Source organism: Arachis stenosperma, chromosome 8 (genome assembly GCF_014773155.1).
Source record: "Arachis stenosperma cultivar V10309 chromosome 8, arast.V10309.gnm1.PFL2, whole genome shotgun sequence".
Taxonomy (NCBI): domain Eukaryota; kingdom Viridiplantae; phylum Streptophyta; class Magnoliopsida; order Fabales; family Fabaceae; genus Arachis; species Arachis stenosperma.
Window position 1 is genome coordinate 9,496,713 of NC_080384.1, and position 64,546 is coordinate 9,561,258.

General features: G+C 34.2%; 6 protein-coding genes across 7 annotated transcripts; all 6 read right to left on the bottom strand.

Annotated features, from left to right (window-relative positions):
• Window positions 1-14,952: 14,952 nt before the first annotated feature.
• On the bottom strand, window positions 14,953-16,352 carry LOC130946487 (uncharacterized protein At4g00950-like). Of its 2 annotated transcripts, none has more exons than XM_057875250.1 (2): window positions 15,917-16,352; window positions 14,953-15,245 (listed from the first exon to the last, which is right to left on the bottom strand). In XM_057875250.1, the coding sequence occupies exons 1-2, from the start codon at window positions 16,349-16,351 to the stop codon at window positions 15,168-15,170; spliced, it is 513 nt and encodes a 170-aa protein (XP_057731233.1). In that variant the 5' UTR covers window position 16,352; the 3' UTR covers window positions 14,953-15,167. The 2 variants fall into 2 exon arrangements, with proteins under 2 accessions (XP_057731233.1, XP_057731232.1); XM_057875249.1 differs by having other exon boundaries at window positions 14,958-15,245; window positions 15,851-16,352.
• A 5,426-nt stretch (window positions 16,353-21,778) lies between these two features.
• LOC130943383 (uncharacterized) lies at window positions 21,779-25,616 on the bottom strand. Its single transcript, XM_057871230.1, has 4 exons — window positions 25,141-25,616; window positions 23,690-24,894; window positions 22,656-23,584; window positions 21,779-22,508 (listed from the first exon to the last, which is right to left on the bottom strand). The coding sequence occupies exons 2-4, from the start codon at window positions 24,852-24,854 to the stop codon at window positions 22,176-22,178; spliced, it is 2,427 nt and encodes an 808-aa protein (XP_057727213.1). The 5' UTR covers window positions 24,855-24,894; window positions 25,141-25,616; the 3' UTR covers window positions 21,779-22,175.
• A 2,574-nt stretch (window positions 25,617-28,190) lies between these two features.
• LOC130946677 (PP2A regulatory subunit TAP46) lies at window positions 28,191-31,540 on the bottom strand. The gene is made up of 8 exons (XM_057875514.1): window positions 31,231-31,540; window positions 30,834-30,920; window positions 30,514-30,618; window positions 30,230-30,391; window positions 29,871-29,906; window positions 29,721-29,792; window positions 29,131-29,411; window positions 28,191-28,803 (listed from the first exon to the last, which is right to left on the bottom strand). The coding sequence occupies exons 1-8, from the start codon at window positions 31,450-31,452 to the stop codon at window positions 28,542-28,544; spliced, it is 1,227 nt and encodes a 408-aa protein (XP_057731497.1). The 5' UTR covers window positions 31,453-31,540; the 3' UTR covers window positions 28,191-28,541.
• Window positions 31,541-47,726: 16,186 nt separating this feature from the next.
• Window positions 47,727-49,343, bottom strand: LOC130943686 (phytolongin Phyl2.2). Its single transcript, XM_057871678.1, has one exon. The coding sequence runs from the start codon at window positions 48,900-48,902 to the stop codon at window positions 48,087-48,089; it is 816 nt and encodes a 271-aa protein (XP_057727661.1). The 5' UTR covers window positions 48,903-49,343; the 3' UTR covers window positions 47,727-48,086.
• A 772-nt stretch (window positions 49,344-50,115) lies between these two features.
• LOC130944808 (soluble starch synthase 1, chloroplastic/amyloplastic) lies at window positions 50,116-55,951 on the bottom strand. The gene is made up of 14 exons (XM_057873342.1): window positions 55,402-55,951; window positions 54,845-55,215; window positions 54,617-54,694; window positions 54,399-54,523; window positions 54,159-54,240; window positions 53,277-53,450; window positions 52,980-53,061; window positions 52,311-52,465; window positions 52,148-52,237; window positions 51,764-51,888; window positions 51,548-51,656; window positions 51,403-51,458; window positions 51,225-51,264; window positions 50,116-50,457 (listed from the first exon to the last, which is right to left on the bottom strand). The coding sequence occupies exons 1-14, from the start codon at window positions 55,697-55,699 to the stop codon at window positions 50,302-50,304; spliced, it is 1,941 nt and encodes a 646-aa protein (XP_057729325.1). The 5' UTR covers window positions 55,700-55,951; the 3' UTR covers window positions 50,116-50,301.
• A 123-nt stretch (window positions 55,952-56,074) lies between these two features.
• On the bottom strand, window positions 56,075-58,259 carry LOC130944809 (protein IQ-DOMAIN 21). Its single transcript, XM_057873343.1, has 3 exons — window positions 58,032-58,259; window positions 57,241-57,531; window positions 56,075-57,070 (listed from the first exon to the last, which is right to left on the bottom strand). The coding sequence occupies exons 1-3, from the start codon at window positions 58,122-58,124 to the stop codon at window positions 56,330-56,332; spliced, it is 1,125 nt and encodes a 374-aa protein (XP_057729326.1). The 5' UTR covers window positions 58,125-58,259; the 3' UTR covers window positions 56,075-56,329.
• Between the last annotated feature and the right edge of the window lie 6,287 nt (window positions 58,260-64,546).

Here is a 64,546-nt window from a genome sequence, read left to right on the forward strand (position 1 = left end):
TTTCGCAGTTCTCTATTCAATAAACAACACTCCTTCTACCTTTGAGTTCAAATATAAAAAATTAGGTATTTTTTATTTATGTAATTTAATATTATTTTATATTTTACTATTTATTTAATTTAATTTTTTTATATGATAAAAAATATTAGAATATTCAATAAGTATTGATATTATTGTATTTGTATAAATTGATAAAAAATTTAATAAATATTATAAATTTTAATATTTGTCCTTCTAATTTTTTTTATATATTTTATTGGATATATATTCAAATTTTTATATAAAATAATTATAAAAAATCAAAGAGTTGATGATGCATTTTTTAAGAGGAAGGCTAATATTCAAGAAGGAAAATATATAACTTTTACAATATCAACATCTGTTGTAGATAGTTATTCTACTTCGATGAATCACGAAGAAAGTAAGATACAACCTTCAAAAGTTTAAAGAGTTACATCTGATGAGTTTGACCTTAATTCTTTGGAACGATACTCTGAAAAACGGCTTCAAATTTGGGAATATCACCCAAATTAGAGAGATAAGGTGAGATGAGCTTATCTTAAATGGGGTCTATATTAAAAGTATCTTGACAATTATCTTCTATCTGCCCCCCCCCCCCAAAATTTCGTTTCAAGTTCCGCCACTGGAGAGGAGTAGAATTTTCTCTTATTATTATTATTATTATTATTATTATTATTATTATTATTATTAATTTAGATTTCCTTATCAATAAATATTTGGGTTTTTATTTTTCAAATTAATTCAAAAAATATTTATAATGCTAAATTTTAATACGATCGAAAAAATTGTTCCATCTTATTTGTTATTAAAACAAAAATTATAATTTCATTTATCAAGATAATATTAAATTTACCGTTAACATGAAAAAAATAATATGATACATGAAAATCATCATACATTGTTTTATTATTAGCTACACCCAAAAACATAATATTAAATGTGAAAAAACTAATATTTAATCTATTTTTAACATAAAAAATTATTATACAAATAAAAATTATAAAATACTTTTAAATGGTACTCTTTAGATTTTGAATGATTTAAAATTTTTAATAATTAAATCAAAACTAGACATTGCAGCAACTTCTTTTTTAATATGATAGAAAATCGTTTTTTATCTTATTTTTTAATCTTGTGTTAATTGATCAAGGAACCAATAAAATAAATAAAAAAATTAACCGATTTCTTAAAGATGATAAAAAAATATAATTACTTAAAAATTAGTTTGAAATAGTAAAATTTCAAAAAATTACAACTTAAAATTTTTGTTATCAATCTACAAGAATACAATTACACTAATCTTTGTTTAATATTTTTTCCAATATAAAAATATTAAATTAGAAACTAACAAAACATAAAATAATAATAAATTACATAGATTTAAGAAATACCTAATTTCCATGAGTCCAATATGCATGTTTACTTCGAAATAGAAAAATAATGTTTTGAATGCATGGTGAAAATTGGAATAACACATGGTATTGTACCTGGTAGTGAGGGACTTAAACCGGTGGATTTATTTTAACATTTAACCATGATCAACTTCCGAACTTCATACACTGATTTATTCTGAGATAAGTCTCAATGTAGTCTCTGAAGTTGTACTCGAGCCTCACAGTAGTCGCTGAACTTAAAAGTTCCTCAGAGTCATCCCCGAACTTGCACTCCGGGACTCAAAGTGGTCCTTCCGACAATTTCAGCACACGTGGCGCAACCGGAAAGCTTAGCTGGCAGCGTTGGTGACACGTGGGACTCACAACGGCTAGCTGATGTGGCAGAGTAAACTCTTTCGACTCAATTTGGTCCCTCAGGTGAAGTTAAAACCCTAATCCCCTTTTTTGAAGGCCACATTGTTCACTCTGCTGTCTCCTCGTCAGTGATGTGTTCTTCTGTACTTCCTCTCTGAAGCCCGAAGGTTATGGCTAGCACGAGCAAGGCAGCTGGGAGCTCGAACAACCCACAATCGTTTGGAAGCATCATGAGGAGAATGAACAGAAACAGAGAAGCTCGTTTGCCAGAATGGTGTGCCTGTGGGTCGAGACAAGTGCTGCGGTGGTCAGGGACGGATTCTAATCCAGAGAGACCGTTCCTGGGTTGCTCGAACTACAATGTAAATATTATTATTGTTGATTGCTGTATTTATGGATATAAATTTTGCTGATTGAATTTTCTTTGATGTGCAGACTGTGGGTAAGAAATGGTGTGGATTGTTTATGTGGGTTGATAAAGTTTTGGAAGATGCCATGCCATGTGATGATAGAACAAAACATTCAGATGATGATGAAGAATGGAAGATGAAGATGGCTTGGAAATTTGATAAATTAGAAGCTGAAATTAGGGTTCTAAAAATGGGAGAAATTTTGATGTTTGTGTTCATGCTGCTGATTGTAATTGGTGTTCTTGTATTAAAGCTAGATAGACAGCAAGATCAACTGTATCTAGCAAAAAATAGATGACATGCATGTTATATGCATTCCTTGTTCATGTACTTGTTCCTATCCTTTTGTTTGAAAGAGATGGAAATTAAAGTGTTTGATTATATGCATACTTTTATTCCTGGACTTCTTTTCAATGAAATAGAAATGGACAGGATTTGAACTACTCTTAAGTTTGTAACAGAGGATAAGATATAAACAAAAGGCTGAGAAAACTCAATTCAATAAAGTCATAATTCATAATTCATATTGGTAATGTTTGATTCAAAAAAGACATTATAGAGCCAAAACACCAAGTATATCAAAGTTGTTGACATATTGACCTGATAAAATTCAAATACTAAAATCCCCAAAACTGGGACAATGTTTTAGGCATTGTAAACAACATCAGCAAAATAGATACAAAAAACAGCCTGGTTTTTCTAAACATAATCATCCTAATCTTTATTTTTTTTGTGTCTGGGTGCCTTGAATCCAGGGTTGGGCACAAACTTTATGAAATTTGCAAGCCTTGTAGCAGTTCTCTGTGTTGCACCTTGCATAGGGCCACTTGTTCAAATACTCCCAGGCTTTCTTATTAACCCTTTCAATCTTTTTGATGATATCAAGGAAGCCATCTTGGCTAGTACACCTTGCACAATCTCAAAGTAGCCCTCTAAACTGGAGATCCTTCCATTGCTTATTGAAGTTCTTCCACAGATGCCAAACACAGAATCTGTGATGGACATCTGGAAAAACCTCCTTAACTGCATTTATAAGGCCCTGTTTCAGATACCAATGAAGGGGTCTGATAGTTGTTTTCGGGCAGCAAAACTGTCCCTACAGTTATATAAGTGACATCAAAATAGTCCCTAGACTTATGTAAGTGACATCAAACTAGTCCCTACACAGTACTGTTACAGAACATTATGCAGAACAGGATAAATGAGTAACAATAGATTGACAGAACATTATGCAGCATATAATCAGTCCAAGATTAATTCTGCATATATAGACAGTAGCCCAGTGTATTAACATCATATAATCAGTACAAGATTAATTCAGCATATATAATCAGTAATATGTGCCTTAAATCAAACTGGCAAATAAATCACAAGGACAGGCACCAAACTTTACTCTCTGTGTAGTTTCCCACAAAACCCAAGACCAATACCCTTTTTTTTTCTTTTGCAACTAGGGGAAATATATATATATATATACAACTACAACTTACTACCAACAAAAAAAGGCACACAGAAATAAAAAAATATGCCAAATTTGGAGCTAAAGTAATCACTAACTAGAGAGGTTAAAAAACAATAAAATAATATACAACACTGAAGGTGGAGATGAAACAAGAAAAACCATCTAGAAATAGTAATGGTAAATAGTAGTTGATGAAAGCTCATTAAATGACATATGTTATCTTCTTCATATCATAGCATTGATTCAGTCCTAATCTTCTTCTATCATTTTCATCATCACTCTCACTCTCTCCTTTTCATTACTTGACAGTTGGAAACAAAAGCACCACTCCCTTGCTTTTCTACTTTTCCTTCTCCCTCTAATATTTCACTGTGCTATATTATCACTATATTCAAATTAACAATATAAGTTAAGTCTTCTATTATTTTGTGGTTTTCTTTTTCAAAATTTTTATTAGAAAAGGTTATTGTGGACCGGGTTATTGAATAGAGTGCCTAACTTTGTTAGTTGTTAACTGTTAAATTATATGATATTTCACCTTTATTTTGATCATGTTGCTAATGATTTGTGTCATGTGAACATAAGAAAGTGTGAAATCAAGAACATTATTTTGGTGTAACTAAGAATAGCAGTTCTCTAGACACTAACTTCAATCTTGGTGGATCAAACCATTCAAAATTACATACTCTTTCCCATAACTAATCCACTAGTCCAGACCAAATTCATCAAACAATTTGACTATTCCAATAGCTAAGTTAACTTCATTAGCAATTGCAAAACTTACTTTATATTACTCTAACTTATGTATGTAAGAATCCTTTATGATCACACACTCAGTTTAACTAAACAGCATTACATATTACATTCAGTTTAACTAAACCAACCCAATACAAAGAAAGGCAATTAGGTAAATCAATCAAATTCAGAATCCATTATCAGAGTTACAAAAAATTTTAACTCCCAAAAGATCTTTACTTCTACTGTGATCATGCAAATTCTGTTTAACAAATTCATTTATCAAAGTCATTGTCCTGAAACACATTAACAGTTTGGAAACTTCTCCACTAAGAGCAGTAAATCCTAACACATAAAGAACACATTTTCATATCATCAAAACACAAGAAACATTCCTACTCTACAATTTTCTTGGCCAAACCACTACGAAAGCCAGAAGTGATCAAACCCTAGCACAGAGAACAGAACAGAGGCGTTCATACCCACCAATTACAATCGAAAAAAATAGCCTGAACTTTTGTGAATATTAGATTAACAACAATATCAAAAAACAGAGGAACCACATTTTTTTTTCATTTTTGGCTTACCTCTTTCAGAGAAACTAGGCTTTCCATGATTTTTTTTTCATTTTTGGCAAACGAGCTTCTCTGTTTCTGTTCATTCTCCTCATGATGCTTCCAAACGATTGTGGGTTGTTCGAGCTCCCAGCTCCATTGCTCGTGCTAGCCATAACCTTCGGGCTTCAGAGAGGGAGAACAGAAGAACACAGCACCGACGAGGAGACAGCATAGTGAACAATGTGGCCTTCAAAAAAGGGATTATGATTTTAACTTCACCTGAGGGACCAAATTGAGTCGGAAGAGTTTACTCTGCCACATAAGCTAGCCGTTGTGAGTCCCACGTGTCACCAACACTGCCAGCTAAGCTTTCCGGTTGCGCCACGTGTGTTGAAATTGCCGGAAGGACAACTTTGAGTCCCGGAGTGCAAGTTCGGGGATAACTCTAAGGAACTTTTAAGTTCAGGGACTACTGTGAGGCTCGAGTGCAACTTCAGGAACTACATTGAGACTTATCTCGATTTATTCTCTCTCAAACCGAATACTTTCTGTTTTCAAAAATAAAATTTGTTCCTCCACGTTAGGCCCAAGCCCACCCTTACAACCAAAAATAGCCATGACCTACAAAAACATAACCCAACTCACCTAAATCACTGCAGGCGAACAGCTTTTGTCTGTGCGTGTACCCCCATGATGCTGAAATACAAGGCCTTCAGCAACGGCCATGATAAAAAAGAAAAGAAAAGTAAAGTATAGTGGATGGAAGGAAAGAGCAAAGCTTGAAGTAGCAGCGTACCGTACCGTAGTCCGTACCGGCGTACGGTACATAGTGGGCTAGTGGCATTGTATGCATCTCCTGTGTCCCTCCAAATGCAGAAAATTGGCTATCTCAATTCTCAACTCACAGCAGACAACCTCAGACGACAAAGCCTGCTACTGTGCTACATACACAACACAACCATTAAACGACAATGTTATTCTTATTACGTTAAATTAAACCTGCAGATAGCTGCAATAATAACGATCCTCATTCTTCAACTTCCAAGGTGTGTGCCGCCTGGCCTTGGGAATGAACGTAACTCCCTAATCAAGTGGATTTCATTTATTTTCCACTAATAATGTACGGCTAATTATTAATGCATTTACACACGAATTTCATTGTTGCTTCGGCACGGACAAAAAAGGAATAAACTTGGATAAGGTGGGATATTGTAATTGGGATTAGGAATTTACTGGGGGTAAATTTGTCACCACACAAAATTTGACTAGGTTCAATTCTATTCTATACCCAAACTACTCATTCAACTATATATATATTTTTCACGTATTTTCCAACACTCACTCACTCCGTCACTCTTCTCATCTTCTAATTGCTTATGGAGTTCTGTAATAACGAACTCGATTCTTTCTCTAACGACATCGACAAGTAAGTCATCATCGATAACATGTTTTCTGTTACAAACATGCTTCATGCTTTCAAGAAACCGTTTTTCTAACCTCCTCCTTTCTACTAACCATGTTGTTGTGCTTTTAATTTGCAGAATAATGGAGATATCACCTATGGATGATTTCGAAGATTGGGAGCCATTGTTAACCTACAAAAGCACGCAGAAGCTTTTCTTGAACGACTTGCCAGAAGTGGATAACGACTTCGACGACCTTCCACCTCTGGACGATTTCAAGAAAGAGCGCGAGGAAGAGGATCAAGAACACAAGCAATTACTACAACTTGTTCCGAGTAGTAGTACGATTAAGAACAAGAAGAGTGAGTTGGAATACGATGAGATTAAGAAGCACTTCCATTTGCCAATCACAGAAGCTGCTAGTAAGATGAACATCGGTTTGACATTGTTGAAGAGAAGGTGCAGAGAACTCAGCATCAAGCGTTGGCCTCATAGGAAAATCAAGAGCTTGCATTTACTCCTACAAACTCTCAAGGTATATATTATAATTAAGTTTTGGCGCTTCATATCATTTACCAAATCTCAATGATTATTTTACTCTGAATGTAGGAGATAGGTTTGGACAATGAAGTTGAAATGTTGGAGCAAGAAATAAAGATGTTAAAGCAAGTTCCGGGGTTGGAAATCACACAAGAAACCAAGAAACTAAGACAGGCTTATTTTAAAGCCAATTTCAAAAGGAGGAAACTTTTGGCCTCTAAATCTTGTTCTTCATCATCATCACTTAGCTAAGCTACTAATCTTTCTATGTTCATATTCCATCTGATCAAAGCAACAGTTATTAGATATTAACATAGTTTAGGGAAATGGATAGTTAGTGCTTGTTGCAAATGAAAGACAAGTTTAAGGTCGTCTCTTTGTCTAAGAATAGGTCTCCGTGTCTCTCTCCTTCATTATCACGTTATTACCATATTTATGCACAACCTATTAAAGATTAAAATTGCTAATTCAAGAAAGTAGAAACAATCAACTTACTTCCAATTCTTTTCTCCATTTTCTTGGTCAATGGCGTCAATACATTTATCCGTTTTTGTTTCAACTTTAATGCACCACAATGTATTGTAATATATTAAAAAGAAACTAAAAGTTTTCTTTATTTAGTATAGCAGAGAAACAGTTTCCGGTCTCTTATAAATATATTGTTTTCACATCGTCAAAAATCGATACTTTAGATGGAATTAAAAAAATAAATTAAATACGTAATATAATTTAAATCATAAAAAGTAAAAACTAATGGGAATTTTAGAATTTATTCACTTCTACGATATTATGATACCAAAATTATGTGAGGTTATATAATTCAACCAGAGATAAAGACTGCGTGCAACAATGTGTGAATTGGACCTTAGTGTGAACAAACTTATATATACTAGTGTATCTGGATTCTTTTGAATTTAAGCTTTTAATATTACAGAAAAAATAAATTTTATATATTATACAATTTAGCTATTTTATACCCACACTTTGAGATTAATAATAAAAAATTTATTTTTTTATATATTTAATTCATTAAAAATATTAAAAAAATAATTTTTCATTAACTTTAATAAAATATTTTTTATGGTATTCTTAAAATATACTCTTAAAAAATATGTTAACAAAAACTTATATTACATTATAACAAAAAGTATTTTAGGAAAAAAATTAAATATCAGTCTCTTTTATATTCTTATTATATACAGTATAGATATCAGTAATGTTTGTCAAAAAATAGAGCATGTCCATGAAAACGCAAAATTTACATTATTGACACTAATGAAATACTAAATATTTTACTAAAATATAATATAACAAAATTATAAAATTTGGATAACCACTTTATTCTGACCAAATTTTTAATAAGATACAAAATAGTAATTAGTGATGCTACTCTATTTTAACTCAAATCTCTCCTAAAGAAATCTTAAATGGATAATCACTCTACTGAAACTAAATTTTTTGACATAGAAATATAAGTTAATAATTTGTGCTACTCTACCCAAAATTAAATTCTATTATATACCCAAAATACAAAGACTAAATGGTGTAATCACTCAACCCAAAATACAAAGAGAGGATATCAAAAAATACAAACGAATATTCTCTAAAAAAATTGACTAGTAACTTAGTACACAAAATAAATATGGAGATAGAACACAATTTTTTTTATAATTTTCTCTCTAACACTCGCTAACTACAACTCATAACTCCGCGCTACAAAAAAGTCATCGAATTTACCGATGAATTTAGTGTTGGAATAAATTCGACAATATAAATTTTGCTAGTAATTATTTTTTGGCAAATTTTTTCGTCCGTCGCTGATTCCCAACGAATTTAATTTAGCAGCAAATATAAATTTTTATTTGCAAAATTCTGGAACTTATTACCGTCGAATTTTTTTTTTCGGTAAATCCAACGGTAAACTTACATTTTATTTTTTTAAATTTCTTTGAAAATTCAATATATAATTTTAAATATTTAAATTTAATAATTTTTAAATTAACAAAATTTAAAAAGTTTTACAATTTTTTATAATAATTTATCTATAAATTTTAGTTGAAAGTTCACAAATAAATTTAAATACCAATATTTATTAATAAAAAAATCAATTAAGCAGAAAAATCATATTTAAAATGCATCAATTAACAAACAACTAATAATTAACTAATTTATCGTCCACAATATCAACCATACATTGTCATAAATTAAGGCAATATAATAGCCAAATCAAATACTAATTCATAGCCAATAAAAAAAGTCAATTATCATTAATATTAATCATCTCAGATAATTCTAAAATTAAAAAATAAATAAATTTTTTTAGTTATCCAAAGTTCAGTCTTGTAGTTCTTTAATTAAGTTTGATAGAATTTAACCTATTAAATTGTTATTTTATAGAAATTTGTAATAGTCAAAGAAAGTTCAATAAAAAAATAACAAAAAATAAAAAAGATAAAAGAGTTACAGAAACAATAAATTAATAATTAATAATAAGCAAGAGAATCGAAGAAATATAAAGTATGAAAGATAAACTAAAAAGAAGAATATGAAAAAAAGATAAGATGGAGTTTTTTTTTTTTCTAAATATCTAACCTAAAAAGTACAATAATAGTTAAAAAAAATACTAAGACCAAAATTGAAACAAGAAACAGAATAAACTTGCCATATGTGAATAATCACAAGTGAGAACCTAACAGTTTCTAATAGCTAGGATTTTGAAATTAAATACAACTACAAAACGAGATACAGACTCTAAACATCTTAAATCCCAATTCTGAATCTTAAAACCTAGGAGCCAATTTAAACCATCAGCGTGACTTATCTTTTTGTTAAATTTAACTTTCACTCGTTGATCTAACTTTTTTTCCTTTTTTTTAATTCGATTTTTTTTCTTTCTTGTCACAATCTAGATTAAAACCTAAGGGTATCACTAAGATTCAACATGTCTTCTGTTACCTCCCCACACTCGATAAACACAAGCAATTCAAACAATAACAAGCACAACAATTTATAATTAAGTCATGTAGAACAAGTAGCATATATTTAATCAAATAAACAATTCCAAAAAAATTCTAACCACAACACAGTAAATCACAAACACAGTGCAAACTAACCACAACATAAAATTAATATTAAGGCCATTGAAACTCAAAAATTCTAATAAATAATTTGCATCAAATATCAAGTAACAGTAACAGTACTAATACTATTACTTGTATAAATTTTAAAACAATTATTATCTAAATATCCAATCGCCGAAATAGATAACTTTTCCAATCCAAAAGTCTTTAATATTCTACAGTGAATAGTATCCAAATTACAAAATAGTTATAGGATGATAAAAATTGTGGAAGGAGCAATAAAAAATTTACCTGAATAGAGCAATGAAGCACCCGCGAATAGAAAAACCAGAGGCGCAAAGATGAACTTGAATGGTGATTCAAAAAAAAGATTAGGACAAACAAAGGGTTAGAGTTTTTTATTAAAAAAATGAAAACAAAATGAAATAAAGAGAGGAATGAGGGCAACCTATTTGGACGAGGAAGGAGAGACATAGCTCCAGCGACAGAGGGCCGGCAGCTGCAACTCTTCCAACAGTGAAGAAGACAGATGGAACAACTCTATTTGAGACAACAAAACATGATTCAAGCAACTTGACACAAACTTTAGAAGAGAATGAAGGTAGGCAGCGCCGATAGAGGGTGGCTGGAGGAGCTGCCGAAGGATGTTGCAGTAGGGGAGAGAGAAGAGAGAGGAGAATAGAGGAGAGAGAATGGTGTCCTCGAAAGTAAGGGGAGCCGCGCATTTTGAATTTAGATCAGGTTTATCGTTGGATTTACCCGCTGGTAAATCTGATTACCCGCTGGTAAATCCGATGGTAATACATTATTGCACATGACCAAAACGCAGTGTTCCATTAATTGAGATTTACAGGCGGATAATTCCGACAGTAAACCCCACGATAATCTTGATACCAATTTTTCTTATTTTTCCTCCAATTATTACTGGTGAATTTACCGTCTGAATATCAAATTTGACGATAATTTTTTTATTCGACGAATTTATTGCCAAATCTGCCAGTAAATTCGTCGGTAAACTCGTTGCTAATGTCCGATGCTAAATCCAACGATAAATTCAACGGTATTCAATATTTTTCTTGTAGTGTTAACAATATAATATTTATAAATTTAAGGTCAAACTACCTATTTATACTATTTTTAGACCCAAAAATAATACATCCAACCAAACAACTTGCAAATAAGTTGCATAAATGATCATAATATAAAAATTAGTTAACATTTTCAATTATATTATAATATGATACTTGTAGTTAGACACTTATAATTTGGTTCATGATGATTCTATTATTGAAGATTACAGAAGGCTTAGAGAATAGATGTTGAATCTATAGCCTTCTTTGACTTTAATAGATTAAGTATTTAAACCCAACTTCAAACTTGATTTCTGTTTGAACTGTGCAGCAAAAAATTTAAGAGATAATTTCGTTTTGTCTTATAAATATAAGAAAACAGAACAGCGAGAGAAAAGAAGAAGTTGACACAGTTATGTATCCTGGTTTCGTTGCCTTGTACTATGCAACCTACATCCAGTCTCCACCACAACAGTGGTAGAATTTTCACGATAGTCAAAGTATTACATACACTAATTTCCTGGATTCACACAATCCTATCTGGACACATAAGTGTCTTCCTAAACTTGACTTGGTTATGCTAATATCTAACTCTTTACACTAAGTGCTTACCTAACTTAGAAGGGGCACCTCATTGGTACAAGACACAAGACAGAAAATTACAACCAAAAGAAATCAGAATCCACTCTTGGCTTTTTTCTCAAGTGTTTCACTCAACCTTTTTAACTCTTAGGCATTTTTTCAATATTTTTCATTCAGCCTTTTACCTCTCAAAGATATTATAAAAAGATATACATTGAAACTGAAATACAAAACTGTAAAACATGAAGGAGATTGATGCAGAATAGCCTTTGTTGCTATAAGTTGAACCAGATTTAGCTAACTCTGATTAAACTCTTCATCTTGGCAGAATACTTCTTTAACTTAGAAACACTGTCCAAAACATTGAATTATTCACAGGAAACTCTCAAACGAATATCAAATTTCAGTTCTCTCTCCTTGCCCTTCGAAAAACTTTTTTTTTCTTTTTGTACCTTTTTCAAAGTCACTCTTTGAATTTTTTCTAAGTCAACTCTTTGAACTTTGTGCTTCTTTGGCTTGTCATCTCACTTTTTTCATTTAACTCCCAAAATAGGGATTTTAAAACTGGTCCAATTTTTTTGACCGACGAAGACCTCAGATCAGCCAAGAGAAATTTTTTTAATAGTAAACCCAAATCCGAACCCTTTAGATTGTGCTTTGTTCCCAATAAACAATTTGAGCCTTTGATTTACAGCAGTGATTATTAGAAAGCACTTTTTTCATTTATCCCAAATTGGCGATGCAGATATTTGAAGAATGAGTGAAAAAAATAAATTGCATGTAAATGGAAATAAATCACCTTTATCGTCTGACTTAACTTAGCTTGCTTTGATTTAGGTGATTAGACATTTGCTTTTGTGATTTATCTTTTTCTTTCTTTTTTCTCTGGTGAATGAATGAAGAGGAAGCTTTCTCTCTTTCTTCATGAGTCTAACCGAAGAAAACCTCGTGAACATTTGCTCTGGTTGGCTTCAACTTGGATGGATCAACATGGACTTGAATTGGCTTGACTTTCCATTTAACCCAATTGATTCCTTTGCTTCATTTTTTTGGGCTTTGAAAGTTAGAGAGTCCACCAAAAATCTTTGTTTCTTTGTTCTATATCTTTGGACTGCTGCTACTTTAATTTTGGCCTGCAACACTAATAAAGACAATCAAAACTGATTGAATATTTAACTCGATACATCAATGTTTGTCATCATCATTTAAGTTAGTCATATTCTTAATTCTATAATTATGTTCTTCAATTTGATATTTGTGCAATTTATCCACATTTATTCTAACTCATAGGCAGATCAAAATTGATTTTAACTTTTTTATAATGTTAGGTTAGGTAATTAATTTTTTTTGTTAATATCAATCAATCTTTTAAAATTATTTTATTTATTTTAAATTTTAAATATATATTATAATTTATAAATTTTAAATTCTAAATTATAAATCTAAATATAAAATTGACTAATATTGACCTACTAAAAATTAATTTCCTATATTTTTAATTGGGTGATCTTTGAATTCTGCAGATAGTATATACTACTAGTAATAAAACTCTAAGTCTCTAACATCACTTCTTGATATGAACAAAAAAGGGAAAGAAATTGAAATTCAGTTTACATGAGTGGTGTTTCAAGGTTTTTTTAAGTTTTGACATGCCACTTTGCATATATTAATAAAGGAATGTTAATGGGAATTTATTATTGAGTATATTAGCACAGAGGCACTGTAGTGTCTGTATTTGCGGCGGTGCAATCACTGGATTTTAATGCCAACAAGTTTCTTAACTACAATACGCTACTACATAATGCTATATAGCCACCACTTTATACATATCATTCTTCTTAACATGCATTCATGTAACTACTGTATCAATAATCAATTGGTCCATAAAATATCGTACCCTATAAATATGTACCCCATTATTATATTATGTGTGTAGGTTGTTACATGTTAGACATGTCGTTGAAAATAGTTTCTAGATCAGTACATGTCATTGTTAAGGGTTATATTAATAATTAGTTATGACTCTGTACAGTTGAATTAGTATTTGAAGCGTGCAAATTAAACTAATCCAGGCAGTGCAAGAATTTCTAAGAGAAATTAACGCTGTATTAGCGTCTTAATCTTCTACTTCACTCTGATTAAAAGTAGGTGAAAATTCAGGTACAGTCAACTTTATGTGAAGTTGATAATTGAGAGTCGTTAGATAATTTGATTAATTTGACTAATTTTTTATCTAAAAATTCTCAATTATTAACTTCAGGTGAAATCGATTGGACGTGAATTTTTACTTAAAAAGTATTGGTTCCATTTCTAACTTGTACTATATGTAGCTTGCTAGTTAGCTTTGACTATGCTATTTAATTATTTATTTATTTGATTTGTTTGCATTCGTGTGTTTTTTCTACACATATTAATTAAAATGAGCAAACGTCAAACATGTACCATCTCAACATGGAGTCTCCTATAATATACATAATTATCTTTCATTATAAACGAGTTTTGTGTTTAGTTTTAGTCGTGTGTTTGTTTCAAAGAATTTTACTTTTTTAGGAATTGTTTATTTTATAAAATTATATTATTGTCATGTTTGTTTAAAATATTTTAGTCTAGTTTGTAGAAATAATTTCTTATTCAAAATATAAAATTTTATTCTTATTCAAACAGATGGGTATTCGATATTTCCATATCAAAGGAATGAAAATTAAAATATAAAAAGTACTATTATATTTTACCTCCCTAAATTATATATTTCTTATAAAAAAAAATCTCCTCGTTTTATTGATATTGAGACTGTTTTAGAAATTTAAAATTTATTTTTGGGAATATGCGTAATGAAACAAATGTATCCTAATTTAATTTTGTAATATTAAAAATAATATCCAATGATTTGTAACACTAAATAAACAAACATTTTATAATATCGAATATAAAATTATTTCAGAGAACAATGAAATATATATTATTAGTCTTGAAATAAAACATTCCAAGGTTATTAGCATAGGAAAAAATAATTATTTTAAAATGTTTATTTTCGACATTTAATAATTGTGTTAATAAATCATTTAAAAACATCTTTGACATCATTAATTATAAAAAAAGATCTAAAGCCACTTTTTACGAATTCCTAATTATTGAAAAAAAATATATCGACAATATTAATATTGATTTTCGGCTATTTTTGTTAGTGAAAATTAGTGTTAACAATAAGCATGACCACATCAAAAGAAATTGATATACATATATATGGAATAATTGACTTGCGTAACGGTAAAGAACAAGTATTTTTTAAAACAATTAAAGGATATACAGATTTCTACTGTACAAATTAAAATCACATGTTGATGCAGTAAGAAAACAACTACTGCACCTTATGTCTCTTTATAATTAGACAGTCAAATACATATATTTGCATTGATTTTTACATCTATAATAATATATATTTTGCTAAGCAAAATATTTGGACTATGCATAATAAAGATAAATGTAGTAATAATAACAATAGTAATAATTAAGAGAACCACCGTGACATGTAAAAGGTCAATTAAAGATAAACTCAATATTAATAAGCTCGTTTTCTTTGTTTTTCTTGCTTGCGTTTCCATGGGACCATTTGCTTAAAGCTTTCATAAATGCTTGCCTGCAGTTATAAATAAAATTAAATACTAAATGTTACTAGCTAATTCATAATATATATAGTATCTGTGATTAAGATATATCAAAACCTAACCTAATCAATTTTAATCAATAAAGTAATTTATTACACTACTATCCAGTCGGTGCAATTTCCTCTGTAGCAATGAATTGAAAGTCCGGCTTTTGGGCACCAGAAAATATAGATGCTTTATCAGCCTCATGTATTTTCTTTATGAACAAATTAAAATTAAGAAAAAATGTCTCATCATAAGTGTAAAGTGTATGACTATAATAATTAACCTTTTTTTTATAATATTAAACTATGCTGGTTAGTTGTACCAAATGCAAAGACATATATTTTTGGTCAAAAGTTAACTTTATGATTTCGGCCCCTGGAAATGACCAGTAACAAACAAAAAATAGCCATTTAATAAATATTAAATAAAATAAATTTTGATTTTTTTTTCTATAATATTATCGTTCTACTACCCATGCCCCCCATATGTGTTTTTATAATGCATACCTAACCTCAGTTATTTATGCGACGAAATAATTTTATAATATATCTAAGTGAAAATTGAAGAGTAAGAAAATGAAATGATTAATTACCCAAAAATGTGAGTTTGTGTTGGAGTGGTTGTTAGAGAGGCTCAAGTAGCGGCGTGGGAACTTAACCTTCTTATTATGATGAGGAGGGAAAAAGTCGAAAGTGCCCTCGGGATGATGGTGGGGGATGTTGGTGGAAGTGGGAAACCTTGCAGACCCAAAAGTGGAAAAAGAATTGTGAGTGTCGCGGGGAGTTCTGTAGGAAGTGGTGAAGGACATGGCCCGGCCCACGTAAGGCCCAGCCAAGACGGTGGTGGGAGAAGGCACGTCCATGTTGGAGTTGGAGTACTCTAAAAACAACAACCTCGGAGGAAGCTCCAACGATCTGCTGCTATCCTTTTCGATAGTGTCCACGTGGCAAGGCTGCCTAGGCTTACCGGGTGCTTCCTCCCACTTGAAAGGCACGGACACTGGCGCCGTGTGCGGCGGAGGAGGGGGAGAGTCCGGCGGTGTGGTTGGGCGGGAGGAGATGAGCATGGACAACCTTGAGTGTGGTGACTCCATCTTTCACTTTATGGCAACCAAGTCAAGTGGGTTTGTGTGCTTTTATAGAGATGCAAAATTAATGATAGGGACACAAGTATATTATTCTTATCTTCCTTTCTTCAGTTATGCTACGTCTGTATTAAAATCAGTTACTAAACTCAACTAATATAAAATATATACTAAAATATAAATATATATTAAAAATAAATTAAACTACATATATATTTATATGTAAATATATTAGTAGTTAATTTTAATATATAAATAATATTTTTATTTTTTCTTTAAGGTCACATTAGGAAAATAAATAGATTAATTTAATATTCATTAAAAATATTGAAGTAGTTTGAATTCTCTATGATTATATTTTTTATTATAAAAAAATGATAATTTATTCTTAGCAAAGCTACTATATTTATATTTTGTGTACTTGTTTTTTTTTATATATTATCAGTCAATTATGTTATATGATGGTAAATTTTTAGTACTTGGGTAATTATTTAAATCATCCTTGCATTTAATTAATTAACAATGATATATCTAAAGAAAAATGGACAATTATCTAAAAAGAACGTATAGAAAAGGACTAGATGGTTATAGTTATACAAATAGTAATAAGATTGTTTTTATTTTTAATTTTTTATAGAGGTGAAGACTTTGAAAAGTCTGTAAAGGTGGTGAGATAAATTTGAGTTTGGTATGGTTTTATTATTATGACTTTGGTGGTTGCAATTGCGAAAAGGAAAGAAAGTGTTCACTCTCTCTGCCCCTATTTCAAGGTAATAGTGACTCCCTCACTTATTATTGATTTCGTTTGGTAAATTTAATTAAATAATAATAATTTCTTATTTCCTACGGTTCTATATTGATTATTAAGATTATGATCTTGTGTAAATTTAAAATGATTGATGATAACTTGGATGTGGAAGCAAATTAAGAGTAATAATAATAAAAATTGATTGATCTTAATCCTCAACGGTTTTATTCACACATTTTCGATCGCTCTAAATAAGTTATTAATGTTCGTAAACGAAAAAGCACCTTCCTAGCACCCACTGTATTTGTATGTTTTTATTTTATTTATGGTACGCTATTGACATGTCGAATTGATGAATATTATTATTGCAACAACATGCATACGCACATGTATTCCAAATTTCCAATTACTTCTTAATAATTAGCAGCTGCGCATAATCTAAAAGATAATAACATGTACATAACGTGGGAAATTCAATTTAGTACTTTCAAAGTTATAATTGATTTGTATTTGTGTTCATATAGTAATATGGAAATACTATAATCAAAGCAAGAAGTTAATATAGTATATATTAGTACAAAAATTCGACATTGTAAATAACTCGATCATAGTGGAACGGAATATCATTTGATCCTTACAAATAATTGAATCGAAATATCATAACAATGGGTTATTTTATGAGAATATTAGCAGTTTAGCACAACAGTTTAACTTATTAGTCATATTTTTTTATGACTAAGGTAGAATCATAGTTTAAAAGATAAGAAAAAGTTAGATCGTGAGAAGAGTAAGACATCTTGCAAAATTTATCCTTGTAATTTATAAATAACAAAAATTATAGAAATAAAAAACATTATACTACCATATAAAATTCTGCAAAATTTAGTTACACTAACACCAAAAAAATTAATAAAATACAAATACATATGAATATCTGGAGTCAATCTTTTTTTATTTATTTTATTTGTTTTCTTTATTTTTCCTTTTATTTCTAATTCATTTTGTTACTTTGAATTTTTTTTCAAGTACTTTAATTTCTTTTTTTATTTTTAAACTTCGATTCACTTATTGTTTCATTTACGGTTTTTATTCATTTTATTTATTTTTCTTGTTATTTTTATCTTTGCGTTATTTTATTTTCTTCAAGCATTTTACTTTTAAGTTTTTATTTTGTTAATTATCTATTTTAAGCTTTGTTTATTCTCTTGCATTGTAATTTGTCACAAATATTTTACATAAGTCATTTGATGTCAACTCTAAGTAACTTTTGAGTCAAACCCACTTTTTTTTTTTAAATATCATATCTGTTTTTTAAACTGAAATCTTGATGTAATATTGATTTGATACCCATATTGAGGTTACCAAAAATTAAGATATAGAGTGTTCATTTATTTTATTATTCCCTTGCATTGCCTCGACAATTATTTGTTAAAGAGTTGAGTTGACAATGATGATAGTAGTTAAATAAGATGTATTAGATATTCATATGTTTTTTTCTGTGTTTTAGAATATTTTTTTAAACTCATTATTATTAAGAAGTGAATTTAAAAGTATATAAAAAAAATTAATTTTGATGATTATTTCGATTCTAAAAAAATTCTAAAAAATATGGTATAAAAATTATATATAGCAAATTTTCATCAATTGACATAATAGTATAATATCTAATATATAATTTATTTTAAGAGTTTAATGACTATATTATAATCATTATTTTCTCTTAAAAGAGAAGGTTATAATATTTATTATATTTTTATTTTAAAAAATGTGTCTCAACATATAATACTACAACAAATCATCAAACAACTTATGAGAAGAGAATTTATTTATTTTTTAAATTAATTAATCTAAAAGATAATTTATAGTCTCGTAATAACATAAGAAAATGAGATCATAATATCGTAATTTCGTAAAATATGCACTATTTTAAATATGTGCATTTAAGAATGATTTTTAATTTAGTGTCTTTCACGATTCATATTAATTTAAACGTTAGAGTTATTACAGGTACAACTTCCTATCATAAAATTATTGAATTCGAGACATTGAAAACTCAAAAATTTATTTAGATAACTTCTCCATTTGGCAAAAGTAAACACACTTTAGAATAATCTAATAATTTTAAATTTTTAAATTAGTAATTTTATGACACGTAACCAGATCTTATAAGATAAAAACAAAAAAATATAAAATAAATAAAACATTTGCATATTCAAGTAATTTCTTGACAAAATTTAAGAGAGCTAGTGACTTCATGAATGTGCATAATCAAACACTCGATTTGTTCTTTGTATTTTATGGTGGTGATTTGAGATTCTGGAAAAGAATGGAAAATTTTGTGGCGGTGGGGTGGTGGTGAATCAGAGTTACCAATGATGGTAGAGGGTATATTTTAGATAAAAACACTTAAAACTTTTTATAAGAAAAATACTTAACATTGAAGTTAACCTTGACATTTAAAAAAAAAAAAAAATCAAAGAGAGAATATTTTAATATTGTAAACGAAGAAAGTGCCTATATGTTATAAATAGAAGAAAAGAAAGTATGTATTTTATAAATAATAAAAAAAAGAATGTTATTTTTCTGTATATAATATAAATTTTTTTATAAATTAATATTTTTAATTAGTTAATAATATATATATAAAGATTTTCCTTTTTAAACGTGGCTGACGCAAAAAGAAGCTACAATTAGTCGATAGAATGCTAGTGTCAACCAAAAAAGCATATGGCTTTATGATTAATTAAATAAAAAAAGATGAGATAAATAGTGAATGAACAAAGATATATATATAAATGATTGAAAGAAAGAGTTGAAATGATTAAACACTGAATATTTGTAAAGGAATTCAGAAATCGTTATGGTTGTCCTTTGATATTATTTTTGAGGTCATTTTTTCAATAATTCAAATACAGAGAGAGAAAATACTTATTAATAAATGAACATTATTAAGACTAAGAGACTTGTCTTTATCGAATAATATAAAGGAGAATTAGAGTCCTAGACAAAACTCCAGTCAAAAAACTAAAAAGAAAACTAAAGGTGAAGGATAATATAATGGAAATTTGGTGCACTAATACTAGGCACTTTATTTTTTTTTTCCTTTTATTGTTTATTAGTAGTATTATTTTTCGGCTTTTAGAACATGGTGGAAGATATTGTATAATCCTAAATAAACACGACAATGTAAGAAATTAGAAAGTAGAGAGATTCGTTAATTTTTATTGCTAGTTGCTCTCATCATGATATGCTTTTCATGAGATTAACATTTATAATTTGTTAATTTTTTCCTTTTGTGTCCACTAGTATTAGCTTTTCCTAATAATCAAGTTACCAATTTTATTTGTTCACTGCTACTAATCATCACTGTATCTATGAGCTCCTAATTAAATTAGATATTTCAATAGCTGACACTATTTATGAATAATAATTTATCAAACTCAAAGAAAAAAAAATTATTAGAATGATGATAAGATGATACATACGGGAATTTTTTTTTCTTAAATAAGTCATGCATTAAGCCATTAACCATTGCCAATTTCTTCATCATATGGTGAAAAAATAAATAAATAAATTAAAATGACTGAAAGTTTATTCACCTAACTCAGATCGAGTAATTTATCAAAAGAAAAACGTGGGAAAAAAAATTGGAAGAAAAAAGGTAGGTTGATACAAACTAATAAAAACGTAAAAACCCACTTGTTAGTTTTAAGAATAGATGGATTTGCATTGTGTTTTTGTGGTGTTGGGTTTAGTGTCTTGTTTTAGGAATTAAAGTGGAAGGTAGGCCTAATGAGATGGTTTAGTGTCTATTTATATGCTACATTAGTTCATAATCTTATCATAACTTTAGGCCACTCACAACCAAAAAGAAAGAAGAAAATTATAGCTCAGGATTATGTACCAAATAAAATATTATTCTTACATTAAAATTAGCTATTAAAATCAGTCACTAATATATTTATAAAATACATATATGATTTAATTTATTTTTAATGTGTATTTATATTTTAACATATATTTTATACTAATAACTGAATTTAGTAACTAATTTTAATGTATACATAAAATATCCATGTGATAACTAAATGCTTTTTTTGCTCTTAATTCTTAATGTTATTGCATAAAAGTGGCATTTTCAAAGTTGTAACAGAACCAAATTTTTTATCCTGTTCCTTTGAAGATTCTTTAATAAGGAAAAGAATTTGGTAATTCAATAAAAATATCAAAAATGCTATATGTGTATTAAAAATTAATCACCAAACATTAGAAAATATACTAAGAATATTTTGTCTTTTTATTTTAATTATTTATATTTTAATAAAACTTAATGATTATCCTAATACTTATACAAAACTTAAAAATATTTAATTTAAAATGAAAGAACTACTGTCAATATTATATAAAGTAAAAAAATAACTGGAAGGAACGGTTGTAGAGCTTCTAATCCATAATGGCGGCAAAAAGAGAAAATATTAAGGAGGACAAAAGAAAAAAGTGTTTGCTAGCGAATCAATTTTTTCTTAATAATTCACCCAATACATGAAATGGATTGGATGAACAAAAATAAAGGATTCCACAATGTCTAGTCTTAGGTCACTGGTGATGGAAGCGAAAAAGGGCTTATAAGCTAAAGCAATCATATAACTACTCCAATAAAACTTATCAAATAAACATTATACTACTTATTTATGCTAACAGATACAACAATATACACTTAATAATGCATTATACAATAAGATAATTCTATAATATAAATTTTATTGTAACTTTAGTACTTATCTATTAAAATCATACCATAAAATTATTTTAAAATATCATGTATCATGTTAATATGGATGCATTAAAATTATTCCCCAATGTGGAAAAGCTTTTGCTTATAGCCATGTTACCTCACCTTACCTTGATTTATAATGGTGGGTCCATGACTTCCTTGAAATTTCAATTCCATTAGAACTGTGTGATTTGCATATATACACATACACATTGATGATGTTATTAACTGTAGTAATCACTAAACAGTATGCTAATATTTTCTTTTACTATAGCTCTGAGAAAACTTATTGGATGTTTAACTTTGCAATTCTATCTCCTGAAAGATGTGATTCCATCACAAGCAAGTGTTCCCTCAAGGTCACCAATGATTCTTGATGTGCGAACTTCTAGACCCCTTTGAACTTCTTGGAACAGGTTCTTGATGCTGTCAGCAAAGCGCTTCATGTCAATGCCAGCACTCTTCTCCATCTCCTCTGCCACCCCACCATACCCAGAAACAATCTTTGATTGGATTTCCATCAGCTTTTGTCCTGTTGCAACTATGTACCTTTGTAACTGAAATGTCTCCTCTAGAAACTGTTCTAGTGTTGATCTTGCACCACCATTCATGTCTCCACGCCTTGCATATATGTCATTCTCATGCTGAAAATTAAGGTGCCAATTTCAAATGGTTATCATTGGACACTAGAATATAGTTTGAAGTTCATTGGGACATGTTGAGTATATTTTCATAGGACTAATGTTTCAAAACTCAAAAACTAATAAAACTAACATAGAAATGGTGCTTACCATCCTTTTGCAAAGATCATCAGTCTTTTCTTGGAGGGACTGGTATCTTCCAACTTGTTTATTTAGCAAAGCAGTCAAGGACAGATATGCCTTCATACCACCTCTGCTCTCATCACTGGTTTCTGATTTTTCATCACTTGCCTGCATTCCGGCCAACCTTTCGACAAGAACAAGTTGCTGCTTCAGCCTCTTGATCTTGTAAGAAACACCAAGAGCATGGAGATCCATCTTCCATGGGGATTTTGTCTTATTAGATGGCTGGCTGGTAGATGCTATCTTTTCAGCATGATCAACTTCTATTTGATTAGGATTTGGACTTTGGTTCTGCATAATGCTACTACTACCCTCCATAGAAATATCTTTTTCTACTTCAATTTCATTGTTTTGAGACTGCACTACTGAATTAGCATCATTATTGAATTGATCATGTTCCACAGGGTGCACTTCCTTTTCACAATCCACTTCAATCAAAGTTTCCACAATTTCTTGTTCTTTCTCACCTGATTTTCTCTTCACAACCTTGACTTTAGAGCAGACAGCATCTTGTTGCACTGGTTCTGAAGGCTGTGGATGCAAATTTGAGTTGTTATTTCTCATACAGTTGAATGACCTCATTTGTGAGGAAAATTTCTCTTTCAGTGAAGCAAGTTCATCTTCTCTCTCCAACACTAAGGTCTCCAATCTCATCTTGTCATGTCTCAGCTGTGTAACATCCTTCACCAGCCCCTCCAAATGTGACTGAAGCTGCTTTGTTTCTAGTTCCATTCTCAACAATTGCCAGCGAAACGCCTCTAGCTTCTCATCTTTCATTCTCATTTGTTCTGCAAAAGCATCCAGCTCCAAATGGTGCCTTTGTTCAATCAGAGCCGCGTATCTTTCTGCTTCGGCTCGCATCCAATCGTCCAATCGCTTAGCATTAGCAGGAATGGCTACAGAGCAAATAGGAGAAAAGGGTAAACACAAAAAGAACTTTGTACATTAACCATACAGAGACAAAATAAACACAAACACATGTTTGGAGAATTCAATCTTACACAAGCCTTCAGTTCTTTGTGGCAAATATTTATCAGCAAAGTGTGGAAAAGAATCTGATTCCTTTGCAATCTGTGATGATCCTGTTGAACTATGCTGGCCAACTCTAGGAGCAGGGAAAACATCCATCCTTGAACTCAAGTTCACCAACATGCTCTTCAAGGAATGTCTCTCATGTTTCCCTTCTGAAACTGCTTTCCACCTTTCAGATTCTTGCTCAGCATGCTTCCTCCTAGCCTTTGACAATTTAACCTCCTTTAACAGCATTTGCTTCTCCGCTGTATCAAGCTTTGATTTCCTCAACATTGCTGACAAAATCTTGTCTTTCTGCTCCAAATCCTTATGTAGCCTTGTAATCTCAATAGACAAGTTTTGGGCCACCAATTCTGACTCCTCCTTCTTCTCCAAGACTGAACCGAGCTCCTGCTTTGCAGCCTCCAACTGCTTCATGGCGCGGCCAAGCTCTGCTTCTAGCTGCCGTTGGTTTGACACCAGCTCAATGAAGGCAGTTTTGTGCTTCCTGAGATCAGAGGAGTGTTCCTGAGCTTCAAGCTTAACAGATTCTCTCAATTCTTCTGCTTCCCTTTCAGCCTTTGCAAGATTTTCCTCCAACTCCTTCCTCTTCTGCTCCCCTTCTTGAATCACTTTGTCCCTGGACTCCAGCAAATCCTCCATTTCCTTCAATTTCTGGCTCATTTCAGAGACAGCCTCATCCTTTTTCTTTTCAAACACTCTCAGCTCATTCATCAGAGCCCCAATGTGCTGCCGAAGTTTCCGCCTTTCATGCAACCAACTCTGCTCCTGTGCAGCAAAGATCCCCACAACTTTCTCATTGGCCTTTGCATCCTCATGCCTCATCTTCTTGAGATTCTCAATCTCCCTCTCAGCATTCCTGAGCTTGAAGAGAATCTTGCTATATTCTTTCCCATCCGGCACCCCTTTCTGAACCTTCCACACAATCAACCCAAGCAGCTGTGCACTCCCTTGGAGTATGCTGTCACGGATTTCACTCCATTTTTCAACCTCAACATGTGGTTTTGTGAGTGCTTGGAGTGCAAAAAACGCACAAGAAACACCAAAATACATAGGATACATAATATCAGTGTCACTCTTTTTGTCATACCCAAATCTGTTATCCAAGACAGAGAATCCCTTATCCTCTGCCATTACTATAATGGGGTTTTGGTTCTCCTTTGCCTCTCTGCAACTGTGAAAAGAAAAAAACCAATAAGAAAACAACTATAATTAATGAAACTGAGTCCCACATTACATTAAAACTCACATGATTTCTGGCCATAGATAGATCCCAATTGATTCAATAATGATAGACATATTTGACAGTACAATAATTGAGTTTAAAACAGCAGATGCCTAATGAAAATGATGGGAGACATTAGTGTATGTCTAAAGCAATAGTTTCCTTAACACAGGATTCAAGAATGATCTTACTTACATATTTTCTCCCCTTCTGAAACTGCAACTAGGCCTGGAAAAAGTACTTGAATGGATCAGTTAAGTCCACAAGTCGCACCAAACAGCAAAACTCATGTAACTGATGTGAAGGGGATCATATTAGATGTCCACAAAATGCAGAAAAGATTGTTATAAACACGTGTAGTCGTGCACATTCTGTAGAACAGGTGGGGTGCACTCTACCAAGAATAGAGAAGAAAAAAAGGCTATTAAGTTTTGGTTCCCTGGTTCTAAGTGATTGTACAGGCCCTATTAGCCCCACACATGATCCTTCTTTAATTCTTCTTTTTTATATTTCCTTTCTTCTTCTCCTACCACCAACCTTTGTACTACTCAACACTCTTATTTTCTTTGTGGCTCAAGCATTAACCATTTAGCAAGCAAAAGCACTAGATTCCGGGGAGCTTGTCACCATTACTGACAAGAGAGAGAAGCTGATCACCAAAAAGAAGAATAATAAATATCTTTTGAGTCAATTTGGCTATACAATATCATATAATTTCAGTTGCTTACCTGTATCATCACTAGAATATACTACTCTTCATTTTTTATATATAAAATGCAAGTCATCTTTCAACGTGAAAAACCAAGTTTTAATTGGATCCTAACATAAATTATTAAGGTCACATAAAAGTATGCGTCGGCATAAAATTTCCAAGGTTCAAATTTCAATAAAATGGGTTAAAAAATTGTAAAATATATTATAATTCTCACGCTATCTCTCAATCTGAATAGACTAAGAACTAATTTATTGCAGATCAAATTTTTATTGGCCAATAAATCACTCCATACACAAATCAAAACTCAAACTCCCCACGACTATTTGAACAAGTGAGCTCACCACTCGACCATGCCAAAGTGGTTGTAAAAATATAGTTATAATAGACTTCAAGTTTAAACACAAGATATAATGAGAATAGATGTGAGACATTGCATGAGATCAGTTACATAAGTGTATCTTTCTGTTTTGTTAATTTTGTATTATACGCACATAAGTTAGGGACAATAACCGGTTGCTTTGCAACTTGGTATACCCATTTAGACAAATAGGTCACTTTCATGATTCGGCAGCTTAGTGTAACAAAATAAATATAAACAACCCAATTAAATAACTCACTCCCTACTGGACCACGTTATCTTGCTCTTAGATTAATATTCACGATTACCATAGAAAAATAATTGTATCCATATAAACAAATACAAGAAAAAACCAAATTTAAATTCGAAACAATAATAATACTCTTGTGGTATCTAATATGCCACCGTGTTAGCTATTCTTGTAGGACAAAGCATGTCTTGCAGTTAAGAACAAACATTTCTGTATGTGTTTGCAATTTTCAAGCAATATAATGTCTTATACATTAAGGTGTAAAATACTGAATATGATACATGCCCCATCTACCAATGATTCTAGAATCTCTTACAATTTAATTTGGTGGAACCTGTTCATGAAAAGCTATACAGCATCAAACTAAATTATGGCTTGTAGCATAAAATAAATTAAGAGATACTCTCATGAGTGCAACTCACTTCATTAAGATACATTTGAAAATCTTAAAGAGACATTATTATTTGAATATACCCATTCAATATCGATGAGGGTTCAAATTTTATTTTCAAACGGAAAAAAAAATCATTTATTTGTAGCTCAATCCATTAAGTGACTTCCTGAGAATATTTAAGAATTTTCAAACCTCAGGGGACATGGAACAGATTTTTCCACCTCTTGCTCTTCTTCTTTCCCGTGGTCCCACGCTAGTAGTTGAGCTTTCTTTCATATATAACATAAAATTATTAAGGGGAAAAATATTGAAATAAAATATTATTTTTTCTTTTTACCTAATACAACTTGTGCATGCAGCAACCCATTGGCCAATGGCAGACCCTTAAATAGAGTTCAAATTCGCAATGGATTAGTTCTTGACCTGTCGGATTGGGAGATAGCGTGGACAACAAAAAAAACTTATACTAAACCAAACCGAGTATTTTTAATTTATAAGTCCATAACGAGTTTTGGATTTATTTAAATAAAATTTATAAAAATCCTAAAATTATGCAATTTCTCTAATTGAATCTGATTATATTTACTAGTTGTTTGCTTTATTAATAAATAGTGATTCTAAACTATGATTTACCTTCTTTCTTCGTTGGTGTTTTTTTTTGTCGTGCTTCTTTGCTTGTTTAAAACCACAATTAAAAAAAAAAACTCATGCAACCAAATTTAATTTAGGAGAATTGTATGATTTTAATATTTTTTGGTTTCTAATCATTAACAAACGAAACAAATACACACGCAACCCCCAAAAAAGGGAGAAAAACTTCCAAAGAATATGAATATATAAAGGAAAAGTATAGGTAACTAATAATATTTTTGAACAATGTATGAATTAATAGAGTTAAAAGAATAAATTAATCTTAAATTTAATTAGTAACATTAAATTAGGATATAGTATATTTTTATTTAATTGGTGGTTGTTCACATTGTTTAATATGATCATTATTTACCTAGCACTCCTCATATATAAATATACGAAGGACTATCGTAATACCATAGCAGCAGTATGTAAAAATTTATACTACCAAATACCAATATAGATGTGTGACGTGTATATACTATATAGTCCAATGTACGTAAAGATTTTCGTAATTTCCAAAATCGAAGATCTATACTTGGAAATTGAAATGCGAACTCAAAAGCAGGATTCATATCCTTTATTCTAATAGCATTCGGTGCAATTTCCCATATATAATTTGTTCTTTTTATGTTGTCCTTAAGCACACCAATTAATTTTTTAATATATGATCATAAAAAAAAATCCCTTTTGTTGTTTTTCCTTTGAGCAGTAAGCTTTTAAAGCTTAATATTTCAATATCAAAATTCAAAGGATAATATCGAGTCTATAGTGGTTTCCAAACTGTTCAATAGCCATAGATATTTATTATCCACCTGATTTTGAGAGCCTGACAACGAAGTGTTAGAATTTTACGACCTGAAACGAAGAAAGTCATACCTATCTGTTCCCATCACGAATCTTGAATTTTGGATCCATGTATATTGACTATCACGGGATCCCACTGTTTTTGTATCAGTGTTAATGGTATAAAAGTACAAAATTTTATCCAAAAATAATCACATAACATTCACTATGGCGTCGCCTATTGAATCTGAACAGTGAAAACTACACAAAATATATGTCCAGAGAACCTGGTATACATAGAATCTTAATACATAATACAGGGTACGAATAAATCTACTACTCCCATCCATTCCGATACCAAAAAATGAGAGGGGTGAAGGGGTATTAAGGGAACAGAGAATAAAATTTATGGGATTTCATATTTTCAACAATAAAAGATTGTGATTGTCCTACAATTCCTCATTTAGCCGCATGGAGTGAGTTTCTTGTTTCCCGCACCCCTGGGATTATCATCCTTCCAATCGTCCCATGCCCGCGCTTTCTCCTGGGCAGCATCGTCATCTTCATCTTCATCTTCATCTTCGTCTTCTCCTGGCCTTGTTGGCCTGTTATCTTTGTACCAGGATGAGTTGGCTTCTTCCATGAGTCTGGCATTTCGCTCTTGCCATTTATTCATTATTTCCATTTCCTTAAGACCTGCTTCCTCAATGCTCATGGTTGGCATCCTTTCACAAAATATATTCAACTTAGCATCTCAAAATAAATATGAAAAAAAAAGGTCTAGTCTAAATCGTGTTCTAATAAATTCGTTTATGAGCAAAAACCCAATAAGCCACTTCTCGGTGAAGGATGGTATCCTAGTCCTACTAATCCTGTATCCTTTCCAGGCAAAAAAACAAAACTGCAAGGAAATGCAACTCTATTTCCTTTCATTCAGCCATAATCTGTTTATTTTATTTTATTTATATTTCCTTATTCACAATCTCTTCAGTCATTAGCTTAGTCAGGTCAAATGCACAATTTATGCTAAAAAGGGGTGAATATGTATGTACCTATGACTAGGTTGGAAGACCTGAGCAGCCATTCTTTCCCTCTCGGTTGTTACGCTTCCGTTCAAAAGACTGGCTGGTCCAAATATTAGCGGTTGATGTTTGTGTTCATGTGCCTGTGAAGCCTTAGCTCTTCCTTCTAGAACATCCTGAGCAAAAGTGGCGCATGTGATTGGCTGTGCCGGTTTAGTGTACTGTACACGAACTGCAGCATCACGATGCCAAGCTTCTGCTTTCTTGGCACGTTCATCAAGAGCTTCCCTAGAGAACTCCGTATCTCCATCCTAAAAATGGAGAAACAAAAATAGAAAGGCAAACAAGATCACAATTTTGAAATACGACATGCCGGTAGACTTAATTACGTACATTATACAACCCTAAGTTTCAAATTAGCTTGTGAATGTGCTATGATGTCAAAACATGGTTAAGTATTGATTTCTACTACCATAGAACAGTTTGTCAAGTTTCATTTTTTAAGCCAACATTTCATAAAGGAATAAGGTTTTCTAGCATAATATTATATTATAAAATAGTGATAGCAGCTAACAAGCTAAAGCTTTTCATCAATTGCACACTGCCAGCCAGTTTACTACCTTGGATTGTTTATCCTTTACAGCAACCAGCATATCTTCCTCTTTCTTCAACATTTCCAGCAGATCCATTGCCTGAAGTGTAAAGATAAACATTAGCACAATAAGGTAGAAAAGCTTGAGCAATTAAAACTGTATAAATAAGAAGCAAACCTTGCAAATCGCCAATGATATGGTAGTATTCCAAGCCTGCCAAAGAAAAAAAAATCAATAATAAGCAAATATTCTCCATATTTCAAAGCTATCATCAGGACTCCACTCTATATATCGTGATACTATAGTCTATAGATGTAATAGTGCCATTTTAAATGGATATGAGATGCTTTCTGCATTTAAAATGGCCAAAATCCATTTTATGTATTTCCAGTGAGTACTAAACTCTAATGCTTAGCAGAAGCAGATTGAATTTAAAGCCTATCTAAAGCAACTTAAATCAATCAGGTAAAAATCAGTGTTCACACAAGCATGCCCCATAGTATTTCCAAAATATAAGTACTAGATCAGAAGCATACCTCCCTTTCTTCTTCCACATCATCATCCAATACTTCTTCCTCTCCTGCCTCAACAGGGGTCGAAAGTGCAGCTGCTCTAGTAGAACGCCCTCGCCGTTCTTTTCGCTCTTTTATTTCCAGCAACTTTGACTCTGCAGCTCTCTGGCGCTTAAATCTAGCAATCTTCACAAAAGGAAACAAATTATTTACAAAATTAGTTGCAAACCCATATGATGCTCTCAACTCAAATTTGCATGTCCAATGTCCACTTCCCGTTAAAAGAAAATATGGAAAGAAAACCACACCTTCCTGGCCCTCTGATCAGCAACAGATTTTGGCACCCCTTGCGAATAAAATTCTAGCTCCTCTTTTGGGACCAGCTCCATTGCCTCACAAAAGGAAATGAATTCCTACAGAATAAACAGAAAGCTTCAATTAAATTAAACATTACCAAAGGTTTAGCAAGAGTTATGCAAAATAAAGTGAAATTGGCTATTAATTTATATTTTCTGTTATTTTGGAGAAGGTTATCAAACTCCATAGTTCACCAAACACATGGAGCATAAGTAAAATCGAATCAAATCTCAAACTCGTAAATTTGATTTTATAGATGAGTGGCTCTTACCTTAAGCTTTGCCTGTGAAGCCTTTATAACCTGTAACCTATCATCCTGCGTTATTCTTTCAGTCAGCTCAGCAAGATAAAATGGCACCTGAGGAAGCATCACATCATGTGAATCATTCACAGGAAATTAATTTAAAAAAAAAAACAAAAAACTGCCCTAAATATGAATTATTACATAACAATCTAAAAAAAAATCACGTACAAAAACTAAAACAACGACTCTCTCTCTCTCTCTCTCTCTCTCTCTATATATATATATATATATATATATATATATATATATTTGATACTGAGTGGCATTCATCATCATCCATGAAATGAAATAGGAACAATTAACTAATGAATGAATTAATAAAATTAATTAAGAATAAGAGGAGGAAATGAGGGTTAGAACTTACGAGAAGATACTTGAGATTGTTTGTGGAGATATCGTCTTTGGTCTCGTTTGGGGAGAACAATCCGAGCTTGCTAACCATCTCCTCGCACTTCTCGAGTGCCTCGCAACCCTTCCTCACCGTCTCATCGTCGGCGCCACCGGACTCCGTCACGGTGGCGTGGATCTTGCGAGCTTTCTCGAACAGCCCTGGCAGCGTCATCTCCTCCATTCTACTCTCACCCATCCTCAATCACTTTGCAACACTTTCGAACGCAGAGATCAAAATCATAATCTTAACGTAAGGTTCCAGAGAGATCCAGAATTGTTTTGCTTATTCTAGTCCTAGAAAGTTAATCTTCGTTTAGTTTTTTCCCTTGAATAATGAAATGGGCTTTTAATGGATTGGGCCTTCCTAAGACCAAAAAATAAGTGTTATATTCGTTTTTGGCTTCTAAGCAAGTATTCTCCTAACAAAAATGCCCAACAAAAAGGACTGATAATGTTTGACCAAAAATCTATTTTCCTCCATAATGTCAACTAGTTCATCCAGAAAAAAAAGTCATCAACTACGAAAAGTCAAAGTAAACAAAAGAAATCATGTCCATGACCAAATTAAAAAATAAATCACGTCCAAAAAAAAAGTAAAAAAGATAAATATTTGTGCTAACATATAATCTAGATTTAAATGGGTGAAGAAATACAATGAAATTTCCATTCTTTTTTTACTAAAAATAGGAGATTCGAACCCACAACCTCTTAATTGAGTATGGGAAGACTATGCCATTTGAGTTATAACTAATTGGCCGATGCAATTCCCATTTACTAGAATATATTTTAGATATTATATATAATATGATATTTAGTTATATGATTTTATGTTTATTTAGTTTGATAATAAGTAAACTTTGTTATTGGAAAGTGAAGCTTTAGTGTTTTTGACAAGTGCTCTGCTAGAGCTTTGACAAGTATTCTTCTTTTAGGGCTCTTTCGTTTACTTTCAACTCATACTCAAAATCTCACAACTTTAATTGTTTGCTGGGATTGAAACACAAATTCTCCATGATGGAGTCAGCGGGAGGAGGACGAAAACAATATGACTCAGATAGTGGGGAGGAACAGGAGGATCTAGTATAATTAGGGGATGAAGAAATTGCAAAAGGGACTAAGGCGTGCTCTAAAAGCCTCTTTAGAAGATTATTCACAGACAAATCTTTCTCCCAAAGAACAATGAACAATGCCCTCAGGGTAATTTGGGGGAGACTAAAGGATCTTCGTATAGTTGAGAAGGGAAACAACATATTCCAATTCTTTTTCAAGGAGGAACAAGATGCAATAAGAGTGGAAAGAGGAGGACCCTAGATCTTTAAAGATTATGTGCTCCACTTTCAGAGATAGAATGAAGATGAGAAGATATGGGAAGAAGGTCTTTCGGAGGAATTTAAAATGTTGGATGTAAGGAGAAAATTGGGAGAGAAGATTGGAGCGGTTATTGATGTGGAATGTTAGGGGAAAAGAATCCAGAATTCTGAAAGCAAGAATTTGAATTGATGGAGAACGAAAGGTTAGAGATAGTCTGAGACTAGCTGGATCGGAATAGAGAATAATAGAGATTGGAGTCAGATATGAGCGGCTGGGCAAATTCTGCACCTATTGTGCAAAACTGAGACATGATGCCAAGCATTGTAACAAGGTGATCATAGACTCAACGACAAATCAAATCAAACAGGAGCGCATAGGAAAGTGGGTTAAAGCTTATCAACTAAGAAAAGGAGTAGACACAAAGGGCAACAATGACACTACATGGAATAAAAACTCTGACCCAAAAACTACACAACCAAGGAAGAAACCATCTCCTACATGGTTAATAGAAAGCTTTGCTGAGCTGAGCATGTGTGGAATCAAAAATCAGGTAAAAGAGATAGCAGAATCCCTTAAAAAGAGGGATGATAGGGCGCTAAATCAGACTCCAGAGGAGGCCTGATAGGCTATGGAAAATGATAGAGCCCTGATCCTATTGGATGATGTTAACCCAATGGAGACACCTATAGAGTTAGAGCAGAAAAAGAGCGATGCGATTAAAGAAGAGAAAAAGAAACTGAAGATTAAAAAAATTGTTAGACAAAGAGATGAAAACTACCAGCAAGTGTGTGGAGTGAAAAAGGGACCAACAGGTAGGGAAAATGAACCTAATCAGAAAAAAAAAGCCTGTATGGAGGAAAGAGGAGCAAAAAAGAGAAGGTGGATGGTGCTAGCCATACAATGGCACCCCAACACCATGAGAATCATTACATGAAATTTTCGAGATTTGGAGAGACCCCTGACAATCCATAACCTCAAAAAGATTACTCAATCCCATTCAAAACCAAACTCGTCTGGTGGAAGCGAAGCTGAAGTTGTGTGGATTTAGCAGATGGCACAAAATCAATCCAAATGGTATTGCTAAAGGATTAGCCATGGCGTGGAAAGAAGAATGTGATGTTGAAGTAACCAGCAGTTTTAGTTTTCATATACAAGGTGTAGTGAGGGATGTGGTGAATAATGTACAAAGGCACATAATTGGAGTCCACCTCAACTGTAGTGAACAAGTAAGAGCAGCCCAATTTTAAGAGATTTTGAGGATAGTAGGGCAGACTCAGGAAGATGTTATTATCTTGGGCGACTTTAATGCAATCACTAAAATAGAGGAGAAAACAGGGGGTGACGACACATCTTTATCATCAATGGCAGCCTTCAACCTATTTATTAGTGACAATGATTTGGTGGATATAAGGATGACTGGTCGACAGTACATTTAGAGCAATAGGAGGGTTGGGAGTGAATTAATTCAGGAACGTTTAGACAGAGTATTGGTGAACCAGGGACTGTTGCAATCCTTTTGCCACCCAACTGTCCTCAGGCTCTCTGAAAAGGGCTCAGATCATGCTCCTCCGCTGTTAGACACCAACCCTCAGGTGAAAAAAACAACATAGTATGGAATAAGAACCGGAGGTTCTCAGTATGGTAAAGGTGTCACACACATAAGATATAAGGTTTTGGGAATGCCATAGGCAATCCTAGAATGCCGACACTCAGATTATAGAGTTTAAAGTATTAAACAGAAGCCATAAAAGGTGGTTTTCTAATAACATTTAAACCTAACTTAACTTAACCTTAAATCTAAGTCCCATACTGCCATTCTTCCATACCTCCAACTCCATTACACATTTTCACAGACAAATAGACAGATAAAGACAAACACAAGAAGGTTACAATTACTACAAGTAACAAATACACATTTAGCATGGCAAGTACATATAGGCACATCCAATTAAAGCACAAGCAAATAGTTCAAGTAATATGGATATGATGCATGCCTGTCCTATGGCTGATGAGGCTCATCTGTCGGTTATCCAGCCAACCCGACAAGCCTGAATTGTCCTTAGACTATCCCCCGACGTGCATCCCCAAGATTCTATGCATAGCTTTTTCTCAGATAATCAATATTGCTCAATAGGGGTAACATTCCCGGGAATTTATATAGTGCCCGGTCACACTTACGTCGTAGAGTCAACAGAGTATCGAGTTTTCAACCTGGTACACGTGGTGGCAAGCCACGACACTTAATCTAGGGAACCTCGTATCTCAGATAATTCAAATTCATGAGCCATATAAATAATTCCATTATAATTCATCAACATCCTCATCATTCTCAATCGCATCTCATTCATCATCATACATCAATCACATTCAATCATTATCCTTCATTATCACACCTCCCATTTCGTCCATCAATAGTTCCAATTCAAAACATAATTCATTCTTTTCTAAATGAATCAAACTTAAAACATACTCATTTTCTTAATAACTCAAAATCAAACCATATAACCTTTGAATCTAAATCTTTTTAAATAATCATATAAACAAAATCTCTAATTTTTATAAAATTTCGGCAGCATCTCCTCTAAAATTCGGACTTTACCACCCTTTTCGGGTCCAAGCCTGCAGTCATTTCAATTCAACATACCCTTCCTTATCATCATAACAATCACCATAATAAATCAACCTCAGATCAACAATTATACTCATACAATATTCAAATCCAACAACCAAAATTCAACTAAGAATCATAGTTCACAAATCCTAGTCTTTTAACACAAAATACCTCATTTTTCATTCGAAATTTCCATTCCAATTATTTTCAAATCTATTACCACCAACCCAAATTGCCATCAATAATCCTCAATAAGCTCTATATCTTTTCATCAATCATCATTCAACCAAACCAAAATATAGCCATATAATCAACAATTCACTCACATATCCTTTCAAAGATCCAACTAGCAACCAATATCATCTTACAAACAAATCACCAAACCAAACCAAGCATATTCATCAACCCATTACTAAACATTAAATATACAACTGCATTCCAACTTATCCTATGGTCATCTAGCCTAAGTTTTCATAGAACATTATATATTAAATGCAAGAAACCTAAATCATACCTTGGCCGATTCCTATGTAACGATCAAGGCATTTTAATTATAATAAACACAGCCCTTCCAAAACAAACACAGCCCTTCCAAAATTCAATAAACACTAGGCTTAGCTTCCTCCAAGTTCCAATATCCACAATTCCAAGCTCTAATTATTTATTCTCAACCTAATACACATTTATAACACACATATACCTAATTAATACTCTAAGCTCAAATTCTATGAAATTAAAATGGAATTATGATATCCTCACCTTTTCCAAGCTTTACATAAGCAAGAGTGAACGTTTTTCTCAAGCTAATTGGATCCTAAAATATCAAAGAACAAAGAAATTTAATACCTCCACTTAATTTCCCAAAAATTGGGGAAGAAGAGGCTGAGAATAAAAGAACAAGTTACCTATAAAATTGTTCTGGTAGAAATGTAGAGCTCGATGCGGTGGACGCGTGGCCGCAAACGGTGCAGCGATCGGAGCTTGGACGAAGAAGTTACGGGAAATTGAATTTTGGAACGAAGGTTCGGAGGTGTTCTTCGTTCTTCCCCTTCTAGGCTTGCTGCAACATCAAAATGGAAAGAAGGGGGAGAATTTGGGTTCATTTAATGTTCTTTTGAGCTGGTTTGGGCCCACAGGCCCGATTCGGCCCTTTCGGTCCATTCTTGGACCGTTTTCTTCGAAATTAGTATCAAAATTCTCGTTTCGATGAGCTCTATCCTAATTTGATATAATATTCGCATTTCTAATCTTCCTTATTAAAAAATAATTTATTGACTAATTATCTACTAATTAATCGGGGTTTACATTCTATCCACCTAACAAAGAATTTTGCCCTCAAAATTCAGATCTAGTTACCTGAATAGAGGTGTGGATAGTCCTTTCGCATATTTGATTCGAGTTTCCAGGTATGTTCTTCCATACAAGCTCGACTCCAAACTTCTTTTACCAATGATACTTCTTTCCCGCGTAATCGTTTAATACTAGTATCATTAATTCTTACTGGAATTATTGAAAGTGTTCGATCTTCTCTTACTTGGATTGGCTCCGGTTCCAGAACATGACTTGCGTCAGGAATATACTTCCGAAGATATGACACATGAAACACATCGTGCAAATTCAAAAGAAACAACGGTAAGGCAATGCTATAAGCCACTGGTCCAATTCTCTTCAAGATCTCAAACGGTCCAATATAACGGGGATTTAGTTTCTTAGTCTTAATAACTCTTCCCACTCTAGTGGTTGGTGTAACTTTCAGAAAAACATGCTCCCCTTCCTCAAATTCCAAAGGCTTTCACCTCTGATCAACATAACTTTTCTGGCGGCTCTGGGCCATAATCCTTCGACTACGAATCTTCTTTATCTGTTCAGTAGTTTCAGCTATCATCTCAGGCCCTAATAAACTCCTTTCTCCAGTTTCATACCAACACAACAGAGATTGACATTTTCTGCCATACAGAGCCTCATATGGAGTCATTCCGATGCTCGCATGATAGCTATTATTATAAGCAAACTCTATTAATGGCATATACCGATCCTAGCTCGCCGGCTGGTCCAAAACACAAGCCCTTAGCATATCCTCCAAGGTCTGAATAGTTCTCTCTGACTGACCATCTGTCTGAGGGTGATATGTAGTACTCAAACTTAACTGAGTCCCAAATGCACGCTGAAAATCTCCCCAAAACCTTGATGTAAAACGGGGATCTCTGTCAGATATAATGGTAGAAGGCAAACCATGTAACCTGACAATCTCTTTGATATACATTCGAGCCAATTCTTCCATTGTGCAACTTATTTAGATAGGAAGAAAGTGAGTTGATTTCGTTAGTCGATCCACAACCACCCAAATAGTGTCACAACCAGATCGGGTTCTAGGCAAACCTATCACAAAATCCATTGTGATACTCTCCCATTTCCATTGTGGAATCTCTAAAGGCTGAAGGGTCCCTGATGGTCTCTGATGCTCAATCTTAACCTTCTGACATGTTAAACATTTAGATACGTACAATGCCACATCAGTCTTCATTCCTGGCCACCAAAACATCGCTTTCAGATCCTAATACATTTTAGTACTCCCTAGGTGAATTGAAAACCCACTCTTATGAGCTTCCTTCAAGATACTCTGTCGCAGGTCTCCAACATCTGGCACAATAATCCGGTTCTTGAACCTCCACAAACCATCTTGACCTTCTACCACTCTCCACTATTTTCCCTGTCCAATTACTGGTAATACCTTTCGTAACACTTCATTATCCCGATGAGCCTTCAGAAGTTTTGATTTAAAATCACTTGAAATCTGCAACTGACTCAAACACAAAATTCCAGATTCTCCTCTAATTCCCAAATTCAAACCTTGAAATGCCTTCATTAACTCTTCCTCTCGTAGCATCATCCAAGCTGCATATAAAGATTTCCGACTCAAGGCATCCGCCACAATGTTCGCTTTTCCTGAATGTTAATTCAATTCAAAATCATAATTCTTCAGAAGCTCTGTCCATCTCTTCTGATGCATATTCAATTCTTTTTTCCCATAGAGATACTTCAAATTCTTATAGTTTGAGAAAACGTAAAACTTGACACCATAGAGATGGTGCCTCCAGATCTTTAGAACAAATACAACAGCAATAAGTTCCAAATCATGTGTCGGCTAGTTCATTTCATGCGGCCTTAACTGCCGTGAGGCGTATGCTACGACATTCTGGTGCTGCATCAGAACGCACCCTAAACCCTTCAGCGATGCATCATAGTACACTTCAAACGATTCACTTGGTTCAAGTAATACCAATACAGGTGCAGTAGTCAACCTGTGCTTCAATGCTTGGAAACTCTCTTCACACTCTAGAGTCCAGACAAAAGGCGTATCCTTCCTAGTCAATTTAGTTAAAGGTAAGGCGAGCTGTGAAAATCCCTTAATGAATCTGCGATAATACCCCGCCAAACCTAAGAAACTCATGATCTCTGTCACTGAAGTTGGTCGCTCCCAATTCATCACTGCTTCCACCTTAGCAGGATCCACAGTTATTCCCTACTTACTTACCACGTGGCCAAAAAACTTCACTTCACTCTTCCAGAACTCACATTTAGATAACTTAGCATATAACTTCCTGTCTCTCAGAATTTGCAGCACAGTTTGCAAGTGATCAGCATGCTCATCTTCAGTCTTAGAATAAACAAGAATGTCATCAACGAAGACAATAACAAACTTGTCCAGATACGGTCGGAAAATCTTATTCATATAATCCATAAATACTGTCGGGGCATTAGTTAACCCAAAAGACATCACTGTATACTCATAATGACCATAACGCGTCCTGAAAGCAGTTTTCGGAATATCCTCGTCTCTAACTCTTATCTGATGATACCCGGATCGCAGGTCAATCTTAGAAAACACACCGGCACCCTGTAACTAATCCATTAGATCATCGATTCTAGGCAATGGATATTTGTTCTTCACAATGATCTTATTCAACTGTCGATAGTCGACACACAACCACATACTCTAATCCTTCTTCTTTACCAGTAACACTGGCGTTCCCCACAGAGAAACACTTGGTCAGATAAAATGCTTACCCAACAAATCTTCCAGCTGAGCTTTCAGTTCGGCCATTTCTAAAGGTGACATCCTGTAAGGAGTAATCGAAATCGGATCGGCTCTAGTCACTAACTCAATTGCAAATTCAACTTTCCGGTTAGGTAGAAATTCATTAATATCATCTGAAAACACACCTGGAAATTCACATACAACCGGAATCTGCTCTAAACTCTGATCATCACCTGATACTCCTGTAGTCAATAACATAATACCCTGACATTCAGTTCCAGAATAGTTTACTATCATAGAATTCAAAAAGAAACTATTCACCACAACCGGTGCTTCTGACCCTTCCGGCATAAACTGTACTGACTTTTCAGAACAATCAAGCAAAACATGATTCTTAGATAACCAACCTCCTAGTTATCTCAGCGCCACCCAGCTGCAGGATATGTCGGGTTCCCTGCCACCAATAATGAGCTTCACCCTGCAACTGATAAGTTCTAAATTCAACTCACTGCTTTTCAGGAACTTGTTGGGCCTGCAATGCCCGTTCCATAGCCTGTATCCAATTATCTGCATCAGTGGGATTTGAGGTTCCACTAAAAATTGGAGGGTGAACTTTCAGAAATGTAACAAGTGTCATAGGACCGTCCTCATCATTATTGTTCCCATGATTACTCTGATTTATCTGGTTACCCAACACCTCAGCTATTGCCTGCATAGCTGTATCCATATTTCCCAGAGCAGCCATAAAGCCTACTAGATCATTCCCTACCAAACCAGGAATAACGGTGCCTATCCTACCTCTACCTCACCCGCGACCGTGTCCACGAGTCGACATCTGGTCCTTATACATACTAAACAAGTGATATTAAGTTGATCAGTCTCAATATCGCAGGTCTAATGCTTTAAGTTCCAAATGCATGCTCACAAACGTTTATGCCATATATATCAGTCAGATATCCTAATAGCACATAAACACATATACAGAGAATGCACAAAAGTACAATCAGTCCGTATATCAGGCTCTTTAGGAACGAACTGCTCTGATACCATAATGTAACACCCTACCACACTAAGCTTTACGCTTAAGTCGTAAAACGAAGGTGGTGTGGTATTACGACCTCTAAAATAAAATGAGTATATATAATAGCAGAAGAATTATAATAAGCTAGGAGCCTTGAAGAATAGGGAAAATAAAAATCACGAGATAAAAGCGCAACGCTCAAGGAACGAGTTAACTTGCGTGCTAAGAAAACCATAACTATCGAACATAAGATAACAGAAGTAGGAATAGTGTGCGAAAGATACAAAGTAACAAGCTCCTAACTCAGCCTGCGAAGTCAAGATTGGCCAAAGAATATTTACACATATATACATACATACCCAAAATCCAAAAGTACATATACACAATCCTGCCTCTCCATAAACCTCTAAGAGGATCAAAAAGTACAAGTTATGCGGAGAGAAAGCTAAATACATATTTATATATCACTGCACAACAAAACTACCCAATAACCCCTCCGCTTTAAGAGTCCAGACGCCTAACGAGATGGCTCCTGACCTGCATCTGAAAAATAATAACATAGTATGAAGTGAGAACCGGAGGTTCTCAGTATGGTAAAGGTGCCACACACGTAAGATATAAGGTCCTGGGAATGCCAGAGGCAATCCTAAAATGCCGACACTCATATTATAGAGCTTACAAGTATTAAACAGAAGGCATAAAAGGTGGTTTTCTAAGAACATTTAAACCTAACTTACTTAACCTTAAATCTAAGTCTCATACTGTCATTCCTCCATACCTCTAACTCCATTACGCATTTTCACAGACAAATAGACAGATAAAGACAAACACAAGAAGGTTACAATTACTACAAGTAACAAATACACATTTAGCATGGCAAGTACATATAGGCACACCCAATTAAAGCACAAGCAAGTAGTTCAAGTAATATGCATATGATGCATGCTTGTCCTATGGCTGATGAGGCTCATCTGTCGGTTATCCAGCCAACCCGACAAGTCTGAATTGTCCTTAGACTGTCCCCCGACGTGCATCCCCAAGAGTACATGCATAGCTTTTTCTCAGATAATCAATATTGCTCAATGGGGGTAACATTCCCGGGAATTTATATAGTGCTCGGTCACACTTACGTCGTAGGGTCAACAGAGTATCGAGTTTTCAACCTGGTACACGTGGTGGCAAGCCACGGCACTTAATCCAAGGAACCTCGTATCTCAGATCATTCAAATTCATGAGCCATATAAATAATTCCATTATAATTCATCAACATCCTCATCATTCTCAATTGCATCTCATTCATCATCATACATCAATCATATTCAATCCTTATCCTTCATTATCACACCTCCTATTTCGTCCACCAATAGTTCAAATTCAAAATATAATTCATTCTTTTCTAAATGAATCAAACTTAAAACATACTCATTTTCTTAATAACTCAAAATCAAACCATATAACATTTGAATCTAAATCTTTTTAAATAATCATTTAAACAAAATATCTAATTTTTATAAAATTTTGGCAGCATCTCCTCTAAAATTCAAACTTTGCCACCCTTTTCGGGTCCAAGCCTGCATTCATTTCAATTCAACATACCCTTCCTCATCATCATAATAATCACCACAATAAATCTATTTCAGATCAACAATTATACTCATACAATATTCAAATCCAACAACCAAAATTCAACTAAGAATCATAGTTCACAAATCGTAGGCTTTTAACACAAAATACCTCATTTTTCATTCAAAATTTTCATTCCAATTATTTTTAAACCTATTACCACCAACCCAAATTGCCAATAATAATCCTCAACAAGCTCCATATCTTTTCATCAATCATCATTCAACCAAACCAAAATATAGCCATATAATCAACAATTCACTCACATATCCTTTCAAAGATCCAACTAGCAATCAATATCATCTTACAAACCAATCACCAAACCAAACCAAGCATATTCATCAACCCATTACTAAACATTAAATATACACCTGCATTCCAACTTATCCTATGGTCATCTAGCCTAAGTTTTCACAGAACATTATATATTAAATGCAAGAAACCTAAACCATACCTTGGCCGATTCCCACGTAACGATCAAGGCACTTTAATTATAATAAACACAGCCCTTCCAAAACAAACACAGCCCTTCTAGAATTCAATAAACACTAGGCTCAACTTCCTCCAATTTCCAATATCCACAATTCCAAGCTCCAATTATTTATTCTCAACCTAATACACATTTATAACACATATATACCCAATTAATACTCAAAGCTCAAATTCTATGAAATTAAAATAGAATTATGATATCATCACCTTTTCCAAACTTCACATAAGCAAGAGTGAACGTTTTCTTCAAGCTAATTGGATCCTAAAACATCAAAGAACAAAGAAATTCAATACCTCCACTTAATTTCTCAAAAATTGGGGAAGAAGAGGCTGAGAATAAAAGAACAAGTTACCTATGAAATTGTTCTTGTAGAAATGTAGAGCTCGACGCGATGGACGCGTGGCCGCAAACGGTGCAGCGATCGGAGCTCGAACGGAGAAGTTACGGAAAATTGAATTTTGGAACGAGGGTTTGGATGTGTTCTTCGTTCTTCCCCTTCCAGGCTTACTACAACGTCGAAATGAAAAGAAGGGGGAGAATTTGGGTTCATTTAACGTTCTTTTAGGTTGGTTTGGGCCCACGGGCCCGATTCGGCCCGTTCGATCCACTCTTAGACCGTTTTTTTCGAAATTAGTGTCAAAATTCTCGTTTCGATGAGCTCTATCCTAATTTGATATAATATTCGCATTTCTAATCTTCCTTATTAAAAAATAATTTACTGACTAATTATCTACTAATTAATCGGGGTTTACATCCTTCACTTTGGATAATATTTATTTTTTTTCTCTTCTGATGAATAAAATAAATTGAATGTCTTTGGAAAAAAAAGGTTAACTTTGTTATTATAACTAACAGCCCAACTACACATCCAAGCATTTTTGTAACCAAATCCAACCAAGTTGACCCAAACTCAATAAAAACCACTTTCATCACACCCAAACTTAATAACGCAACTTCTTCGTCTTCGTCTTCGTCTTCTCTTTCTATTTCTCCGTTTCCTCCTCCTCCTCCTCCTCTTCTTCTTTCAAATTCGCACACATCGGTTCTTCTTCTTTCCTTCTTCTTCTCTTTCATTATCGTAATCACCAACAACACCAACATTTTGAATTGAATTTGAATTTATATAATGGACAAATGATCAGTTCATTTGGTATTATACAATGGTTTCGTTTTGATAATATTTTCGGTTCACTCTAGACGCAGGTGTTTCTGAATTTGAATTTATATAATAGAAAAATATTCGGTTCATTTGGTATTATACAATGGTTTCACTTTAATAATATTTTCAATTTATTTGCAGTCCAGGTGTGTTGTCGATAAATAATTTGTCCCAATGGTTGGAATGGCTTTCAAGACAAATTGAATGGAAAGAAATCTAATATAATTGAGTAAAGTGATAATAAATAATTTCATTCTTTTTTGCTAAAAAAAGACTCAATCATTAATAAAAACATATCGAATTCATTTTTTGATCCAAATGAATTTCAATTAAACTAAGAAATAAACTAAAATTACTTAAGGAACAAAAAAATTGGTCAATACTTATCAGTAGCATCAAGTGAACCTCAATTAACACACAAATGACTCGAAATAAATTAAGAAATAAACAAAAATTATTTAATGATGGCAGCAGAGAAAATCAGAACTAATAAAGATGTTCGTAAAATATTGGTATTATTGGTATCATACCTAGTGAATTGAACATCCAATATATTTTAACCGTATCTAAGTAAACTCATTCCAATCAAATAACCATCCACATAAGAATTAAAATATTCATCCACATACCTACTAAAATAACCATCCGGCATATTATGGATTGACCACAACAAAGTGAAAACAAGACAGAGGGAAGGTGCTGCAGTGATCGGCAGCACAAACAATAGTGCATGCCATCATGAACATGTACTCATTGGAACCTTATTACTAAGCTCGAACATCTACCTCTCTTTGTGCACATAATGCCAGATTCCCATGATCATCGTCAAGAACAAAGAAGACACAATTGGAATATAGCCTCCTTCCATGAACTTTATTATTCGAGATGAGAAATAAATAGTCTCTATACGGCCGAATACCAATAAGAAGATAGTAACTTACCATATGCTCTTCTTACGAGTTAAGTCTCAAAGTGGTCCCTGAACTTGCACCCGAGCCTCAAAGTGATCCCTAAAGTTAATAATTACTCAAATTTGTCCTTGAAATTGTTCTCCGGGACTCATAGTAGTCCCTAAAATAATTTCCGTCCATCCTTGCCATTAGAAATGACTAAAACGATATCGTTTTATAATTTTTTTTTTTAAAAATACACCCCCTCCCCAATTTCCTTTTTCCTTTCCTCTTCCCCAGCCCTTTTTCACGTCTCCCTTCCCTTCCTCTTCTACGCTCCCCTTCCCCATTCTCAGTTCCCTTCTCTCTTTCCCTTTCACACTCCCTTTCCTCTTTCCCAACCCTTTCTCAGTTCTCCTTCCCCTTCCCCTACTCCTTCCACGCTCCCCTTTCCATTCCCCATTCCCAGATTCCCTTTTTCTTTTCTTTCACCGGTCCCTTTTTTCTTCCCCAATTTTTTTCTTCCTTTTTCTTCCACGCTCCCCTTCTCCTTTTTCAATTCATCCCCAGTTTTTCTTTTCTTTTTTTTTTTCTCAGAAGAAACAAAATAATAATTTGTTAATTCACAGAAAGAGATAATGGAAGATGGAAAGAATTAAATAAGGCAAACCTCCTGCAGGTGTTGCCTCTCTTGTCGTCGTCGCCCCCTTTCGTTAATTTGCTTTTGGGCTATCGTGGTGCCTCCTCTCGTGCATGTGCTTCTGCTTTTCTCTGCTCCGGCGGCCTTCTTCTTCTACTCCGCCGATCTGCTCTGCCTCTTCTTCCTCCATTTATTCTTTTTTTAGTTACTTATGTTTTAATTTTTGTTGTTGATCAATGTGATGTTGTTGCATATTTATTGTTGCCACTGCTATGATTTATAAAAAAATTTGTTATTTAAAAATCAAATTATTGGCTTGAGCATGATTATCGGATGTCTACATAAACTAATATGAATTTGATAGTTTAATTATTGTTTGCAATGATGATGATGTTGTTGTTGTTACTGTGAATTTGAAGAAGAAGAAGAAGAAGAAGAAGAATAGGGTGAAGAAGAGAATTGGTGAAGGCAATTGGAGATTACGTTTTTTTTTTTGTAAATACAAAACGACGTCGTGTTGGAGATTAGGATTTTTTTTTTATATAAATACAAAACGACATCGTTTCATCCTTCTGATGGTAAGGATGGATGAAAATTATTTTAGGGATTACTATGAGTCCCAGAGTATAAATTTGGGGACGAATTTGAGTAATTATTAATTTCAGGGATCACTTTGAGACTCGAATGCAAATTCAGGGACCACTTTAAGACTTAACTCCTTTTCTTCCATATAACTACCATTATCAATGAAGCCAGCCACGTTGTGATCAGCATATCCCCAATAACTGCAATCCTGTATGCTTGACTTATCTTTTCTGTGGTCTTAAAGGTAGCACACATAATAATGCTTGCAATCATGACAGTGGGGTGGGACTGCGGCGGCGGCTGTGGCGTGCGAGGAGGAAGTTGCGATGGTAGACAGCGTTTGACGGCGCTGCACCATGCAGTGGTTGAACTACGCCACTGTTTTCGTTGCAGCATGATAAAAAGAGAAAACGTGAGTTGAAAGAGGAGGAGGGTTGAGATGAAATAAAAACGTGATGTGACCAAAGAAGTTACGTTACTTAATTCTAATAATTTAAATTTAAAAATTAATTATTCTAATAAATTAAAAATTAATTTTAATAATTAATTTATCTTTTTTTTTTAATTATTATTCCCGTTATTCAACATTTGCATTCTCTCCTTATATTTTCCTGTTATCAATATCTTGATATCTACTTGAAAGAATTTCTTCTTTCGTTCCTCTAATAGTTCATTATAAATACAAAATCGATCATGAATTATTCCAACTCCATTGATTCGGAGGCTGAGTTATTATGTTCCTCTATCCATGTTTTTAGTTTGCTATTATTGTAAGAGGCTAAGAAAATGATAGTCCATTCACATGATGTTACTTACCATCGTATATTTTGGACATTGATCTAAAAAAGAAAGTAACAGCAGATGAGAGCGATATTGATACTGGAAGAAAGAAGCAAGCAAACTTGCATGTGACACTGTCGGTAACGCATGCTTGTTCTGATTTGTATTATTATTCTTCAATATTAAGCCACCTAGCCCCATTATTCATGATTATTCCATTTGATTTGGGTATAAGATCATATGATGTGATTTGATTTAGGCATTAATTTAGTTGTATTATTAACACTGATGGCTGTGTTACGTTCCTGCAAAGCACCCCCTGAATTTGAACTTGATTTGTCCACAACTTAAACAACATATTTGCATAAAATTAAAGGCTAAGCTTCTTCATACTTCATAGTATTGGGGACATCAAATATGTGGGCAATAAAAAGCATCCATATCGCCATTCTGTGTGTCCCCACACCCATCTCACCCTTCTCATCAATGCCTATTGCCTAATATGCTTTTTATTGGTGACATGTTTTCTATTTATTATTAGCTATTAGGCTATTAGCATCAGATGAAAAAAAATAAATCAACTTTAGAGACATTTATTTCTTTAAAGTTAATGCCTGGATTCAATTTTACCTGATAAAAGGCACATGTAATTTGCCTTCTTTTTAATCTATATTCCTAATTCATAGATAGTGGCATATTCTCCTCTGTCCAACCCAGTTATATACAATGGATAATGAAACATGATTGCAGACATTTATGAAGAACAAGTTATGAATTTTGCTCCTAAGTGTTCTTATATTGATTAAATAAATGCATTGAACACTCTAAAAGGTTTTATTATTTCTATTAAAAACTTTTTATTGATAATATCCCTACACAAATGTACAAAATACAAAATGTATACATGTCCAAATGCAAGGAAATTCGGAATGGGGGCAAACTTTTTTCAAAGTTATTTAGGTTTTAGTAGCTGCGAACGTGTACTTCACTAAAGCCAAAGACAAGTCATATTTGCACTGGAAATTTAATCTTCTTATGTGTGTTTTATATGGTAAAATCATTAAGCAAGAAGAAAATAAAAGTAAAGATTATCAGCCATTTTTCATTCTGCATATTCTCATGATGTTACTGTAACATTCATTGATGTGCGGAAAAGAAGTGCATCAAACCAGTTCTTCACCTATTCAAATACAATCTTAAAGAATAGAATCCATGAACTTAACAAGAGAAAGCTCAATTATGCTTAACAAGTAGCAGAAAAACATATCATAGTCAACATCTTTTTGGAATCTGTAACTTTGCACAATTGAGGAACAACTTGAATCAATGGGATCTTTTCTCCATATCTCAATTCCCATGAAAAAAAGGTAAATTTCCAAAAAGGAAATAAAAAAACAAAAGCTCAAGAATCAAATTAAATCAAATAGAACCCACCCCACCACCACCAAAATCACCATATACATACCCAAAGGTTTGTTTTTCTTTTCTCCAATATACAACAGAGCATGTTCATGTGACTGTGATCAACCCCTCTATTTCTGCGAATAGAAACAAAGAAGCTAATAATCCTTTCCCCAAAATGAAGAAGGGACAAAAACCGAAAGAAATTAAAATCCGCTTTCCATTTCCTCCAAAAAAGTTCCAATTTTTATCCGAGTTTTTTTATGATCTTCAAAATTCAATAGGTCATGCACTTAAATCCGCTGCAAACCCATAACCAAATCACGAACAAAACCATGCAAACGGACAAATCAAGAAGCAGAACCACCCAAACGTGCTTCTTCCATATATGCTTCGCTTTCTGCCGATGATGATCGTTGCCCACGCAACCACCCTTCGCCGTCACCCCTAGCGAGAAGTCCCTTGTTCCGCCGCCGCCGTTGACTTCGTCGGAACACACGTCCACCTTGTTCTCCGGCGAGCCGCCACCGTCTTTGACTTCTCCGTTGACGGCCTCCACCACCCTCTTCTTCTTTTTCAACAACATCCCCTCCTGTGGCTTCCCGAGTAGCGGCACCGTCGACGGCGACCTCCCTATCTTGTTGGCGGCGGTGGATGGAGATTCCACGCTCGGGCTTCTCGAAACGGGGGCGGCGTCGGTCCCTCCTGATTCGAAATTGAGCGTTTCGCCGAATATGGAATCGAATTGGGACTGAAAACAGAACGCTACAAAGTCATCATCTTTGGTTGGGGGTTGGGATCGGAGGAAGGCGGAGGAGGAGTCGCGGAGGCGGTGGAGGAAGCGGAGCTGGAAAGGCTTGATTAACCGGTGGTCAAAGATGGCGAAGAAGACGAAGGGAGGGTCTATGAGGAAGGTGTAAGAGCGGCGTTTTAGGGTTTGGGTGAAGAGAGAGTGATTCGGAGGTGCAAGAGCGATGCATTTGGAAGCGAGGCACTCGACGTCGGGATCGGCGGTGGTGGCGCGGCGGTGGGCCAGGACGGTGGTGGCCCTTGCAATGCACACGTATTTGATCAGCTCCGGATCCGTCACCATTCTGGGAATCCGAATCAAAGGAGAAATTGGAAATTGGGAATTTTTGGGGTTTTGACTTTTGAATTTGATTCGGGTAAGAGTAGAAGTGGCATTGAGAATTGTTGCCCAACCGAAATAGATCAAAAAGAAGAGATTGGTTTTATTCTTGATGTTGTGAAACTGATGTTGATCGTTGTTTTAGGGTTTTTGAAATTGGGAGGAAGAATTTTAGAAGAAAGGGAATGAAGTTTGTTTGAGAGAAAAGAAAATAAAAGAAAGGCAAAATGGAAAAAGAAAAAGAAAAAAAAAGAGCTTGGATCTGCGGAGCTTGGAGCCAACTGTTATTGTCGTTACCTGTTGCGTTCTGTGGTGGACACGCTCTTTGCTGACTACGGTGACTATGCACTATAAAATTCAACCTTTGAGAAAATATGAAATTACTCTAGTGAAAGGATAACGATGCATCCATTCCATTACAAAGTCCAAAGGCTTCAGGACACCCCCATATGGATGCACCTCCTAAAAGCCTAAAAGTAATTTCTAAATTAAAAAAATAATAAGAAGAAGATCAAGACAAGAGGTTTCAGCTCAGCAATCTCCTTTGTTAAGGGTATCAAAAACATGCAGCTTGCAACTTATGTCGGCGGCCATCCGCACATGGCCTAATCACACTTGTATCAAAATTTATAATTCCCATTTTCCCATGTATCTCTTAAAATATGTCATAAATTCCTGAGTTATTAAATTCATTAACTTCATTTATAATTATAACATTAAAGAACTCAAAATCCAAAATTATTATCTCTGGTGATCTTTATATAAGTCTTGTGTTGTGTAAGAAATTAGGAATAACAATACTGGTTCAAATTATTCAATATAAAAACGTTTGAAATTTTGTAGATAAACTCTCTAGTTTTTCAACATTATTTTTTTTATATTAATAATCAAATGAGTACTTTTAGGACACTTAAAAGCTCTTTTTAAATAGCAGCAGTATAACATGTGAATATTCAAAAGATATGGATAACTACTACTAATTTATAGTTCTTCATAAAAATAAATAATTTTTCGTATTCTTGTTTTTTCTAGAGCATATATTTTGCACAGTATACTTTAATGGTAACATACAAGTATTTCGTTAGTTTAAACAACTATATCATATCATCTCATCTCATCAATGGAAGCTTATAATTGAATATAGTAGTGAAAATACACCAAATTGATGGACTCAATGGGGAAAGAAAAAAAGAATCACGTATTGAATATACTCCTAAGAATATTTGCTGAGTTTATATGCTGATATGACATCACCAATGAGAGCAAAACTGCGTGTAGTTAAAATATAGTAGCAAAATTATACAGCAAAGATGGAGTCCAAAATATTGATTCTAGTGAGCTGATATCATATTTGAAGGCTTCATCAGCAATAGGGTGGATCCATAAATGCCCATTCTATGATTTGTTCATACTGAGTAGCAGCATTTACCCAAGTATAGTCTCTTGTCATTCCTCTTCTCATCAATCCCTCCCAAGAAGACTTGTATTCTCTGTATGTTTGTATGGCATATCTCAGAGCCTATCAATCAAAATAAAAATAATTAGACGACGACCACGACGGCGACGGCAACCACAAAAATAACAAAGGAAATGAGGATAAGGTAGTTCTTTTAAAATAATGTTGACCAAAGAAGCCGCCCACATGGATCAAAGTTCAATATCTTTTTAGACAATTAAATTAAAAATTAAGGACGAGTAATTGTAATTGTTGTTGGTGTACACAAAAAATTTTCTAAGGTTTGCTCAAGTCCTTTAACAGTGATGGAAAATGAAGCAATTAGTTATTGAATCCCTCCCCCAAATGGGTTTGTTTCCCTTAGTTTATCTTGTCTACTGGAGAATGATCTGTAAGTATCTCTATAAACATTTAATAACAAGCGCCCAGACATGCCATGATTCTATATTGAGGTGAGTGTTTCCTTCAATCTAATCCTTATGAGGAAGAGAGAGATTTATCTAAGAAGAGAATTCTAAAATAGTGGTTGATACAAATTATGCTTACCATAGGATTAGTCCATAACTTTTGTTTTCTATCTATGATGGGGACTCCTCTATGCACAAAAAAGAAGGAAAAGGAAAGTAGGACAAGCTATGCTAGGTCTCACATGTCAAACCACAAACTTATGTTGTAACCTTATTGGTTAACCAAAGTGGCATTGACTAGAAAATTCCACATCAATTTGCATTTTGCAAAGGTCAAACAACATAAAAAGGAATAACAGGACACTGTCATAACATAACATATATATTAAAAAAAGAATGAATCTGAATGAATAGGAATCTTACCACTAACATGTTCTCCTTTGTTAGTGGAGAAAACGTCCACCTGTTAGTCAAGTTAAAAAGACAGTCATTCAATTTCCTATAGTTGTAAAGTTTATAAATGAAAATTGCATTTGAATTTTCAAATGAAACTATAAGTTGAAGAAACAATCCAAGCCACTGAAGACAAGGACAAACATACCCTGTGCCTTCATCATTTTTCACTTCAGCAAATGGGTTAAAATTTTGAACAGTGTCCTGTTAAAAACAACCAAAAGTTAAAGGCGTCAATGGAAGGAAACCAAATCATATTGAACAAGTCAATGGCTAAAGTTTCCTCGACTAACTCTCAGCCCCCCGGTTTGATGAACCACTGGTATAGTTCCATATCTCATTGCATACAACTGATTTAGTCCGCAAGGCTCGAATGTCGATGGCATCAATAGTATATCACACCTGGTCATAATAGGAACACAGCAGTAGTAAGAAGCATGACCAATGCAGAAACATTACAGCATAACCTGTTAATTGTTCTAGGAAGGATTCATAATCTTTGGGATTACCCTGCAGTTATTCTATGAGATATTGGAACATTAAATCCAACCCAACCCCGAAATTTATCTCTATAAGTAGCCTCTGTTGCTCTCATCCAATCTTCGTATGCAGGATTTCCAGACCCAAGCATTACCTGAAGATTGAAAAACAATTAGACAGGGTCAACCAGATATGAAGGCCACAAATACAGTACAGCAAATTCCTCTGAAATAATACTTACATATATCAATTAGTATTTGAGGGGCCTCAAACATATTCCCAAGTGTATAAATATTTAATATTTTATTTAGCAGGTAATCATAGCCTACAATTTCTAAATTTAAATTTTGTATGCTACTACATTATGGTTTTAAAGATATATGGGCCCAGAACTAATTTACAAAATCACTTACAAACTGAACATCATCTTCCATGAGTTCTGCAATTCCCATGCGAATCAGCTCAATTCCTTTTTGATAGTCTAGCCTTCCAATGAATCCAATCTACAATTTGCAGCTATAATCAATAAAAGAAATAGTGGATCAAAATTTTATGCAGCAAATTACATAAACTTACCACTGGGCAATCGGGTCTCTCTGGGAGACCCAATTCCTTCTGCAATTCTATCTTGCATTTGACCTTCCCAGAGAGGTCATCAGCAGAATATTTGAAAGGAATATATTGATCAGATGAAGGGTCCCATTCAGTAACATCAATTCCATTTGTGATCCCTAAAACAGTAACAGAGTCATTACAAGGTTGAGCTTTGAGGTGCATCATTTGATGAAGGATTAACAACATAGTTCCTTCATCCTTGGTTTGATTTTCCGTATTTCAACTCACCAAACCACATGTAAGTGTTAGTATTAGGCATGGACATACGGTTGACAGAAAAGATAAACAAAAAAAGAAGCATCTTGACTCTGTAGTGATTATTACAAAATAATAAGTTCTCTGCTACTGTATTTATGAAACCACATCAGGGCTATAACAAAGAAAACAAGTTACAGTAACTCCAAAGTTCTACTTAGATAATTCAAACCGATACATTTATTACAAGTTCAACAGATTCTACAACAATAAGTCCAGATAAGTAAACAACCGAACAGATACCCAAGCATCTTATTCTAAAAAGACTATGGAGAAATATACATGCACTTTAGCTTTCTCTAAAACATGAAATTCCCTCAGGAGTTGTGCTAGAAAGCGTAGGCTACAAGAAAAAAAGAGTTTGAAGGAACATACCACTGAGAACACTTTTTCGATCTTTCAGTAGCTCATGTAGACCATATCCACCTTCACTAGTTGTGATTTCCCAGGAATAACCCTGGCAAAGAGATCCAGGTTTTACAGATTGCATGTGATCACAGTATCAAATACAAGACAATTATACGAAGCAAGTTATTACATCATAGTAAATTGAACAAATTGATGCAGGCTTTAAAACCTCAAGGAAAACAGAAAATATTGAGCACCATACAACCAAATGTTTTGACTCAATAAACAGCAGCAACAAAAATATGTGATGTTCAGGATAATGACCTTGCTTACTGTAACTATCCGATCTGCTGTAACAATGGCACCTTTCAAAAAATTGACAGCTTCACCAGTGTCGAGAGCATGCATCCTTGCCCAATTGGGGAACACCCACTCCAGTGCTCCACGCCACTCCAAAGGTAGCCCCAAGTTACCATATGTAACTATAGGTTCCACTCCCTGAAATATAGCATCATCAGCTTGTTTGCTGATATAAAAAGACTAATGACAAGAGATAAACTATCTAACAATTAATTATAACCAAACCCTGCAAGTTTTTTCCACAATTCCACACATAGTTTCATAATATAAATTTGTATATTACATTTAGGTTTTAGCCAATCATGCATCCTAGATTTGCATTTGGGACTACAGATAAAAGACAATCAAGTGAGTCAACAACACAATGAACCTATCATTGCCAAACAGATGTGTCTTTTTATGCATCTATAAACTAGAGAATATAAAACTCTGCGTGTGTATGAGATAGTCAAGAAACACCAGCATCCTCTTATCCAAGTAATCATGTAGTTAGGGTTGTATAAAAATTCAAAATAAGTCCCACCTAGTATATGATTAGTGCTTGACCTGCTTGGTTGTTAGTATAAACCTCAAATAAAAAGTATAAAATTTTCAACTTTTGGAAATGCAATTTACTATTTTAAGATCTTTCTGTCTAATTTCTAGGATATGAGTTAGAAATTCTCAACTAAAGGAAGCCAAGAAGAAGGCATAGAGTGAAAAAACATAAAATAGAACTAATAGAGACCTCCTTTTTCTGCCTGAGAAGCTTGAAAGCCCAAGTTAAGAATGCATTGAGGTCAAAGGCTCAAAGCACAATGTTATTGATCCTATTCTTAGTAACATAAAAAAATGGAATTAGTTTACCTGGTGTGCAATGTTATGTATAACTAATACACTGCGTGCATCCTTATATACCCCATGTGGACGATACTTTGCTGCCAAAAGTCTGCACCAAAGTTGAAGCAACAGTACCAATTATCAGCAAGACTGTAATATCACCTCATATTATCATTGGAACTAAGATAGTTTTTGCAAGAGTGGTTCCATTGGAAAACAAATAGGAGGGGGATTGTTAAAAGAGTAGAGAAAGGTAGGCATGCATACACTGGAACAAGGCTGGCATGCCAATCATTAACTAGGAATAAACATCTTTCTCCATAAGTGTACCCTCCCAATGGAAGCACCAATGGGGCTTCACATGCAGCATGGCAAAGTAAAGTGTACCGAAACTGTAAAACCAAATGAGAGGTAAATTTATCATTATTTTGAAGTAGAATACACATCTAGATCTATTATCAAAGCTAGAATTGGACAGATTATACCTGATTGTCCCCAAAAGTGCCATACATGTCCCCATATGGACTCCCTGCTCTATGAAATGAAGGGTGATCCACAAATACCTAAACATTGTAGCAGTACTGAGCACCATCAATACAGAGTTGAAGTGCATGCATGCTAGGAGGGAAAAATTACAAAAGGTTTAAACAATCTATCAAAATTAAATTCCATGAGAAATGGCTATAAAAATCTCAGGAGCTCTTAGTTCTTACCCAATCAACACCTTTCCTATACTCATGGTAAAAGCCAACTTCTTGAGCAGCACCAAAGCAATATATTTTGATGTTGCAATCCATGTCAACTGCACCAGAATACCTAGCATCCTCAGAAGTACCATGCATATATCTTGGCGAGACGACCATAACACGGTGGCCACGAGATGCCAGTGCTATTGGCAAAGAACCACAAACATCTCCAAGGCCACCAGTCTTTGAATATGGAGCAGCTTCAGCAGTAACAAAGGTAATATTATAGGACACCTTCGTCTCAGCTTTCTCTTCTAACTCTTCTCCAACCTTAGCCTCAGCTTTCTCTTCTAACTCTTCTCCAACCTTAGCCTCAGGTTGTTCTTCTGTCGTGGTCCCTATATGTCATTCATACTCTAGTCAGCTCTACTAATCAAACTCATGGCATCCTCCAAAATTTGATGGATGCAGGATTACTCATATACAATGAATTAAGGGAATTCAAGATTCAACAGAAAGAATTCAAGATTCAACAGAAACAAGAAACACTTAAAAAGAAATGATGAAAGGGAGAAAGAACAAACCGGAGCCAGGAATCAAACGGAAGCCAACAAGTGAGCCAAAATCATCTGTCTCTCTGGCCAACAAGAGACCCCTTTCTTGTTCTTGTGGTTGCTCGTCTTTGAAGGGAAAGGGGTTGTTTTCGTCATGGGAAGCAGGAGGACCAACCTCGCCGGAAAAGGATCTTGTGAGGCGCAGGTTAGCATTTCTAGAAGCTCTTGTAAGCAGAGAAGAAGGGAGATGGGAACCTAGTTGGAGATGCGAGTGCCTTACAAAAACAAAGGAATGGTGATGAATAGGAGTGAGTCGGAGAGACTCCATTGGAATGGTTCGATTTTGGAAGGAAAGGATCGTGAAGGAGGCTAAGAAAAAGAACAAGAATCACATGAAAGAGTGACGTGAGAGAAAGCAAGAAACTAACAAAAAGCGGCCTAGTGTGAAGTGTGGGGTCGCGTGTGTCAGATCCACAATAACCGCCAAATTCCGGGAACAAACCACCGTGCCTTTTTAAGCTACTTAAACCTCTAACAATGGAACCATCCAGATCCTCATCCTTGTCTTCTTCTTCTCATCTTCTGATTATAAAACCCTTCACCACCACAATTCTAGATTTCTTTTAGAATCTTTCCACAATGGACCAACTTCACTCAAATCACATTATTATCTTATAAAATATATGTTGTGCATGATAAGATAAACCATATAATATAACTTTACATTTTTAAATAGGAATTACAAAACGGAAAACATAACATAAGACGGCCTCTTCCTGCATGTTACAATCTCCACTCTTTTCTCGAGTTACACACTGCTGCTAGTGACATCAAACACATTATTACACTACTAAGATAAATACGAATGCGTGTCAAATGACCAAAGTGCGGATCATAAAAAACATCATATATAATTACATTTTCGTTTTCCTTCTCGGAATTGTAATGAAAAGGCAAGTCATGCCCAACCATGGGCTCCAAGGAGAAGAGCAAAATCTTCCCCACTAACATGATCTGGGCTCCCGCCAGAAATTCGTCTAGATTGTAGCCGCACCCCATTTATCTTTGGGCTTGGGCACCTTGGAAACTGATAGGCTGCAGTGGGCCCACCAGAGCTAGATGAGTCAAAGCCCAACCCAACAGCAGGGGTTCTCCTTGTACAAGTGTTCCAGTTGGGCCCAGGTGAAGGCCGTTGCTTAAGTTGGCCCTGACCCCTAACCTTGGCCTTTGCAGACTGGGTTGGGGCCATGTAGCTTGGCACAGTTGCACCTCCACTGTGCTGTCTCTGGTGTTGCAATTTGGAGATAGGGCTTGAATCAAGGTAGTCTTGGGCCATTATTGGATCACGAGGCCCAAGCATGTCCATCTGAACCGTTTTCTCTTGGGACATGTCATCGGTGTGTTGTGATGACATCCAACGCTCCAACCAGTTCCAATCCAATTGTGGAGTCTCACTCTTGTGGTAGTTGAAGGCGTAAGCAAGAGCTCTCTCCCTCTTCATTGTAGCTTCATGTTGTCTCTCCTCTTGCTTCTTCTTCTCATGACTTAACTGGATTCTGCGAGCCCTTACTCTTGCCTGAACTCGAACCAATGCTTGCATGCACCGCATTGTCATCTGCGCTTGCTTCCGCACATTATGTCCCCTCACAAGTGCCTGCAGCCTCACCAATCCCTTCAATGCACGCAGTGCACGTCGAGCCTACACCATTCAATAAGTTTAAATTTTGTTATCTAGATAACTTTTTGTTAGGTTTATTTACTCTTATACAAAATTAATTATAACTGAACCTATATTATTACTAAAAAGTGCGTGCAACAGTAGAGTGGGTGGTTGGCTTATTTATGGATTAGACCAAACCCTAGTCTTACAAGGTATCCTCTGTAGTATGATTGAATGAGTACCGCCGCCCTTTCCTCCTTGGAGTGGCGTCCATAACCCGCCATTCTCACAACTCTAGCGGCTGCCTGAGCAGCCGCCACGGCAGCTTCAGCAGCTACGGCAGTGGCAGCGGCAAAGGCAATGGCATGATTTCTGTCCTCAGCCACTGGAGTTGATGTGGTGCTACCCTCATTAGTTCCATCAGGAGAACTCTCTGCAGGAAAATGCTCAAAAGACACAACTTCTGCTGCTTCCTGCTGCCACTTGTCTTCATTCTCCTTCTGAAAGTGAAAATCATGGATCAAATCTTAATTATTTAGATCTAAGAAAAGTTTTATGGTGATGGGGGATCTAACATAGGACGCACATGATGATGAAGGAGAAAGATGTGATGGGTTAGGTGGTGTGATAACTATGTGACACAAATATTTGATATCTGATCATATGATAGGGGACCATATGCACACATAATTACATGCACATATACTTGAAATGGGTGGATGGTCCTAATAACAATGGCCAGAGCAGCTCATACTTTTAGGGGTTTCATAAAAGACAACAATGAGTAAAAATGACAGTTGCTATACTTATGACATATGAAGCAGAAACAGGTCTTAATTAATTCTGTAAGATAAGGTTGTGATGATATCCTAATAACTAATTGAAGAAATTAAAATTCTGCATTACTAGATAGTGATCAATGATAAATTGATAACATAGCATGTATAGTGAGAATTAAAATAAACATACATGATTCTCCAAGAAACAAAAAGAAGGAAACCTTGTTGTGTGGAAGGGGTGAGTTGGAATCCTTAGGGAATGACTTGAAAACTTTCTTGACCGAAGAGAACCAGCTTCCCCTCTTCTTCCCCATCTGATCTTCTTCTGTATCACATGCAATCCAGCAGATACAGAAGATGGAACACCATCTGTAACTGCCAGAGAGAGAGAGAGAAAGAGAGAGAGTAACAATGTAAGTATGTAAAGGGCGCTGGATGGCGCGGTAGGAATTAAATAAGATCACGTTCACGAATGAATGCACACGTCAACTACCGCTACTATTATCTTGGGTATAGCTACATAGATAGAATATAAAGACAAAATTATCTATAATTCATTGAGGTGAAAATAATAATAATAATATTCTTCTATTTTCCTTCTTCATCATGTGATCAATCACGAGCCTCAACCCTAAGTCACACGCCATGTACGCTGCTCACTCAATTGACCCCACTGCCTTTAACATGGAATCTGCCAAACCACCACACAACTTGCCAATTATACATTAACATTAAGCTTAATTAAGCTGCATATCACATCTAATTTACTCTCTTCATTATTAGGAAACTTAGACCATCACATATCACAAATTCAAATTATATATATATATATATATATATATATATATATATATATATATATCATCAGTGTCATCATCTAACTAATATAATAGTCAATTTATTAATGTTGCAAGTGTGAAGAATAGTGTATGAAATTAGTCTCACATTAAAAAAAATAAAGAAGAGTAAAGGGTTTATAAATTGAAATAATCCTTCTAACTAATTTTTTATCGATTGAACACTTATCTTAGTGAACGTTGTCGTTTGTAAGTACAATTAGTGTTCACAGGACAACAAAATCATGGATCAAACCTTAATTAATTACTATTACTTGAGATGTTACCTTGCTGGTTACATGCATGGATGCACACAACTTTCATCCAATGATTACAGCCAATATAATTTGACCCATCAGCAAGCATTACATATATAATTTCATTTCCTTGTGACGACATTGTCATGTGATATTTTTTCTTCTTCATCAAAAATACAAAAATGCCAAATTCCTTCTTGCCAACTTAAGCAAGAATAGACACACACACACACATCCCTCTTATCATCATTACCTTAACATTTTTCTCTGACGTGTCATGATCATAGAGCTTTGGCATACACTTTTGTCTTTTTTTTCCTTTTCCTCTTTACTCTTGTAAGCTTCTAACAATTTTTTAGATTTTTTTTTCACATTTAATACCTGCTTTACGATTATTTACAATTAATTATTTTTATTTATTGAAAATGCAAGAGTTGACATTAAAGATAATCCTAATCTCAACTTGGGAGCAAATTTATTATTCTTCGGTTCTTAATCAAATGTGATAGATTTAATTATTACTCTAAATATAAAAGAAAATTAAAATTTTGGATAATTTGTTTTAGGCTTTTATACATTAAAATATTTACAAATTAAAAAAAAAATCAGTCATATAACGTGAGTATTTGACGGTTAATACTCAGATTTCTGGGAAGCTCTAATGAATCTTTACACACATGCATGCAGATTGAACATTATTGTTGGACCATTTGGGACATATGAGAGTAACGTTACACGTTGAGCTTATGAAAACAGCTAAAAACGTAATTGAATGTATCTTTCTTCTTCTATTATTGTTGAGGTTGATGTGAACGTCTCTTTTGGGTGTTGTGAACCATGATGGGCTGAAAAAGATGAAAGAACTGAATTGAAGTCTTTTATTGACCATGATGAAATTAAAGAGAGAGAAAAAAAAAAATAGCTTGTCATATTTGCTTGTATTGAAAGAGAGACAGAAGAAGATATGTATAAGGTGAGCAAGGTAAGAAGGGTGCATTAGGATGGTGAGATGCTATTTTCAGCAATTTATTGTGTCACTTTACACATGCCTTGTTTTTCCCTCCTTATTAAAACCATGTTATATATCCTTGAATTGAATTAAAGACAGCTTTATTCCAAAAGTCTTTTTTATGTTATTCCTATAAAGAGTAGTGTAACTTTTTCAATACCTATATAACTCGAACATAAGCTATATTACATTGCTTCATTGATCACCATGATTGTAATGGGAACACACACCTATGCTTCCCTTATATTTGCATGAAATAATCCCACCAGCTCCGATCCAATTCAAAACTATATATACTCATAATTTTATTTTTCTTTTAAAACAATGCATATATCCAAGTTGAACAGTATTTCATTAGGCCAGGCATGTGCATTGGAGAGTTTGTGAACCTATAAATGAAAATTATAAAATTAGTATGTCTTTGCCAATGGAAAAACACCATTTTCGTATTAAACCATGGAAAATGATTTTTTTTTTCAATTTAAATTTATTATTAATCATGTTGGTTGTGAATTTCATGATCAATTGGGTTTTTCAACTAACACAATCAATTCCAAAAATAGTAAATTATAGGTCACATTTTTGTTTATAAGGGGAAAACAAAACCTTTTTTGTTTAATTATTTTGTACTCTAAAAACACATATTAAAATTATAAATTAAAAATTTAATAATAATTTTTATTAGGTATTTTTAAAATACATGTTAACTTAATTTTTTTTTTAAGAAAAAAGACATGTATTTCCTATGCTGGTTGCAGCATAATGGGCGTTTTTTTGGAGAAAACAATGACAAAGAAAAGGCTTAATAAGATCCCAATATTCCCATCAAAGAAAAGGGCCAACCCAAAAGAAAACCCAACATTTTAACTACCAAACTGTATTCATAAAACTCTCTCAAATTGGCAGCGGCCTAGCAGAACAATTTGTACAGAACTTTGAAATTGTCAAGGGCTGCAAAAAGAGGAAAGTTATAATCCTTGGAGGGAATGGGGACTGCTATTATTTGTTAAGGTGAGCCTGAAGAGTTGCTTCATATTGTTAAAAATGATCCCAAGTCCAAGAGGGGTAAAAAAAAAAGAAAAGAGAAATTGTCCCAAAGTTTTAACAGTTAGGGTGCAATTTTTGAAAACGATGGAATTACAAAATTTCTTTCACTTATTCGATGGGATCGAACTAAAACTATAAATAACGAATACGTCTAAAAGAAACACAATAATTTTATGAATAAAGATCCAATCCGTTCCTTGTCCATTTCTAATTAAGATAACGAGATTCCTTACCAAAAAAGTAATCCACGTCGGTCTTTGTCTATACAAAAAATAACTCATCGCGCCCCCTTTCATGTATTCCCCGTCCATAGTTGACGGAAAAAGCTGATGTGTTACTTACCGGCGCTGATTTGGCAGTTAGTCCAGAGTTAAGTGCCAACGTAGATAAGTGGGAATGGACAGGGGTCGATTTGTCCCCCTATCACATTAAAAAACGACGTCGTTGATAGGTTAAGAAGAAGCAAACGTTTACTTCATCTTTTTGTTCTCCAACCTCTGCACAAAATATTCATAGTCTAAATAATAACGAAACCCTAGGGGACCATGGTTGGAAGTGGAGAATGTTGCGCATCCTCCAACCTGCGAGCTAGTGATAGTTGGAGTTATAGCATGAACTCTAATGAGAGTATTGTAGGTAGAAGGAAGAAGAGATGGGTCTTCCCAAAATGCTGTTGCGGGTCTGATGCTGTTCTATTCATGTCTGAGACCAAAAGTAATCCGGATAGGTTATTCTTACGGTGCCCTAAATTCAAGGTATGTTCATGTAAAATTTTGTGCTGAATGTGTTCGATTCTATACTTAGTTCCAAGTTTGATCATGGTTTTAATCTTTTTGAATTTGTCTATATGTAGACTGCAGAAGGATGTTGCTTGTTTTTTGTATGGCTGGATGATTATGTCTCTTCCTTTAGTGAGCATGTTTCGAAGACAACATCAAAGGGGCTATTGCCGTAGAACCAGTAGCGATTTGAAGGCCTTAGTGATGCGGTGGATGACAAAGTGGAAGAGCTAGAAATTAGGTTGATTGGATTAGAAAATCAATTGAGAAAGAGTAGGAAAAAATGGGTGAAAGTAGATGCTTGGGGTTAGGTTGTAGTATTTTTACATTTTTTATTGGGGTTATGGTTGCCTGTTTATTTAGGACAACTATGTATGCAACCTAATGAATAATTTTAAGGTATCTAAAAACTGTGTGGCAAGATGAGATTGGATATGTAAACATTGTGGATGTAAGTTATATGAAGATGAATGATTATATTGATTGTTTAAAGTTTGTTACCTGAACTTAATGCAAATTAGAGTAGCAAATATTTGTGCATGTAACATAGATTGAAGTAAACCTTGTAAAGCATAGCAATTCATACCATTATATTCATATTGTTAAGCAAGATGTAATTCATATGTTCACAGTGATAATATCATTGCAGAGGCAACATGGCCCTAATCAAAACTTACACATTCGTAAATACCAAAATACCAAAAGAACAACAAGATATTTGTTGACATAATTGTATCCTTCAAACTAAGTCTCAAAATACCAAAATAACAGTATCACATATCTAAATCCCTATTATAAGTGTCACCCCTGCTTAGGAGGCCTGAGTCCTAGAGGCCTGTAGCCAGGTGTTGGCACAAATTTCAAAAGTCGTGATGCTGTAGTTGAATTTGCAGCTGCCATTGTCTCTTCAAAAATCGCATCATGACTGGTTTCTGGAGTAGTCTTCCCAGCTATTAAGTCATTTGATTAGAGCTGTGAGTTGTGAGGCATTAGGTTTGGGATTTGGGAAGGTTGAGATTTGAACCATAAGATTGGCCCCGGTGCTAGTATGGGTGGAGGCACGAAACATGGAGTTGAAGGACTAACAATCTGCTGCTTCTCCCTAAATGTTGGAGGGTTGTCATTGGAGTTTTCTCATGTAGCCTGTAACAATGTAGGTTTAACAGTTATATGAATGAAAACTTTAAGGGATTGAGATGTAATAATTTCTTGGATGAAACAGGTTTTATTTTTTTAAACAACAGGGAAAAAAGTACCTTCTCAGCTGGTGGTGCAGATTGCGAATATGAAATTTCTTCTCTCTGATTTTTGGGTAGTTTCTTCTTAGCTTTTCTGGCTTTGCTCTGTGACAAAATTAAATATATTATAGAAAGCAAGTAACAAAAGACAATTCTCAAACACAACCATTGTACATAACACAGTCATTCTCAAGCAAGCAACATATAAACCTAATCAGTACATAACACAGCCATTGTACCTCAATTCTCAAACATAGAGTAAAGAAGTTATTGTCTATGACAAGCCAATTCTCAAAGCTAACACATTGTACTTGATCAGTGTTTGGGGCTGGAGCAGTGTTTGTTGCTAGATCAGTGCTTGTTGCTGGATCAGTTGATGATTTTTGAGTTGTGTCTTCTTCTGTGCTCGTCTCTCCTTTTTAGCCATAGACTTCCAGTTGGGATCTTGTGCTGCATTCGGACATGTCTTGTAGTAATGGCCCGTTTGGCCACACTTAGAGCAAGTAACAACGAATGTCTTCTTCGCCTTGGTGGTGCTCATCTCTCTCTCAACTGGATCGGCTCTTCTCTTCATCTTAGGTCTATGAGCAGCTCTCTTGATAGTGGGAGGCAGTGGCCTTGGTGCATTGGTAGGTGTCCAGTACTATTCACTGTTGACTGGTTTCATGCAATGTGAATAAGTTGCTCTGATGGCTTCCATAGTTAGCCACTTATGCATGAAATCCTCAGCCTTAAGACCCATTTTAGCTAGTACTGCAACGGCATGTCTACAAGGCATTCCTATGTACAATAACGAATTGATGTAGAATCAGAAAAAGACAATAGACATATAGTGATAAACCAAAAATTATAACAACTAAATAATTATCCAATAACTATATAACCAGACTTACCAGTCAACTGTCATACATTGCATGTACATGTTCTCTTGTGAAGATTCACACCCACTTTATGGTTTTAGGAATAAACCTCAAAGAGGACTCTTTCTGAATCACTAGCCCATATAGCTCTCCATTTATGACTCTTAGGCTTGATAAATTGATCCAACTTCTTATGTTGAACTAGTACAAGTGGTCCAATGTGAGCCTTTAACTTCTTCTTGTGCGTTGCCATCTTTCTCATTATGTAGCACCGTAGCCCTTCACACATGGTTAGAATAGGCTTTTCCCTATGCTCCACAATCTTTGCATTCCATACTTCGCACATATTATTAGTTATGTTGTCCACTTTTGGCCCATGACTAAAGTACGCCTTACACCATACAGCCGGCTCAAATTTTTGCATATACTCCCATGCGGGTGCACTTACTCGCTTTAACTTCTCTATCGCAGCAGCTAATTCAGTATGTGTGCTGCACCTTGCACATTCCCAAACCAATTGCTTTGTCTCTTCGTCTTTGAAGTGCTTGATGAAGTTCTTCCAGATATGTAATACATAATTCCTGTGGTGAGCTCTCGAAAATATCTCCTTCAAGGCCAATGCCAACCCATGTATCAATCCAAGGACATGATATGATTAGAACATTCTAATTAGCAATGATCCACACTTCAAATTCTAAAACTCAAATTAA

Excerpts from the sequence above, each read along its gene's own strand:
- LOC130944809 (XM_057873343.1), bottom strand. The coding sequence starts at position 58,124 with ATGGGGAAGAAGAGGGGAAGCTGGTTCTCTTCGGTCAAGAAAGTTTTC. Across the intron at positions 57,532-58,031 it reads CACCCCTTCCACACAACAAG|AAGGAGAATGAAGACAAGTG; the intron begins GTTTCCTTCTTT and ends TTTCACTTTCAG. Across the intron at positions 57,071-57,240 it reads CATACTACAGAGGATACCTT|GCTCGACGTGCACTGCGTGC; the intron begins GTAAGACTAGGG and ends TGAATGGTGTAG.
- LOC130946487 (XM_057875249.1), bottom strand. The coding sequence starts at position 16,351 with ATGGAGTCACCACACTCAAGGTTGTCCATGCTCATCTCCTCCCGCCCA. Across the intron at positions 15,246-15,850 it reads ACACAAACTCACATTTTTGG|GCAAGCATTTATGAAAGCTT; the intron begins GTAATTAATCAT and ends TTATAACTGCAG.
- LOC130944808 (XM_057873342.1), bottom strand. The coding sequence starts at position 55,699 with ATGGAGTCTCTCCGACTCACTCCTATTCATCACCATTCCTTTGTTTTT. Across the intron at positions 51,657-51,763 it reads TCTCATAGAATAACTGCAGG|GTGTGATATACTATTGATGC; the intron begins GTAATCCCAAAG and ends TATTATGACCAG. Across the intron at positions 51,265-51,402 it reads AAAAATGATGAAGGCACAGG|GTGGACGTTTTCTCCACTAA; the intron begins GTATGTTTGTCC and ends CTTGACTAACAG.
- LOC130943383 (XM_057871230.1), bottom strand. The coding sequence starts at position 24,854 with ATGGCAGAGGATAAGGGATTCTCTGTCTTGGATAACAGATTTGGGTAT. Across the intron at positions 23,585-23,689 it reads ACAAAGAACTGAAGGCTTGT|CCATTCCTGCTAATGCTAAG; the intron begins GTAAGATTGAAT and ends TTTGCTCTGTAG. Across the intron at positions 22,509-22,655 it reads ATGATCTTTGCAAAAGGATG|CATGAGAATGACATATATGC; the intron begins GTAAGCACCATT and ends CTTAATTTTCAG.
- LOC130943686 (XM_057871678.1), bottom strand. The coding sequence starts at position 48,902 with ATGGTGACGGATCCGGAGCTGATCAAATACGTGTGCATTGCAAGGGCC.
- LOC130946677 (XM_057875514.1), bottom strand. The coding sequence starts at position 31,452 with ATGGGTGAGAGTAGAATGGAGGAGATGACGCTGCCAGGGCTGTTCGAG. Across the intron at positions 30,921-31,230 it reads ACAATCTCAAGTATCTTCTC|GTGCCATTTTATCTTGCTGA; the intron begins GTAAGTTCTAAC and ends ATGCTTCCTCAG. Across the intron at positions 29,793-29,870 it reads TATCATTGGCGATTTGCAAG|GCAATGGATCTGCTGGAAAT; the intron begins GTTTGCTTCTTA and ends TTTACACTTCAG.